The sequence below is a fragment of the Eurytemora carolleeae genome, unplaced genomic scaffold (genome assembly GCF_000591075.1).
Source record: "Eurytemora carolleeae unplaced genomic scaffold, Eaff_2.0 scaffold1754, whole genome shotgun sequence".
NCBI lineage: Eukaryota > Metazoa > Arthropoda > Copepoda > Calanoida > Temoridae > Eurytemora > Eurytemora carolleeae.
Genome location: NW_019397764.1, coordinates 1 through 51,372, shown reverse-complemented (window position 1 = coordinate 51,372; position 51,372 = coordinate 1). Strand labels below are relative to the sequence as shown.

The following is a 51,372-nucleotide window of genomic DNA, read 5'->3' as shown; positions in this document are numbered from 1 at the left end:
ATTTAATTGCTAAAATTTCAAATTCTAATATTTGTTATTACTGAAGAGCAATGGGACTAATTACCTTGAAAAACTGTTCCCCGGACTTTTGAATGTTATTCGTAGGAAAAAATATAGGTAAATAACATTTTAAAGGAACCGAGTTTTGCCACAAACTCAAAATTTCTAATCCTTATATCTTTGCAACCTGAAGATGTAGACCTTTGATATTTCATACTAGGACTATTACATCTAACAGAATGTATTATATAGTTTGAAATATTTAAGGTTTTTAAACGACATCAGATTGCAAGGCATATGGATTTAGAAAACCAGAGTTTGTAGTAAAAACTGAGTTCCTTTATTTTACAAAGTTAGGTCTGCTTGGTGTAAAACATGTGATGACATAAAACTGTGGAAGGCTTATGTGATCAAAAAGCACAAAGGTTTACTATGTAGATTTAAAATTGGGAAAACTTGAGTACAACAGTGGTATTCCTATTACAATATGTTTTATTTAACATTTGTATTCATATTACTCGATGAAAATATTTTTTGAATTGAAAATTTGAAGAATATGCCACTAAACTACAAATTAAGATGGTTTATAAATCCAAGATTTGGTTTTATATATTAAGATAAGTCGACAACTTTAAACCAGTTGTTTATCCTTTTGTTACAGCGTGACCAGAAAACTGGTGGAAAGAATGGCGTCTTCTTTCTTTTCTATTATTGCTAATGGGTTTATATTTGTTACTAATTTCTTTCTAAAAGTGTGCCTGGAATACTAAAAAAAGCAAAAAACTTAAACTTTCTGTGTTAAAAGAAAGAACAATTATCATATCATAATTTTCTGGAAACCATGCTGCGCTAATAAATATTTAATTAAACATTTTTTTAGAAGCAGGACCAAAACAGAATCGGAAGCAATAAACTATAAACGCAAAAAGCAATTAACAAGGAGAGAAAAAAGTAATCTGCGATTCCACGACGTTCGAAGTTCGAGTTTAAAGATTTAAAATATGTAAAGGGTGACACTGTAAAGACGATTTGAAACTATTTAACGATGACGATCCCGAGACTAAATTAAGTGGGATCCTGCCTTGAATGTGGTCTTCAAATTTCTTATTCAATGATTTGGCAAAGAAAGAAACAATTCGGAATCATGAATATCAGGAAACAGACTCATTCTTTGTGGGTAACCATTTATAATAAAGTGTAAATAAGAAGAATTACTTTTTTTTCGTAGAGCTTCGTCGCTGCCACACTTCTTTCCGAGGGGGCAGAATGTACAATGAAAGATCAACTGTGTGAAGTCCTTTTTAAAAATATCTTTTATAAGATCTTTCTTTATAATTTTTAGTAGTTTTAAAAATTATAAAGATTTACAACTTTTTCTATGATTGTAAATGACATTTATTTACTAATAAACCGTATTACCCATGTGTTAAAATTACTTTATGTTGCATGAAAAGGAATGAATCTAAAAGTTCTTTGTTGAAATCCATCAGTTAGAAAACTAAAAATCCGCAAATCCGAAACAAAAAATTCCGGAAATTAGAACAAGTCTGACTGCTAAAATGAGTGACTCAATTAATTGGAATAAAATTAAATCTGGAAATGTACGCACTATATGGGCAGAGATAGCTCCTACTATTAGCAAAGAACTCTTTAATAATAAAGTTGCAGTTGTGAAGAACATACATGATGCCCCTCTCTACGATTTGATGGTTTGCTTCAGAAAAGTAAGTACCTTTGTTTTTAGTTAAATTCATGTTAATCATATCTCTACAAAAGAAAACAACCAGTCCAATAAGCCTTTTCATTAACGTAGCTATACTTTGAATATTAAAATTATCTTTGGAAGCATTTTTTTGGATAATGCACTAAATCGAATAAATTTTATATTTTAAATCGTCTCCTAAAAAATTTTATCAGGATGCTCAGTTCATGAAGAAGGAATACTATCTTCTGGGACATTTCTCCGACCTTGCAAAGACGACTGGTCCTCCTCCAGGCACCAACTCCGACAACCTCCTGAAGATTTGCTCTAAGACTTTGAAAGAAACAATTCCAGAAACCTTTATACAGAGGTGGAGCAAAGGAAAGTCAACAATTAGGTAAAGAGTTTATAAAGTTTTCACTTGGATATTTAATTGTATTTAAATGAATTGCTTGTTCCTTTGATAGGACTGAATACTTTTGTATTCCTGCGCTTAAGGGTTGAACTATTTTGTTGTACATAAAATGATGAAACTGTACTCCTGTATTTTATAGTAGAACACGCACTCCTGTATTATAGGGTAGAACTGTACTCCTGTATTCTAGGGTTGAACTTTAATCCTGTATTATTGGGTAGAATTATACTCTGTATTCTAGGGTTGAACTGTACTCTGTATTCTAGAGTTGAAATGTATACTTCTGTTTTTTAGAATAGAATTGTACTCTTGTATTCTAGGGTTGAACTGTATGGGATGAGTAAGCATATAATTAACTGGGCAGTAAATAATGGAGATCTTGTTGTGGATCTAACTAATCCCTCTGCACATCTCATGAAAACCGTGTACATAATCAATGAGGTATACAGTATACTTACACTTTACAATAAAGCGTTACAAAGGAAATGAGTTTTTTCCACAAACTCTTAACTGTTTCACCCTCATAAAGACTCAGTTTCTTACTAAAAATAAAACCATGTTAAATTTTATAATTGAGTAAAGGAAGTAAGAGGTGAAGTAAAGAAATTCTATCGTCCAACCCGGCTTACCTCACCCCGAACTAACGAGAAGCATTCGGTTTCTTTTATTTGAAATCAAACGTATTTTCGTCTATAACTCAACAGTCTTTAGACTTACAGATTTGTTTGTTTTATATATGCCAACAAAAATATATTGATGATAAAATGCTATAAAATTATGTAAAAGAGGTCAAATTGTGATCGAAAGTCACAGTTTTCTGAAATATTGTCAGAACCGTTAAATCAACGTGACCTGGCCGGGTACCAAAACAGTTCTTATATTACTATTGTTTAGGTCGTCTATGTACAGAAGGTACATATGGAGGTTGAAGTGAACGGAGCGAAGATACAACATAGTGTATTTGACGCTAGGATACCAATAGCTGTGGCATACAACAAGTTTCCAGTGAATGATAAAGGTGTTCTTGGTCCAGCTATCAATAACAAGTAAAACTTTTTTCCTCTTTTGTCTTTTGTTTAACATTATTTTCATTATAACTTCAACTTTAATTCAATTGTAATAAACATTTATATTACATTTAAAGACTGCAAGTTAAAATAAACTTTAACAGAATTAAAGAAAGATTTGAAATGAATCTTTACTCTCTTCTTTGTTTTTTTTTCATCAAATTTTGTGTTTAGGGTTGATACAGATGCTGATTTCTTCTGTGTGAACGAGGAACCATTATAATATAGTTTGTTTGCGTTATTTTATGCATACACATCATGCACAATCCAGATATTTCATAATTGTTTGCAATTAATTATATGTTTATTCTAATGCATTTAAATTTTAGTCGGAACAATGATAATAAATCATTTTTCACCCTTAACTTGATGTATTTAAAATATATTTAAAAGTTTTAAAATGTATTAATTCGCATTAATGAATTGATGAACGTTATAACATTAATTCATCACATTCTTATCAAATCAAAATAAAGAACACAGAGTCTGGCTCAAAAATACTCAAGTAGTTTTTCTGTATATTGAGCTTAAACAGATTTGGACGTTGTTAATCTACATTCTATACATGTTTCTAATTCCTAGTTTCTATTTATATGCATAGCATTTTAATATTTTTTTTTCTGTTTCCATTCTGTATATAATGCAATTCAAAGTTTTAAAAATTGTAGTCATACATAAAAATATGACTATTTTCTTGCAACATCTATTATCTAATTATGTAATTCTTAACTTATTATCTTTGGTATCATCACTTCTTTGTTTCTTCGATTCGCTCAATTTATTTTCTTTTACTTTTACCTTCATTCTATTATTCTATAAGACTGGATATTTAACCACGAACCATTACATATAAGGAGTAGTACAATAGATCATCAATAAAGTCTTAACTTTTGTGGGTAACCATAAATTTAGTTGAATTAAAAGTAGTTGCTTCCGCGCAGGATATGCCATAATTCAGTAAGTAATATATACATCAATTCTTGATGAGCTCTTTCATTGTTTTTCGATAGTTTTCCTAACCCTAATTAGGTGAAAAAAAGCTCTTGGCTGTTTTGATTATTTTTTTTTATTTTTTCCAACTATTTCTTCATGATAATGATAACAAAACATTTCAATTAAATAGATTTGAGGAGAAAGTTTAGAGATCAGGGTGCGATTTTATCCTATGCCAAATAGTTTATATATACATTTGTTGCCAAATAGTTTATATATACATTTGTTAGAATAACTAGATTTGAAAATGATTTTCTGACATGTACAAAACAAATATCGAAACATATTAAAACATATTTGATTAGTTTGTAATGTCCCTAGTCCAACTTTTCAAGGCTGCTCATTAAAAAAATTGGACCTCTATCTGTAATGGTTATAGGGTGCAGGGAAGGATTTTAGAAAAGTCGGAAAAATGTTCAAACATCTATTTTTTTACTTTTGACAAATAATAACATGTGAAATATGTTATTACATCCATGTTATTATATCCATGATCCAAGAAATTTTCAAATATTAAAATTTTTAACCCTGAAGCTTAATTAGTAAAAAGTTATCAACCATTTCCGAATTTTGTTAAACACCGACCCGCCCCTAGGTATCAAAAAAATATTTTTTTTTACAAAATATGAAGTTTAAAAATTGAAGAAGTTTTAGCGTTCAAATATCAGCCATTATTAAGATATTTAGAAAAAACCACAGGGGGCTCGTGATAGAGTTAAATAATATGAGTATATTTAATTTTTAGTGGGTGGGAAAGATACGTACAGAAGCCTCCTCCCATCACACATAAGCAAAAGTTGCATGATCCGATTCCGAACCATTACAAGGATTGCCATGGTGTTAAGTGTACAGTGTTTACTCGTACCAGCCCGTCTAGTGTACCCAGTTTGTGGTTGACCCAGCGTGTTTTATGCAACAGAATTAGACGGGCGGAACTAGAGTGTTCAGTAATTGTTGAATTTAGGCTGAATATTTATAAAATAGAAAAGCAAAAGTTTGGAAAAGTTAAGTGCCTCTTATCTCATGTCTTTTCAGGAACCTTTGGTGAAGTAAAATTCTCTTAACTTCACTGTAAATAAGTTGGTAAATAATTATAAATATTTAATACAGAATCATGATCATTGATCATAGTCGAGGGCTTTATAAGACTGTATTGAAACATCTTAACTCTTAACACATTTTGTTATTCGCAACAAAAAACTTTGATTTTTGCAAATTTTTGATTAATTATTTTGTAGATTTTTTAAAGTGAGCCCAAGAGCTTTTCAAATCTATAAAAATGTTTAATACTAGGCTTTTAGGACGCTTCGCGCCCATCTTCTATTTCAACTTTTAATTGTGGCTTTATCTCTGAACATCTTCTCTTTGTACAGTATAAAACAAAAACAAAATAGTTTGCGGATTTCATAATAATTTTTTGCGCATTTTCAAAATTTTCATATAAATTTGGCTTGTCTGTCTGTTTGTCTGTCTGTTTCTTTGTATCCAATAAACGTCAAAACGGCTGAATCGATCGGGCCCAAATTTTTTGTGGGACATCACGTGACCACAGGGAAGGTTTATGAATGATCAAAATTTCAAATATTTGTCTCTATCGAAATTCGATTATCATTAAATTTTTGAAAATTTTGAAAATCCACGAAATTTTTTGTGAAAATCCGCGAATTATATTTGTTTTGTTTTACGATGTACACAAAGAGAACATGTTCACAATTAATTTAGAAGATGGGCGCGAAGCGCCCTAAAAGCCTAGAAAGAAGTGCGCGAAGCGCCTTGAATTTCTAGTTTTTCAAAAATAAAAAACTTTTAAACACAAATTTTTAAAAATTTTGATCATTCATAAACCTTCCCTGGGGTCACGTAAGGTCCCACAAAAAATGTTATTGGATACAAACAAACAAACAAACAAACAAACAGACAGACAAGCCAAATTTCTAGGCTTTCAGGGCGCTTCGCACCCATCTTCTATTTAAACTTTTAATTGTGGCTTTATCTGTGAGCATCTTCTCTTTGTACAGTATAAAACAAAAACAAAAAAAGTTTTCGGATTTCATAATATTTTCAAAATTTTACAAAAATAAAAAACTTTTAAACACAAATTTTTAAAATTTCAATAATTCATAAAGCTTCCCTGGGGTCCCTAGATGTCCCACAAAAAAATTTGGCCCGATCGGTTCAGCCGTTTTGACGTTTATTGGATACAAACAAACAAACAGACAGTCAAGCCAAATTTAAAAATAGATTAAGTATTGCAATTATGATTAAGGAAAATGCGACCGGTCTAACGTAAGAATCAGCCCAGTGCAGGCACGGTGTGAGATAATGTTCGGGCTACTGCATTTTGGAATTTTTAATAGTTTTGACACTTTCCTCACATTATTTTATTTTGTAAGCATTGGGAAACAGTTGCGGGCTTAAAATTTGTTGTTAAATAAGTTTCTAAATGTAGCAAAACTGAAAAATGTAAAAAACCATATTCAACGTATTGGTACCACTGTCACATGTAGCAGAATTCAAAAGACCAATAGTTCGAACGATAACATTCTGTGTGCATTTAAACTATTTTTTTCGCTCATTTGAATTAGGACTGGCCAAAGTTCAGTTAACGAGACGGAGGTTTTCGAAACTAACGGAAGAGTCCGTTAACAAACAGAAAAAACATAACGGATTAGCCGTTTTAGAAAAAAAACTGATGGTTAAAACGGTAACTAAAAGGCTAAAAAAGGTAAATTTCTTCATTTTCTGAAAAAAGTTGCATGATTTTTTTGAAAATTTTTACAAATTTAACGCCTTTTGATGTTTTTTAATGTAGTCTTCTCTGTTTATAAACTGTTAATTTTTTTTTCATTGTTAACGCCGTTAATACTGTTATATACTATTGAGGGCAGTGCAGTTAAAGATTTTTCTTTAAACCGTTAACGAAAATGCGCCGTTAACGCCGTTAATTTTGTAATAACGGTACCATTAACGGCTATAAAGCTTTTAACTATTGTTAACAACTTTCCATTAACGTCGTTAATAAAATTGAGATCGTTAACTATAAATGGTAATAAAAAAACGGAAAATTCCATTCACGGAACGAACGTTCTGTTCTCACCTTTAAAATTAACAGCTAACTGAAATTTTTATTTTTTAACGATTGTAACTAACCATTAACGAAAATGCTAAAAAAAGTTGGAACGTGCCCACCCCTAATTGGAACTATAAAAAAATGGATCAATTGAGCCGAAAAATATATAGTTTAAATGAGCAAACAAAATAGTTCAAATGAGCAAATAAATTGTTCATTTGAGCAAAAACATAGTTCAAATGAGCAAAACAATTGTTCAAATGAGCAAAAAATAGTTCAAATGAGGAAAAAAATTGTTCAATTGAGCAAAAAATAGTTCAAATGAGCAAAAATATAGTTTAATTGAGCCAAAAAATAGTTCATTTGAGCAAAAACATAGATCAAATGAGCCAATAAATAGTATAGATGTTTTGGATCCCTCNCATGGATATTATTGGTCATGTGGCCGCAGCGCCCAGCTCCCTAGCCTGTTTTAGTCGCAGCGCTTGCCCTCAAAGTCTATCCTAGCCACAGCGCTCGGCCCCCTATCCTGTCCTATCCGCGGCGCTCAGTCCAGAAAATGTCTTAACCTAATCTAACCCTAATTTTGTTGAAAATTGTTGAACTTGTAGGTCTGTCCTGTCTGCATTACATGTATATTATTGATCATGCAGCCGCAGTGCGCGGTCCCCTAGCCTGTCCTAGCCGCGGTGCTCGGCCCCCTAGTCTTTCCTAGCGGCAGCGCTTGGCCCAGAAATTGTCCTAACCTAACCTAATGCTGAAATAATACAAAGTAAATATTGTTTTGAAAATAGTTGAAATTTAGGCAATTGCCTAAATTTTGATATGAAATTTACGAAAATATATGTATTTTTAGGTTAGCATCAAACAATTCAACTCTAAAAAAAAAACAATTTTTTAAACAAACAAAAAAGACGTAAAAATAAGGAAAATAAAAACCTAAAACTTGGAAAAATTATAAAATATACGTATTTTAGGTTTGCCTCAAACTTTTAAACTCTAAAAAAAACAAAAACATTTTTTTCAGAAAAGAAAAACTAAAAAATACGTAAAAATACGTAAAATACCCACCTAAAATCTTATCAAAATTACTTGGTATGAAATTTACGAAAATATATGTATTTTAAGGTTTGCATCAAACCTTTAAACTTAAAAAAAAAACATTTTTCAGAAAAGAAAAACTAAAAAATGCGTAAAAATATGTAAATTTATGCAAGTTCTTTACCAAAAAGTTGATTATACTATTTTAACGTAAATAAACCTTAACCTAAAATATATGTATAGAGGCTTTAGTATTTTTAGGTTTTCGGGTTTAAAGCTGGTATGGGCTGCATGGCATTTGAAATCTATAGTTTAGGTCATTTTGAACTACTTTTTTCTCTTTTGAAACGAATGCTTCATTTGAACAGGGGCGTACGAGGGCTTTTGTTTAGGGTGGGGGGCACAATCTGCGCGAAAATTTTTTTTTTGGGTCTCCCCCCCCCCCCTTGGCAAAATTGTGCCCCCCCTTAAAAACCCCTTTTTTGAAAAAATATTGATGCTTTTTTAAAAAAAAAATTGTCCCCCCCCTCCCACCTGGACTTGTTTTGTTCACCATAAAAATACACCAAAAAGACTACATTTTTGGGTGGTATACCTTATAGAGTCTAAAAATTATTCCTTTGCTTGAAAAAGTAACTTTTTAACCCATCCCTTAACTCCATCACAGCTAATTAAATCAATAATCAAAGCATCATTAAAAATTATATTTTCACTAATAAACGAAATTACTTCTGAAATTTTTAGATAGAAGTTACTCAATCTACATATTCACCAACTCTTTTAAGCTACAATTTCCTGGGATCCCTGGGATTTGCTTGCACAAACATATCAATGATTTTTTCAGTAGAGAGCTCAGACAGCCTTATAGGGTGTAAAGCTATAAGTGCAAGATCGTTAAGTCTGCTCTCCGTCATAGTACATCTTGTGTAATCTTTTGAAGAATAAAACTTTTCTCTCCTTGTATCAACAGTGAATTTAGACAAATCCTTAGTCTTTCTCATCAGTGCCCCCTCCAGCCCCCCCCCCCCCTCGTACGCCACTGCATTTGAACTATTTTTTTGGTCATTTAAATCGTTTCATATGTCCATATGTAAAATATTTTTGGTCATATGTATTAGATGCTATATCGGTTGCACTAATGTCCGATTGAAAACGTACATCTGCACTAAAGTCAGCTGAAACCGGTTTGAATTTCTATTGAACATTAGTGCAAAAGTACACAAATCGAGCTTTACCGTGTTTAATTGGACTAAAATTTTATTTTCCCCCTAGTAATATTTTATTGTCCCACCAGGAATATTCAGTACAAATGATCATGAGTGCAATTGATCTGAAATACTATTTGTTCAAACGAACTTTTTTTCTGTAATTATTTGTGCAATTGAACATTATTGCAAATGAACATTTCAAACAAAAAATCTGTTCAATGTGAAAAATGGTGAAACTTAATAGATTTTAGTTGTATTGAACATATTTTTGTTCATTTGAACTAAAATATGTTCATTTGTACAGGCCTAATGTAAAAAATAGTGAAATTTTAGATTTTAGTTCGATTGTACATTTATTTTGTTTATTTTCACTAAACTATATGTTCATATTGACTTTAAATTATAGGTTCAATGTGAAAATGGTGAAATTTTAGATTTTAGTTCGATTGAACATTGTATTGTCCATTTGCACTGCAGATTATAATTATAACTTATATTTGCAATAATCATAATTTATGGGCAAACTGGTGAAATTAGTAATTTTAGTTTGATTGAAAATGTTTTGGTTCATTTATATATTAGCACTAAATATGTTCCTTAATGTACTAACTTCGATTTTAGCTTTAGTACTATTGAACATTTTCTGTATATATTATATTATATATATTAATTCCTCCTAATTAATTAAATGAGCCGAATTCCGCTACAATTTAAAAAATAGTTCTCCACGTCACCTGCACGTGCAGCTCAAAAAACCTAGTCCATCGCGGATTTTAGTTTGATTGAACAATTAAGTCCGAATGAACGTTAGTACGAATGTACGTTAGTCCGATCGATCATTAGTGCAATCGATATTTCACCATGTATTAGCAATTAACTATTTTGTGATGATTGTTTACACACGCATACAAACCTTTATTTTTTTATGAGATAAAAAATTTTAAACTGCATATTTAATAGTTAAAATGAGTAAATAATGTGAAATTTATTTTTAAGTTAAAAAATGTCGTCTTTTAATTAAAAGACGACATTTAAAACATAGAGCTAATTAAAAGAGCTTGGTTGGTTTGCAGAAGCTAGATATTAACCGGTTTCTGGCTAGAGGAGAGCCGAGAGGCAGGAGAGCTAAGTGCGTTGCCGCCTCTAAGCAGTTCCTCCAGTAAAATTGTTAATTCCAGTCTTTTCCACGAATACATACATCCTCCATACTTAATTATAAACTCTAACAATGTGAAATTAAACAGAGTTTATAATGATGGTGGTTTGGGACTGGAAAACTTAGTGATATGGTTGATTATTTAAGTTTTAAACTAAAATTGGTGACTCTGTTTGGAAAATGGCCGCTGTTGAGCCGGCTAGAAATCAAACACAAGATCAAAAGTTGACAAATGGATATTCAGGAGAGAAACTAGAACTTGGTAGAGATATGGGGGACTCAAACGGAACCCAATATCCGTCTCCAGATTCTAATGGGGTTTCAGGATATCCGCAAGGGGGACCAAATAACTATGGACCATACGGACATGGACCCCAAGGGTATCCGGTGAAGGGACCAGGAGGGCCCGGATATCCGGGTCCATATGGACCAGGGGGCCCGGCTACAACCCCCACCCTTAACTCCCTTCTTCAGGATAGACGGTATCCAGGGTACGAAGGGGGGTCCCCGGCAGGTGGTCCCCCTCCAAGGGGCCCAGGGCCACCAGGGGGGGCTCCTGGATATCAGAATTGGGGTTATGGACATCCAGGATATAGGGGACAGGTAAACGTCCTATTTTTTTTCTTCAAAGAAACCATGTTTATTGAATGATGAACTTTACACAAGGGCTAAATTATTTAAAAAATTAGTATTTTCCTTATACTCGGACGGACCTTAAAAAAATTTAGGTTGAAAATTTTCCAATTTTGGTTTCAATCTAGAGAGAACTGAATTTTTTAATAGAATAATAATATTTCTACAGAATATGCATATAGTAATACAAAAGTTAACAAATCATGCATTTTTTATGTCTTATGTTTTGTCTTGGACCACACAAATGAATGAAAACAATTTGATCATCGATAATTGAATTTATAACAATAACTATGCTTTACTTGCATAAATCTGTTTTATTAATAAGAAATATATTTTGATTATTCTGAAAGTTAATGCAACTTTTTCTAGTTATTTACTAACATCTTCTAACTCTATGCTCTGCTTTATCAAATATCAATTAAAAGTAAAAGACAGCGTCAAAACTTAAAGAAAGTCTTGAACAATTCTCGACGAGGGGGGGGGGGGGTATGCTTAAATATATACAAAGCTGTAATCCATTTCGTTTAAATGAACCTAGTATAGGATTAGTGATTCTAGAAATATTAGATTTACGGTGGCGTTGCACACTTCATTCCCAACCTAATTCCTTTTAGACCGACCCAGAATTCGGCTCAATGGACGTTGGAGACTTTCAGGATTCAGGGGCTATCGAGAGTGCCCCTGTTACCCCTGTCAGGGGCACAGGCAGGAAGCGAGGGCGCCCTAAGGGGTCGGGAAGGGGGCGTGCTGCAAAGGGCCCTAGTCCGAGCCCCTCACCTAATCCGGTGATTTTCGTGAAACCATTTCTTCTTTTTCAAAACTTTAAACCCAGTTTCTTAATTCTTTTCCTCTAAATAAATTTTACACGCAACATAATTGGCTGGATTATATAATTTTATTGATGATGGTTTTTTTGGGGAAAAAAAGAGAATCTTTAGGTTTAAAGTAATAAGAAGAAATGTGCGTTTTGTTTGTTTGTGTTTGTCCACTAGTTTACACCACCACATTCACGGGACAATCTTGGAGCATATATATTCCCCTCACCTAGTAATATTGCATGTTTGTTTGTTTTTGTTTGTTTATATTAATATTATTAGTATTTACTTTTTAGTTTGTACTTAACTGCACTACACCGCACTACAAATGTGTCACTAAAAGTATAATCACGGTTTTAGTTTTTCCATTTATTTCAATCGTCTCAACAAATCTTCCAAACCTGTTATTTAAACTTTTCTAATGGGTGAAATGTGTGTGTGGGGGAGGGGGGTGTCTTAAAGATTTAATGTTTTCTAAACTCCCTAGCAACTTTGTATGTAACTGAATACTTGATAGGCACGGATGACCATTAAAACAGTTTATTTTATGCACAATGTACATCCCTGTATAGTGAACATGTTCTATAATATATCCTGTATTAAAGTTGTTTCAAATAGAATTGCAGTTGTAAACTTCGGATAACAACTCTCATGTAAATATGTTGAAAACTTTTCCTGCATTCAAGCTTTCAATTTTTAGTTCACATTCAGGAAACTTATCCTTTTATCAGACTAGCGACATTTTTTCTCTAGTTTTCATGAATTCATCTCGGTAATACATTATAATTATATCATTCTTTTCTAATTGAATTTGAAACCATTGAAAGTTTATTTAAATCAAACAATCCAATTTAGGTTTCCCATGATTCATTCATCAGGATCTATCTATCTATCTAGATCTCTATCTATCTATCCTGGGGATGTAACTGCACTCTTGACCCTGAAAATACATAATACTTGTTGAATAGATAGTTTACAAATTCCTAGGCTTAAGTATTTAGATATTTATACACTAGTCTAGATACGTCCATTCAAACTATAAAATGGGGAAAATCTATAAATTTCTTTCAAGTTTGTTGTTCCAAATGTATTTCCGAATTTTTTTTTTTTAAATAAAAAATTTAGGGAAGGGTGGGGGACCTTAGGGTCGTAAAAATAATGTTTTTATTGGCATAAAAAATTTAACTTTAATGATAGCTTGCATTAACTGGGTTTAGCTGAATTTTCTTTCTAAAAATTTAATTGCAATTACAGATTAAAAGTTGGAATTTATATCAAAATAGACAGTTGCAACTCAGTTTGTGCCAAATTAATATGGCCTTTTCACACTTGCACATTTCTTGATTGTCTAAGTATTAAACTTCAAACATTTTATGAAACTTATTTTGCTACAAAATGTTAAAATTACGGATTTAATTTGAAGGAGAAAATCTCGTGGAAATCTTTAAATTTGCCCTTAAATAGGGTACAATTAAACTTCAGGCCTATGTTAGCATGGGCGAACAATTTGGAAAACTTTGTTTTTTTTCTGATCTGCTAGTTGTAAAATTGCATGATATATATGTACTATGTTTTGTATAAGTTCAGTACTCAGATGTGAACACAAGTTTTTAAAGTTTTGTTCTGTACAGTGCTGAATACATGACTTACATTGAACAATAAAATGGTAGCAACTTTGATTTGGTGACAGACTCTTGTAATGACACTCCTGTCTGCATTAAGTTTGTATTGTGCTTGTATAAATGTTTATTTATGTTTGACTAATATATATTGCATGATTACATGGAACAGATGTTCCTGAGCACATAAGCCAGGGAACACCTGTTCCTTCTCTCTCACTGGGAACTGCGTCCTGTTATTTTTGCATCAATACGATAATAATTGAAAAAGAAAGAAAAGTTTTGATCAAACTCTGAAATTCTATTTTACTCCAATCAGCTTAATAAAACTTCCTTTTTATTATCTTTTGATGTACTAAATATATGATATTTGGGGTTTTAATAATCTATTTTTATTTGTCAGGGACCACCCAGACCAGCTTATGGATATGCCGGGGGGCCCGGTCAGGGGTATCCACCTTACCGAGGGGGATACCCAGGAGAACCCCAGGGATATCCACCCCAAGATAGAGGATATCCCCCACAACAGGTATATCCAGTAGAAATATTAAACTCTTGAATAGTTTAGAGCAAATGTAGATAGTAAGCCCCCCCCACCTGTTTGGATATGTAGAAAATGTGTTTCATTAAACTCTTTCATGATATGTATAATTTAAGATTTATGAGGTTCTGAGCTAAAAGATCAAATCAACTTCAATAGAATATCCTCTTTTTTCTAATTTAAAAGAAAACTAATTCAAAAAAGGCGATTTAATTTTCTGTAATAGCCAAATTCAACCAAGCAACTTTGAAACTAAAATATTTTTTGGAGAGGGGGGGAGAGTTTTCAAGAAAATCTACACCCTTTTAGACTAGTTAGTTGCGTGTAATTAGTACCGTTTGTTTTAATCTAATTAACCAACCACATAGTGCTTGCTGATTTAACAATCTTTTGTTATTTTAATTAAACCAGGGTAACCCCCCCCCCCCTTAATTTTATAATTATAAATTGTACTTTGATTAATAAATCCTAACGTTTCTTTCAATTTTGATAAATTTTCAAATATTTAATGTTTAAATACTCTCGTTTTTGATTACTAATACCCTTGTTTAAAATAACTAATACGCTTTTATGCAATTCTGAATTGAACCAATGATGAAAAGTTTTGTTCTACTTCCAACCCAGTTTTCAATGTCAATTTGGTTCAGTTTAACGCATGGAAAAGGAGAGTCAGAAAAAGTTTTGCAAACTATTTTCCAGTTAGAAACAGCCAATTTTAAACTCTTTTCTTCTCTAAACGGATTCACGCAATTTTTCTTTTTTCTGACTCTTCTAAATTATTTAACCGCTTGTGACGTCTTGTTTGTACAGGGTGGGCAGGGGCACGGGCATCCAGGGGGGGACAATGGAGAGGGGCCCCCGCCCCCTCCAAGCAAACATGAAGGTCCCCCTGCTGCCACTTGGACACCCCCTGTTCAGCCGCGTAGAAGACAGGTAGAGTTAAATCCCCGCTTCCTCTCAATTCCATCTCTACTGAAAAAAAAATTCTCCCTCTCCTTTTTCCAATTTTTTTTCGCCTATTCCTCCTTATAACACCTTTTTTCCTTTCTCCTCCTTTCAACTCTTTTCCTGTCCCTCCTTCCAACTCTTTTCCTTTCTCCTCCTTCCAACTCTTTTCCTTTCTCCTCCATCCAACTCTTTTCCTTTCTCCTCCTTCCAACTCTTTTCCTTTCTCCTCCATCCAAGTCTTTTCCTTTCTCCTCCTTCCAACTCTTTTCCTTTCTCCTCCTTCCAACTCTTTTCCTTTCTCCTCCTTCCAACTCCTTTACTGTCTCCTCCTTCCAACTCTTTTCCTTTCTTCTCCTTCCAACTCTTTTCCTTTCTCCTCCTTCCAACTCCTTTACTGTCTCCTCCTGCCAACTTTTTTCCTTTCTACTCCTTTCAACTCTTTTCCTTTCTCCTCCTTCCAACTCTTTTCCTGTCTTATCCTTCCAACTCTTTTCCTTCTTCGTATCCTTTCTATTCTACCTTACCTCTTTTTCCCCCTACCCTCCTTTCAACTCTTCCTTCTTATCTTTCCCATTCTACCTTACCTCTTTTTCCCCCTACCCTTCTTTCAACTCTTCCTTCTTATCTTTCCTATTCTACCTTACATCTCTTTTCCTTTTTTTCTTCTCCCCTCTTTTTCTTTTTCTTCTTCCTCTTTTCTTCCTCTCCTCCTTTCTATTCTTAAATATTAGCCTCTATTCATTCTTTTTATCCTTCTCCCCATTTACTTTTTTATCCTTCCTCCTTCTTTCATCCTACTCGTCCTCCTTTCTCCTGCTCTCCCTTTTATTTCTTATCCGTCCACCTCATCTTCTCCTCTTTCTACTCTATTACTCTTCTACTTTTTACTCTTCTCATCCTTCCCCCTTCCACCTCCTCTCATCTTTGCAGCTTTTCCTCTCCTTCTCATCTTCGACCCCACCCCCTTGCTTTCTCAATATCCCCTACTCCTTTTCAATCTGCTTCCTTTTTTTCTCGTATCTTCATATTCCTATTCCACATTGCCCATAGGTTCCTCATGTAGCTTCTCCAATTTCTCCTTATAAGCTACTCTTATGTTTGTAGAATTTTTACCAATAAACCTTAAAAGCTTTCTTACTGTTTGGCTTTTACTGCTTTGCATTTGTAGATATTATATTAATTCTATTTTAACAAGTTGTTAAAAACTCAAAAACTAAATTAATGCAATAGACAAAGAGAACAGAATATGTTAGAGAGGAATTTCCTCAAAAAAAGTGTAAAACGGCCATACTACAGGTGTACTTCACATATTTGTGCTCTAATAAGTTATTATTTCGTTAAAAAACATATTACTTTACAAACGACGATTTTTACAGTTTTATGTTTAATAAAATTATTTTAAGTCACCTAAAACAAATAAACATGTTTAAGAAGTTGGAAGGGATGTCCAGGGATCATACTGTATTAGTGTGATGTACTGCGTATAATTTGTGAACCTTTTCATGAATTGTACACTTTGAACTCCCTTTCACGCTGAAAGGGACTGACAAAATGACAAAATTCATACCGAGGGATTGTTTAAATTCCACTCTAATATATTCTATTCTCTTTGGCAATTGATCAAAATCACCATTACTAAGAACTGGCAACTTTGGTAACATAGATGTAAATAGAATATTAGATATTAGTTGATCCTTGACACCAACATTTTTATTAATTGCATATTTTTAGGGACAGAATCCTGGAACAGATGGGGTGAGTTATCTTCTTCTGTAGACATTATGTTGAGAGATCAATTAATCTTCAATATGGGAGGGGGGGGGGGGGAAAGACCGGTTTAAGATGATTAACAGTTCTAACTTTATCCCAGACAGAATGCATCTAACTGATAATTCTTCGTCCATTAAGGAAATCAATGAAACCATTTCAAAACCTTTAACTTGGGAAAGTTACCTTCTTCCTTTCATTTTTTGCAAGGACTTTTTTGTTTAACTTTTTAACTCGTTCTTGGTGACTTAAAGGGAATATAAACATAATTTCAAGTGACCCTCCATGCAAAGATGGCATTGTCCGGTTCAGAACAGTACCCTTGAAAGCTTTGTTTGATCAAGTATGAATTAGATATCAATGTTTCTGTTTTTTTTGATAATATTTTTATTTCATGTGCGGGTTTTTTGCAAAAGTGACACATTTTTAATCTGATTAAGGTTTGAAGGGTACCGTTGTAAATCGGATATTGCCAAGAGCATGAAGTTTCTATTCAAATTACGCTTCAGTCCTTTAAAGTGTTTGCTTTCTCATCAAAATGAAAATTATGAATTTGATGTTTATTTGAAAACAGTAAAGCAATGAACGCACTGGTGCCTTCATGTCTAGCTCTAAAACTGAGTTTAATAATCCACCTCATAGAAATCTAATTATGTCGGACGCAAAAAATGTTCAATTCGAACAGAAAATTAATTGCCAAATTTTTAAACTAGTACCGTTTGTTTTAATCTAATTAACCAACCATGTAGTTCCCCTTGTTAATAAATAATTGACCAAATATTTCTGTGATATTTTGCAATGCAGTTTTTAACTTGGATGGAGATAAAATGCACTCGGTGCATTTAGTTTGCAGTTTTCAGCCCAACCCAACCAAACTTGTGTTAAATTAGTTGAAAATAAATCTGAGATTAAACCAACAAAGAAATTGTTTCTTTGTTGACATTTATTTTCTTTTCTTTCCTCTCCCTTAGATTAGACGGACATTTAAAGTTTAGAACTCCTTATTTTTTGCTCCCCTAGCCCCTTTTCTTCCCATTTAATGGGGAGAAATTCTGTCGTTAGATTGTACTTTTTTTTGGAATGTCGATACTTCAAAACAAGAAAAGGCTAAAAAAGCGTTATTTTAAAAGAAAAAAATATTTTTTGGATACCAATTCAATTATGACTTTTACAAATAGTAAACCTTTGTTTTTTAACAAAACTCGGATCAAAAGAAATGTTATGATCTCAAATGGATTAAAGAGAGGGGGGGGGGGTAATTTTATGGGTATACTTATATCTAAGAAGGGGGAGGGGAATTATATTTTATTTCTTCTTCTACGGAGGGAAAAGATACAGAATTTATGAGGGATTATGGGGTGGTTAGTTTAGACCAACAAGACAAACAAGCTTAAAAACTTATCATTACATTTTAAAAAACTATGCTGAGAATAAGAAGATTATTTATTTTATATTTTTAACAAATTGTTTGATGTTGAATGATAAGATTGTTAAGTTGATTATTCAGCATTAATGGTGAATTGGTAGTAAATAAATATAGTTGTATTGATGTAGAAGTCCCCAGATAATTCATTGATTACAGTCAATGCTTACACTCTAATTACTTGGGAACATGTTGCTTATAGTCTTAATATAAATTAATATATTCATTCAAGCATTCATCTATATGCTTGTTACTCATTTAAGCATTCATCTCTAGGCTTGATATTCATTCAAGCATTCATATCTGGACTTACTATTCATTCAAGCATTCATCTCTATGTTTGATATTCATTAATGCATTCATCTATATGCTTGTTAGTATTCAAGCATTCATATCTAGGCTTGATATTCATTAATGCATTCATCTATATGATTGATATTCACTCAAGCACTCTAGGCTTGTTACTCATTCAAGCATTCATTTCTAGGCTTGATATTCATTAATGCATTTATCTATATGCTTGAGATTCATTCAAGCATTCATCTCTAGGCTTCATATTCATTAATGCATTCTTCTATATGCTTGATATTCATTCAAGCACTCATCTCTATGCTTGATGTTCATTCAAGCATTCATCTCTAGGCTTGTTACTCATTCAAGCATTCATCTTTATGCTTGATATTCATTCAAGCATTTATCTTTATGCTTGATATTCATTTTCAAGCATTCATCTCTATGCTTGATAGTCATTCAAGCATTCATCTCTATGCTTGATATTCATACAAGCATTCATCTCTAGGCTTGTTACTCATTCAAGCATTCATCTCTATGCTTGATATTCATTCAAGCATTCATCTCTATACTTGATATTCATTCAAGCATTCATCTCTAGGCTTGTTACTCATTCAAGCATTCATTTCTAGGCTTGATATTCATTCAAGCATTTAACTTAAGGCTTGTTAAACTCATTCATGCATTCATCTATATTACTTTGCCCATTGAATCCGGATCCAGGAAGTCAAAATGTTGCTAAGCGCTACATTTATAAGTTAAAATAAAAAGAACTATGAAACACAGATAAGAATGCATAAAATCAATATTCAAAAATCCTCATCTTCGTCATGAATCATTCCTCTCCTCCATTTATTTACCCCAAGCTCCCTGAATTTGATGCCCAATAAATCTCACATTTTTTACCTGGAATAAAATTAAAACAGTTTTAACCGGCGAAGAAGCCGTATTGAATGTTTTTAAGGTTAAAGGGTGGATTGCATGTTTGGATGCATGGGAACAAGATAAAGGAGGAGGGGGGGGGGGGTTGCTTCCTGTAAAAATACTTTCACGGCATTTTAGTGAATTTTAACTTGGGTTCGATTAGAAACTCAAATATAATTATGAACAAAATGTGTAAATATAAAACAAAATAATGTTGATTGTTATTTGTTAGTTCGACTAAATGATTTACATTGCTGCATTTTAATTAACTTGCAGTACATCTATTTCATTTTTAATAATCAGTGCAATGCCCTTTGTTCTAAGCAGTTCTCACGAAATCTAAAAATTGCATTTTTTTCTCTCAAGGTTTAATGTTTTCTGTCAGGGGTTTGACAAGTAACTAGGCCCCGGTCTTTTAAAGATATTGCACCATTTGACGTAATAGTATTCTCAATTCTTTCCTAACTTCCNCCCAAACTTCCCCTCCCCCTTTCCCAAGCTCTGGGGGGAGGGGGGGATTCTATCCGCATACAAGGAAATTGGAAGCTTCGGCAGATTTTCCAAGTTAAAGAAACTTCAGTGCCGGCCTAGAAAAGGATTGTTAAAAGGGGATTTCAGGGACCTCGGGAGGTCTCAAGGGGGTCGTAGAGGCCCTGAAATACAGGGTCGGTCGCTGTTCTAGCTAGGGGTCCCGAGCCCTCTCCCAGTCCCTGTTCAATTCTGTATAGAGTGGCAGGCTGACAGCCCACCTCGGCCATCTTGGAAAATACAGGGCCGCCGGCTCCACACAAACTCTACAACAGAAATACAGAGTCCAGACAACTTCCAAACCTTAACACATTTTTCTCAACCATGTCTTATAAAAATAAAATTTTAAAATCATTAATTTTGAGATATTTTTGGACCCGAATCACTTTTTCGTGAAAATGAAAATTTTTAAATGATCTCCCCTTTTACATCGAGTAGATTAACGGCAGATTTACTTGGCTTGGTATAATGTCAATTTTTAACGTTTAAGACTAAGAAAGTGCATTCAAAGTATGAAAGTTTGGCCTAAAATTGAATGAAAAGTCGAACTATGTTTACGGTATAAAATTGTGTTCAGTACTTTATGAGATATCGACTGTTTTAAAGAAAATATCGAATTTTCATCGAGTAGTTTGGCCAGGTGGATTTAGTTGGACTCTGTTGTGAGTGTAGAGCTCGGTCGATACATAGACCCGCGATAATGCTCTGAACCCCGTGAATTCCTGCTCCCCCTCCCTCCCTCCCTCCTACAATATTTCAGCCCAGCCGAGCACTCAAATACTAAAACGCCAGAGAAAACGACTTTCTTGTTGGAGTTTCAGCTCTCAGTCCGGACTTGAGGGAAATAACAAAATTTAATCTCTCTCACACACACGCACACAATACTTTGACAGACACACAGTAACTTCACTACTCAGATTAGAACTATGCATTTTCTGCATTCTATACAGAAGTAAACATTATTTCATATTATTGGAGTAATTGATAGACTTAAAGGAATTCATTGGGAACGATGCGCACCTTTAAATGTACTTTTTGAACAATGGCATTTTCATGCCTGAATCCATCTTGTTACAGCCGTTACAACATTATAAAACGATACCACTAATTCTTCTTAAATAAGAATTGGATAAGACGGTCTTATCCCCCCACACTCAAAACACATCCCAAATGCCATTTAAGCCCCCCCNCTCCCCCGTCTGTAATTCATTATTATCACATTCTTTTCTATACTTCCCATGCTAATTACTTGACAGCAAAAGTAAACTAAAATTGTTGAATATTTTATTAACGTTGATAATACTACTAAATAGATGCACTGCCTGACTATGCAGTTAACATACAATACAAATATATTTATTATCTGTTTTGAAATAAATATGATACTCAACAGAAGTAAACATTAAAAGTCAAAGCGTATTTCATTAGCAAAAGTATGTAAAAATAATATTACCAACAGTACTTATCATACATTATCATAAACTTTCTAGTATTATCATAAATTTCTTACCATTTTCTTATACTTCCTAGCATTATCACACACTTACTAGCCCTATCATACAATTCCAGACATTTTCTTAAACTTCTTAGGATTATCTTACGCTTCCTAGTATTATCTTACACTTCTTAGTATTATCTTGTACTTCCTAGCATTATCGTACACTTCCTAGCATTATCACACACTTTAAAGCATTATCTTACTCTTCATAGCATTATCATTCACTTACTAGCATTATCATACACTTCTAGCATTGTCATAAACTTCCTAGCATTATTATACACTTCCTAGCATTACCTTACACTTCCTAGCATTATCATACACTTCCTAGCATTATCATACACTTCCTAACATTATCATAAACTTATTATTCTACACTTCCAAACATTATCATACACTTCCTAGCATTATCATAAACCTTCCTAGCATTATCATAAACTTCCAAGCATCATCCTACACTTCATAGGCTTATCATACAATTCCTAGTATTATCTTACATTTCCTAGCATTATCCTACACTTCCTAACATTACCTTACACTTCCAAGCATTATCCTACACTTCCTAGCATTATCATAAACTTCCTAGCAGTATCTTACTTCCTAGCATTATCCTACACTTCCTACATTTGTATATCCTTCCCAGCATTTTCTTTTTTGTGGCATTATTTTCACTTCCTAGAATATACAAATACTTCCTAGCATTAGTATAGATACTTTAAAGCATTATCATAGACTTCCTGGAATCATCATACACTTCCTGGAATTATCATACACTTCCTATCATTAATATCTTTAAAATCACGCCAATTGCCTTTGTCTATTGTCCTTAATATTTTTATATTCGTAAAATTTTATCCTATCCTCGTTCAACAAAAATTACGTTCAATCTATTTTATTTTTATTATCTTTCTATTCTTTCTTAACACAACTCTTTACATTTCACCTGGTTGTCCTTTTTGACTGTTCTTCATCATAAATATCCCCCGAACACCCCCCCTCCACCATAATTATCCCCTCCCCTCTTTGCCAAGTTACTATGTCGAATTCTTTGAATGATCTCGGATAAGTATTGTTTAACCTCTGTTATAGTATTCATACAAGGGATTTAATAGTGAATCTTTACATTTGTATTTTCCCTGGGGGAAGGGGGGGGGGGTAAGAGGGGGATCGTATCCCAACCCCTTTCCTTTTGAGTCATATATTCAATTTATTTGCTTTAAATTTCATAGCTTTTGTTGTAAAAATAAAACAAATAGATTTGAAAAATATTACTTATTTACAAACTTCTAAGGCCACTATGATTAATATATGATAGAGTATTGAAGATAAGGCTAGAGAACCGGCAATCGTGCCAGTACAACTAATTTCTTGCTCCCTTCCTCCTACCCAGACTAAATCTGTGTACCAACACGCCTTGGGTACCTGCCCGTTATTGCACTCTCCGTTAGCCCTACGGACGGAACTGTATTAAGTTATGGCCAAGTCTAGGATGTACCGTCCCGGCTCTTCGCCCAACACGCCTTCCAATGTACACAGTTTCAAAGCTTTAACACAGAATAGAACTTTAGTTTAAGTTTTAGTTAAGAAATATATAAAATATAGGATAAAACAAGCTTAACAGTGGACATATAGTGAATATATGTATCAATTGATATCCAGGTATACAAATACTTTTAACGCTTTTCAATATATCTTTCTTCAAAACAAAGATTTTGTTGGGTTTTTACAAAACCTCTTTGTGTTTCCTATACAGGCTTGGAGTCGGCAGCGACTAGAATTAAAAATGGATTCGGCAATAACTAAGAAATCGTCGGTCGTTTTTTAAAATTGAATGCCACATTTGAGGGTTTCATAAATATCTTACAATTGAACAATTATATCTTGTTAAAAATTGATGGTCATTTTTGTTTTTGTCTTGCGTCTCGATAACTGTTGAAATTACTGATCTTTAATTTTAAGGGGGGGGGGGGAACATTTAAATATATAATTCAAAAATTGATTTAGCTTACTCATGCAATAATAAATTAAAGGAAAAAACCATTCAATTAATAAATTTCAAAATTACTTGTTATGAAAACAAATATTAAAATTTGTGGAGATTTCTCTGAATTTATCTATTACCTGAATCTCCCTGATTTGTCTAAATTTCGTGAATTTGTATATGTCTGTTGTGTGAAGAGTTTATTGTTCATTGATCAGCTGTTGGAAAATTATTTGTTTCTACTCAACAAACTTTAATTGGTGTCTAGGCCACCTCCCCCCTCCCCTTCACCCACGTAAAGAGGAGGGGGGGGGGGGGGACCGGGGTTCATACAATACAGACATGGGGGGGGGGTGCAACATTGTTGAATTAGAAATATTGATTAAATGTTGGTGAAATGAAATTGAATTTTGTTTTTAAAGTTTTACATCTATATTATTTCTGTATTTCCTGATTTATCTCCATATTCTAGTGTTAGACTATAATAACATCACAACCAATAAGGCACTTCCCAAGAGAATTAAATTAAGTTTCCATTGGGGGGGTTTACTTTACAACAAGGTTGCGAAGTATTATAAACCAGATACCAGATAAAAAATATCAGACATTTTATACTAAATATTATTTTTGTGTCTAATTCAAGTCATTTTAGTTTTAATATTAGATATGGACTCATGATATTAAATATTAGACAAATGAGTCAAATACAAGACATTTTGTGTCTAATTCCAGGCATTACATTAGATTTTAAATGTTGGACACTAGACACCTATGATAAAATATTTGATACTTAATATCAGACTCTTGATACTAAATGTTAGACATTTGAGTCAAATATCAGACATCTTCTGTCTAATTCCACACATTAGATTTGAAACATTAGAGACTCGAGATGCTAAAAATCAGACACTTGATACTAAATATCAGAGACTTGAAACTAATTATCAGACACTTGAAACTAATTATCAGACACTTGATACTAATTATCAGACACTTGAAACTAATTATCAGACACTTGATACTAAATATCAGACACTTGATAGTTGATACTAAATATCAGATACTTAATACCAAATATCAGACACGTGATACTAAATAGTAAACTCTTGATACAAAAAATCAGACACTTGATAGTTGATACTAAGTATTAGACTCTTGATACTAAATATTAGACTCTTGATACTAAATATTAGACACTTGATACTAAATATCAGACACTTGATACCAGATATCAGACAATTGATACAAAATACAAGACACTTGATACCAAATATCAGACACTTGATACCAAATATCAGACACTTGATACCAAATATCAGGCACTTGATACCAGATAGCAGACACTTGATTCTAAATACCAGACACTTAATACCAAATATCATACACTTGATACCAGATATCAGACACTTGATACCAAATATCAGACACTTGATACCAAATATCAGACACTTGATACCAAATATCAGACACTTGATACCAAATATCAGACACTTAATACCAAATATCAGACACTTTATACCAAATATGAGACACTTCATACTAAATATCAAACACTTGATACAAAAATACCAGATACTAAAGACATGATACTAAAAGATAGACACTGTAGAGTGTAGATACTAGATATGCTAGATACTAAAGACTAGATAAGAGATACTAATATCAAAGTTAGCTATTTTACTCGACCAAGATTTGGCCGAACCCGGTGATTTAAATCAAAATTCAAATTTAAGTTGAGTCATTCTAAAGTTAGGGAAATTCCTCTCTCTTATCTATCTATCCATTTATCTTTATTTTTCCAGTTCTATTTATTTATCTGCAATATTTATTAACTGTGAACATGAATTTCTTATTACGCATTACGCAAATACTTTTCTTTTTGACGCTTGTAATCTGAGCCGGACTGATAATATTTCATCATTCATTACAAACAATAGAAAACGATGGCAGGTAGGGCAGAAAAAAATAAACTATTTCTAAAACGCACAGTTTATGAGTCAAATGCACTTTTTTTTTCGTTGGCTAAAATATTTTAAACAAAATTTATGCATTGAACCACACGAAAACATTTTGTTAAGAAACTGAGTGTTTGCCACAAACTCAAATTTTCTAATCATCAAATTATTGCAATATGATCAACTCTAAGATCAAAGAATCAGAGTTTGTGATTTAAACTTAGTTCCTTTCACTGTTGTAAAACAAAAAAGCAAAACTAAAACTTATTAAGAGCATTTTTGAGCTGGATCAAGTTTTGGATCCGGATCCATTGCTTTATAGGAAGGATCCAGGATCCGGATCCAAATTCAATCGAAATGGATCCTTAGGACTGATCAGAGGGATTTGCTTGATTATTTTAGTTAATTATTAACACATTGTTGCGGTGTATGGCTGTCTACTTGGATAATGGATGAGTGGAATGTGCTTGTAGATTTCTTTACCCTTTTCTGGGATTTTGTTGACACCTAACCGGTTATTTTTTATTACTTTCAGTTTCTTTCCGACTTGGGACTTGAGAGCCATTTCGGGTGATAAATGGGGTTATCAGCTGAGATGTTAATTGTTTCTAACACCTGATCCAATTCCCCGAACACAGCTGATACCAAGTTCATGCATATTGCATTTATTATTTATTAAATAATATTTATATTGTTTATTTTTAGTTAGATTAGTAGAAATCAATAATTTGATTAAGTTGGAAATTCTTAAATCAATCAATTCTTATTTTTTTAGATTAATCATTTTTTTATCAATAGTTTGATTTGAAACGTTTACTTTTAACTTCATAGAGGGGTTTACAGTCTTGACCTGTTTTATGCATTTATTGTCTTAACAAACTTCTTGATTTACTAAACTATCAATATTTAATTTAAATTCATTCATCGCAATTATGATAATAATTCAATAATGAAAATTTATGCATCGTGAAAAAATGATTAATTCGAAATTAATTGGATTAATAAAAAGGAAATCACTTCCTGGCACTAATAAAAATCAGGCGCCACATCACGTCATTAAGCGCCATATATACATTGAAGAAACGGGGGGGGGGGGGTGTAACCCATCTTTCGAAAATTGGGGCGCGGTGTATTTTCAGTAATTAGGATTCGTTTCACAATAATATTGCAGCAGTGTTGGCTGTGTGTTGAGTCAGTCGCTGGTCTAGAGGATTCTAGGAGTACCCGAGCCCCACCACGGATAACAGAGATCCTAGACTCTAACTAAAATACGAGTTATATATATATATATATATTCTTCTAGATATAAATTCTAGATATTTTCTAAGCTCAAATATATATATTTCCGGATATATATTCTAGATATTTTCTTAACTCAAATGTATATAAATATATTCATCTAGATATATATTCTAGATATTTTCTAGACACATATATAAATGTGTTTCTTGTTAATCATTATTTTGATATAACAGATTATAGATATATCGTAAACATGATTTGATATATTCTAGATACTCATGCATAGGTTTTAGAATCTTCATAAAATCTAGATATTTTGATAGATTTTAGATACTTTTTAGATTTTGATACTTGATTCTTGACACTTCAAAGATTATAGATATTTAAAAGATTCTAGATATTTCATAGATATAAGATACTTAAAACTTGACACTTCAAAGATTCTAGATATTTCATAGATTTAAGATACATAAAATATTCTAGACACTGCAAAGATTCGAGATATTTTGACAGATTCTAGATACTTCATTGATTTAAATACTTGATTCTAGATACTTCATAGATTTAAATACTTGATTCTAGATACTTCAAAGATTTTAGTTACTTGATTCTAGATACTTCAAAGATTCTGGATACCAAAAGATTCAAGATACTTTAAAGGTTCTAGATATTTCATAGATTTTAGATGCCTTTTAGATTTCTAGATACTTCAAAGATTTTAGATATTAACAGATTCTAGTTATTTAATAGAATTTAAATATTTAATAGATTCTAGATACTTCAAAGATTCTAGGTACTTTAAAGATTTTAGATACAAAAAAGCAATGCTTAGGATCCGGATCCGGATTCGTTGGATCCGCAAGATTTTGGCATCCGGATCCAAGGCAGGGATTAAATATCACCAAAAAACTGCAAAACAAAAACCTTTTTTACTCCTAAAACCCAAAGCTGAACTTTTGATAAAAGAGAGATTATAAAAATTTCCTTATTTCTGAATGGTTCATCAAGTTATAGGATAAAAATAAGCGAACAAAAAATTGAAAATTATTTTTTTGTTATCCGGATCTGCATCAAAATTAAATGGATCCTGAGTACTGCATAATAGAAATAGAATTAAGTTATTTAATAGATTCTAGATACTTCAAAGATTTTAGATACTTAATAGATTCTAGCTATTTAATAGATTCTAGTTATTCAATAGATTTTAAGATACCGCACAGAATCTAGATACTTCATAGATTCTAAATGCTTTTAATTTGATACGTTTATACAAACGTTTTTATAAATAAAATTATTACATTCTAAGTACATTCTAAAATAAATCATGTACTGATTTATAGATTTTTCATAGATTTTAAAAACGTAAATTAATTCCAAATATATTATGCATATACATATATTTTTTCTGAATAATTCGAAATCGGTATTCTTTCAGGATACTTTCATTGAATCTTGATACATCAAGCACAGTCCTTCTATTGTGAAGAATTGTACTACCATATTGATTTACGAGATTATTTTTATGCTTCTGTATTGTTCAATTTATTGATCTTTTATTTTGTTATTCGACACATTTATTTCTCAGATTTTTCCTTATTATTTCTTCTCTCAGAGGGTTAAATGTAATTGAAGAAGACCCTATACAGGAAAGGTTTTTCCTTGAGAAGCTGTATCAAATTATCTTTTTTATAATTTAATTTGATTAAAACGACAAGTTCTAAGACGAAATATATTTTAAGAAAATCAAAATAATTTTAATTTTAAGAATCAATTTCACAAAGATAATGTTTAAATATCTCAGAAACAAAAGTTCACATAAAAAAAAACTAAAAGGTTTTAGCAGTTCATAAAATTTTATCATTTCAATAAAATAGGTTCTTTTAGAACCCAAGTGTTATTTCTTGACCCATTAATTAACCACCATTATTTGGATTATTAGTGAAATGTTTTCATTTCATTATTCAAAAAAAGTGGACAAGCCTTACAAAAATAGATTTTACAATTAATTTTTAGATTCTTAAAGTTAGTTTGAGATAAAGTCTGATTTAAAAAGGATTTTAAGTATTACTTGATAATCAGTAATACCAAGCGTGGACTTTATTGCTTGAATGAAAGTTTTACCAACATATTCTCATTGCATTTGACCGATGGGGGGGGGGGGGTATCATTAACCACATAAAGTTTCTTAGATGTGCTTCAAATCTGGATAATTATAAAAGTTACAAGTTTAGATAAAATAGAAATCTTTCTTGGTGAATATTCAAAATCACAAATTTCCGTATTAATTTTATCCGTAGAACCTGATTTGAATCTTTAAGTAGAAAATATATGAAATTAAGGTCGAATTTTATCTTATCTTAGTGGTGAGCCACTTATTCAATTAGGAAAATGCGTCGGAATGCGTACAAGAATGTCATGGAATGCGTATACGACAAAAGAATAAAAGATTGAAATTCCATTTGAATTGATATTTTATCCCTCTGATAAAAAGTTAAAGTTCTCGTTAATAATAAAGTACGACAGAGAAATTCTCTAGAATTAACCCTTCTTTTACAAGGTTTGACAAAGTATACATGATTTATTGTAGGACTAACGGGCATATCTACTGTATATATGTATATGGATCTGCCCGCTATTCTAGAAGTTGTGAAATGAGGGTTTCCACAGTTCTGATTTAGTATCTGTATTCTTATAGAGCAAACTTGTACCGAGCTTGAGTTACCCCTGACAATAATGTTGAATCTACTATCTACCCTGTCTACCTATCTATACATCTATCTATCTATCTATCTGTCTATCTATCTACAAGGTCGGAAAACCCCAGATCTGAACATCAATCAAGGAAGAAGGATATCAGCAAACATTGTGACGTCATTCTTCATATTTAGAATTTCATATCAGACTCCAAGTTAAATATTAATATATGCGTAGGAACATATTGCCTTTTCAATTCTTTTTCTAGCTTTGGGATCATTGATATTAGATATATGGACATCTCTACATAATGTGGGAAGGCAGGGGGAGAGGGGAATGCACTTTTTTCATAAGTATTTTTTATTACTAATACATTATTCTTAATTTGATATTTTTGTTTCAGGATGATGGAAGATCTCCCAGCGATGACGGTCGCCCAGGCAGCGTTGAACCGGGTGTAAGGGGGGGCCCGTCCCCTCGCCCCCGCCCCTCCCCCTCCCCAACAGGGTCCTCCTCCTCCCGGTCTATGTCCCCGGCAGTTGGACAACCCCGTGATCCTCCGCCTCGACCTAGCAGCGGGAACCCCGAAGGAAACGGTCCTATGTCTGCCGCAATGGCGTCCCCCGCCCCCGGGCCGAACTATCCAGGGCAACCTAACATGGGCCCGCCCCCACATATGTATAAGGGACATCCGCCCCCACCTGGGCAGGGTGGACCACCCTATGGATATCAGGGATACGGGCCCAGGCCTGGATATGGGGGACCTCCTGGTCCCTATGGACCTGGATACCCTGGTCCACCTAGAAACAATTCACCCGGACCACCGGGTCCAGGACAGTATCCAGGATATGGTCCATACCCTGGACCCCAAGGCTGGAATGGACAAAACAATGGGGGTAAAGGCGGACCACCACCCCCGGGTCCACCAGGACCTCCCGGACCCAGACATCCAAGTATGCCTCCTCAGCCTGGTATGCGTATGGGTGGACCAGGATACATGCCAGGTCAGAAAGGACCATACCCTGGTTCTATTCCTAGTAATTACAACGGACCACAGTTCAATGGTCCCTCTATGATGCCCCCGGGTGGGGCTGGGGCCCCAGGAATGGGTCCGCCTCCCTCTTCATCCCCTGGTTACCCAGCCAGTGCTCCGCCCTCTGGCCCTGCCCCTGGTGAAGGTGAAGGGAACTCAAGTAGCCTGGTAACTACAGGACCTGATGGTCAGCCTATACATGATGATACGAGCCAGCAGTCTACACTCTCACAATCCTCAGATAATTCAGGAGGACGGCAAACTCCCAAGGGTGGATATGGACAGGTTAGTTTTACTCCCTGAACACCCTTTTTATCGTCATTTAAGTAACTGCAGATTTTAAATCACACTTTATCTTAAATTACGGCTGTTTTCTCCTTTTCTTTTGAATTTGTTATTATTGTATTTTAAACTTTAAATTTTTTTAATTAGGGTTACGGAGGTGCTCCTGGGACCCCTCATAGCGCCCCTTCCCCCGGCTCCATGGGATCCTCTCAGGACGATCCATACCAACGAGATGTTGGATCCCCAGGACATGGTTGGGGTCGAGTACCTCCTTCTCCAGTTGGAACACCTGGACCAGGACCGGTCAGTGCTTTTACAAATCTTGAGGGTTTATTTTGTTAATTCTCCCTACTTGGTCGATAATATCCACGGTTAACATTTTATTAATGAATGAAGATCTTATATGGCGGGGTTAAGAAGTATCGTGCGTATTTCTTAATTTCAGTTAAACAAGTTAATTTACTGATAATGAAAATTCAAGAATTGTTGGTTTCATATTTCTTTCAATTTATCTTTCTTTTGATTTTGTTTTTGAATGGAATGACGCCGAATGAATACTAATATCACAGCTGTTGCTTTAAAACAAATATGACGCAGACCATACATAGTAATTCTAGCCTATAGAGTTTATATTGAAATAGTTAAAATCCTGTTATGAATCACAACTGTCTGTCTATCTCCGACTTTTTAAAAAAATCTAAAATAGGGTTTAATGAAACTAGACTTTAGTTACTGTATATCCTAGGTGTATAACAGCCATGGTGTTATGAGTTCAATTCCTAGTCCGGTGTCGCAAGATACCAGTTACAGAACTAAGGTTCAAAACCTGCTTCCTTTTTTTGCATATATTATAATTTTACCCCGTTATTAGTTTTGTTGCGTTCCATCCATACATGTTGTAGAACAACTAAAATATAAAATAAGCATTGTGTTAAGAGGCCTCAAAGATTCATATAAACGTCCTGAAAAAACTTCATGAGGGAAAAGGCAAATTAGGCATATTTGGAAATTGTGTAAAAATACACAAGAAATAAATTATCTTTTTAGTTGGAGGGGGGCGGGGCAATATTTCTTAGTTTTTCCTTAGAAGAAACAATAATGAGGGGGTGATTGTCTCTAAAAATTATTTACTGCACTGAAACACAAAGCAAACAAAAATGTGCATATTTACTGACCCGAAACACAAAACAAACACAAAAGTGCCTATTTACTGCACTGAAACACAAAGCAAACAAAAAAGTGCATTATTTACTGCACTGAAACACAAAACAACCAAAAAGTGCATTATTTACTGCAATGAAACACAAAGCAAACAAAAAGTGCATTATCTACTGCACTGAAACAAAAAGCAAACATAAAGTAAACATAAAGTGTATTATTTACTGGAAGTAGTAACACAAAAACAATCAAAAAGTACATTATTTACTCCACGTAGAAACACAAAAACAACCAAAAAGTGCACTATTTACTGCATTTAGAAACACAAAACGAACAAATTGATAACGTATTGATTAGAGAAATCTCATCTTCTCTGCCTTTTTCGCGTTTTTTTAGGAACGGATTTTAATTGAGGCCTCAATCAACGCTTGTATTTATAGATCTAACATTTATGGATTTTTTACTAGTTTTTCTTGAGTTCTGCTAACCACGTATTGTGACTTTATCTCTAGTCAAAGAATTTTGTTTCCGAGTTTTGTCAGTATTTAGGATTCGCNATAAAAGGGATATAAACTATATTTTTCACTTGCTATGTTTTTGTTTTTAGATTGCATGTCTTTTAAGTTTATTTTTAATACATATTTGATAAATATATTTTGCGGCATTGTAGGTCTTATTTAGAAGAGCAAATCCTGATTTAGAAGTTGTTTTAATAAGAATATTTTTTAATATTTCTATCATTCGAAAAAGTCATAATTTAATGCTTTTTCTTTTTCGCAATTTTAGTATATCTCAATTTACACATCATTTTTAACTGCCAAAATTTTCATTTTTTAAAGTTAATTGGGGCTTTTTATCTTATGATTTTTAAGTGCATGCCTAATCGTTCACTGTTTTTTTAGGTTTGAATTAATTTGATATTTTTAAATTCTTGGTTTTATCTTTAAAATGTTTTTAAAAATTGAAATTTGGAACCGGTTGTTAGAGAGAGAACCCCTCCCCCCGCAATAATGAATGAAATTGAACTATGATAAAAAAAGAAATATGATATAGGCGAATGGAAATTCGACAATTGATGTAATTAAAAAAACTCTACAAAAACCGGTTTCAAAGAAATTATAAAGTAGTTTCAAAGAAACCCATTAATTGATGAATGCCATAAACTATTCACCACAATACCCTAATATACTACATCTGAGATGTTTTCATGAAAAATACCATGGGATGTAGGGATTAAATGGTTATTATTATTTCCAATTGTTTTATCTGTCAATGAGGGATCACTAAACTGTTGTGAGCATTCTCTTTAAATTGTTAAAATTCACCAATGTCGTTCATGTAGTAATGTGTATTGTTGTTGTTCAGCAAGCTAAAGTTGAGAACCTCCAACGCCTCTACGAGATAGATGATCACCCTGAACGCCGAGCCTGGCTTGACAAACTTCTCAGCTTTATGGAGGATAGAGGAACTCCTATTACACAGTGTCCAACAATATCTAAGAACCCCTTGGACCTCTACAGACTATACATTTACACCAAGGATAAAGGTGGATTCCTAGAGGTTTGTATTCATTCATTAAACCAGGGTGTCCAGTGTACACTGTACAAATGTTAGTGATGTCAACGGTAGCTCTTAAAGTAAGATTTTATGCTGTAATGAACTCGTCTCAAGCTCTAATCTTCTAATCCCTATTTCAGCCTTATGACGTAAACCTTATTTTAAACGTTGACTAAATTAATAAAGGCCTCAAAATGATAATTTTTGGCTTATGTCTTCTCGGGAATTAAAATGCTGAATCTATATGTAAATTGGTTCTAGTTTAGTATATTTACAGAGGGATGGCATTGTGGAAGTAGAAGTAGAACGTCCCTAGAAATCTGATTTAATTTGATAAAATTTGATTTAATTTTGTTCGATTTGATTTAACAACAAAGAATGTAAGGTTGTAAAGAGGCAAGAAATCGGCATATTTCGCGTTAAAACGTAATCGTACGCATTTCTTTAATTTACAGAATATTTCTTAATTTTCATTGTGCAAATGTTTGTTTACATAATAACATCCGTACTTACGAAACATTAAATAAATTAATATATCATCGATGACATCATTAATAAGTACAAAGTGTGCTTGGCTTGTAATGGTTGCGTCAAGGTTTGTAGAAATGTACTGCTGTTGTGATACGTAAACATTAAAGAACAAAACATATGTACTGTTGTACTTGTATCGCACAAATAGGACTTTAGTTATGTTAAAAACGGGGGTAATGTAGTAGGTTTAAAGTGGAAACTGAAAAGAAACGAAATAATGTTTATTTTCAGCAAATTTTATTTTGATCTTGAAAAAAAAAACATTTTTTACGGAAATTTTTACGACATCTCTTGATGTGCCTTATATGATATTAATTTAAAATAAATATAGTTTTTATCTCGGGTTACACAACTTTCCTCGGTGCTGAGATTATTTGCAGAAATAGAAATTTTGCTGAGTAAAATATAGTTTATTGTTACTCTGTAATCCAGACTGCAAATTTTAGACAAATATTTCAACGTTTAAAAACTTAGTTCAAAGAATCCAACGTTGGTCAATCACTAAAAAAGTTCACGTAATAACACGAGATTGTTGACCAATGGTTGTCAGCTATCGTTTAGATTTCGAATTTCAGTATCAATTTTTGGCAAAAACGTCAATATATAAGATTGGACATTTCTTGAATTTCAAGTGCAATGTCGGGCACTTCAGATAAGATCATGAGTTAATACCAAGCGCTGGTAATCGGCGTGAGTAACTATGAGTATGAATATTCATATACACCTGGGCAACGCTGGGTACTCCAGAAATAGAGTGAAATGTTTGTTTTTGTTCAGTGTACGAATAAGAAGGCCTGGAAGGAAATAGCTGCCCAGCTTGGAATAGGACCCAGTAGTAGCGGGGCCTACACCCTCAAGAAGCACTACGGGAAGAACTTGCTCCCCTTCGAGTGCCACTATGAGCGGGGAGGTATTGACCCCGGCCCTATACTTGCCCAGGTGGAAGCACAGAGTAAAAAGAAGGGAAAAGGTGCCCAGCCGGTCAGACCTCCTTCACCAGGATCTCAGGTCAGTACAGGGCTAGCACAACCCCCACCCCCACCCCCTCGAGTTGTGGGGTCAAGGGTGGTTAAAAATAAAAATTAACGTTAATTTAGTTTTAGCGGTGTATATTTTTCTGAAGAATACTAGATTGACACGATTTTTCCTCTGGTTGAAAACGGTCAATTTCTTTAATCTTTGATAACTTAAATTAAAGATTGTTATTCTTTTATTTTCATAGCACATAATACATCCTCTTTATATATATAATAAAACAACACAATCGTATATATATATGTTGCGTATAGCCGGCCAAACGGCTGGACTGATTGGGCTGAATTTTTTTTGTGGACACTCATAGGTGGTCAGGGGGGTGAAATTATTTTCACGGGCAACGCCGGGCCCTTCAGCTAGTATTTCTCAAAACTAAAAACCTGTTTCAAATTCTGACTTCATAAACTCTTGGATTGGAGTGCTATAGTTCAACGTTGCCAAAAGGATTTGATTTGAGTTGAGTTGAGTTGAGTTGAGTTGAGTTGATTTGATTTGATTTGATTTGATTTGATTTGATTTGATTTGATTTGATTTGATTTGATTTGATTTGATTTGATTTGATTTGTGCTACATAGTTCAAAACGATATAAATCATATATATAACGATAAAAAAAAAATATTTTTAGGACTCACATGATTCGTTGAGTGGAAGCCAGGATGGATATGGTGGATATCCTCCAGGATATAATAATTATCCGCCAGGAGACCATAGGCAACAAGGTGGGTCTAAACTTTCATTTTTATCATTGGAGGGGGGGGGGGCATATCCCCCCTCGTGCAAAAGGGTTGGGGTATAGAAGATATTTGGGCGAAAATGTTTTTTTTCTATTCTAAGATTTACTATAAAGCAATATAAAAATTGATCAATCATTTCTTGATCAAAAATCAAAATGAATTAAAACTTTCTGCTTAAGTATGCAGCTGTAATATTTCTGGGTGAAATTCTGAATATTATATAAACAGTAAACACGACAAAAAGCTCAGTTCTTTTAGAAAGAAATTTATGAAATTTCCAATTAATAATAACAGCAATATCTGTGGAAGGAAAATATATATATTTGATCTATAACCCAAAGAAAAACTACAAATAAAAAATATCATTGTCCAAATAGAAAATCAAGGATTTCCTCTTTTTCGCTCAGGCATTACATTGTGCATTTTTCATTTTTCAAAATTCTGGTATAACACTTTAATAGACACAGTAGTAGATGTAAAGGTGGGAACATGATCTAGTTTTTATTTAAATTTATATTCGTGCAGAAGTAATAATTTAAGTTAGTCTACATTTAATCCCATGTTAAACAAAATATAGATAATAATTATAACATTTAAATCTTAAATTTCAGTGAAAGTACAGCTGACTTATCCTCGATTAGAACCCCCCCCCCCCCCCCCCAAAAAAAATGTTTTGTTTTTTATTTACTTAATTGAAATATGGTAAAGATTGACTCTTAAATATATTCCTACGAAGGATAAAGGATAAGTAATTAGAAATAGGAATACACAAATATAAGAGTTATATTGTAAAGGTCAATACGACAACTACACCAACCAGTATTATCCGCAACAGCAACAACAGGAACTTGCACAACAAGAACAGGAAAATGTTGTATTAGTCAGGAAACAGGAGTCAGAAGGGAAACAGGAGTCGGAAGAGAAACAGGAAAGCACTGGACAACTTCCAGAGGAAACGAAGAATAAACATAACCTAGAGGAAAGCGGCATGAAAAAGAAAGCAATGGTGGAGCAAGAAAAGGGGGGAAAGGATGAGGGAGAGGGGAAGCGGAAAGAGAAAGATAGTGGAAAGTACACCAAAGCCTCTGAACAGTACAATGTGTACAACGATTACTACAAGTACAATGATTACTACAAGTACAATGATTACTACAAGTACAATGAGTATTACAAGTACTATGATGGGTACAATCGAGGTTACCGAGTACACTATCCACCAAAGTTTAAAGGTTATTAATTACATGGTGTAAAAATGTTGTATTGTGTAAGAAGAAGATCCAGAAAATGAAGTTTCAGTCGAAATTCTAACAAATGTGTAAAATTATGTATGTGTATCGTGTGCATGCTTTTTATTACATTAAAATAGCGTATTATGACGGATAAAGGTTTTATTTTTAAACAATGAGGTTAATAATAAAACCAAGAAAAGTAAGTATTAAAATCTTAACACATATCCGTCCTAATCCGTTACAAAAATATACTATTTAACATACTGGCTAGATAAAATATGGCATTATATCTAAATATATTTATGAACCCATCTTGAGGGGGAGTGGGTGAGATTTGTTGATATTCTTCTGCTAGATAACGTGACATAAATGCTTAAAGCACTGTAAAATCTTACCGTTAGACGTAGTTTAAAGGAAATTTTCTCGGTGCTTGTGTTATTTTAAAAGTTACACTCGTCAGTGACTTCTGTTGTCTTTTGTTGTAATATGTTAATTTATATATTTTGATCATTTTGTCTTGGTTTTAATTCTTGTTAATTCTAGGTTCCTATCCTCCCACAAGTGGTGGATACCCCCCTCCTCCACGTTCAGCGCCTGGTCCTGACGGATTCGGTCCTCAGGGGTACAATTATCCTGGTCAAGGGCCCCCCAGGTGGGGTCCAGGGCAGTATGAAGGATCAGGGCCCCCGCCTAGCTGGGGCGGAGGATATCCGCCTCGTCCTGGATATCCGCCATCCACACCCCCCACCTCAAGCTCAGGGGGTCCAACACCTCCCCCCTCCTCGCAACCGTTTGATTACCAGGTTAGTTTTCCTCACATTGCTTCTGACTTTTATCCTTCGTCCTTTGCATTAATAAACCTGAAAAGTCTCAAACTGGATTTTCTAGATTTCTGAAATTCTAAGAAGATAAAAGAATTTCAGAAATCTATTTTTTATTAACACTGAATTTCTGAAATATTTGGGACTCTCCAGGATGTGTTTCCGCTTGTTTTTATTTTTGTTCTTTTATTACCAGAAGCCAGGAGGCGGCCCAGGGAACGGTGTAGTAGGAGGAGGAGCAGGAGGCCCAGGAGGAGGATCTCCTTCTCCTGGTCCACCTCCTGGTCCTCCTGGGGCCTTACCTCCAGGTCCTCGTATGATGATGAGGCCCCCGCAACCCCAGGTCATTATCTTAAAACCGCCATTTACAGTTTAAATTAAACATCTTGATCATTTTTTACCTTTTTAAAGAGACTTCGGGCGTATTTTCAAGTCGATATAAGATGAAGTTTGTCCTATTTACTACGATACCCGAGTAACAATGAGTTTGATATCTTCGTTTTCCTTCATCTTTAAAAGTTAAAAATTGATACATCATTAATTGTCTTTACAACCGCAAGTCACTTTTACAGAGAAACCACAAAATAATTTTTAGCTAGAAAATTAAGAATATTCAACCTTGTCACTTGAAATTACGCCTAGAATTTTTATTAAATTAATAAACACTGCATCCTTTCATTTCAATTTTTCGACAAAAGTTTTCAAGCAAGACACGGGATATGCCCCTTTAACGTTTAGTTAAGCTTTGTCGAAAGATGAAATCCAACATTTTGAAAAAAATTCAGCTTTCTAATTTTGTCCATATTTAATTGTTTTGTCATCAATTTATTCAAATCTTTATAAAGACGATTTGCGGGTTATGTATTTTCATTAAAATAATTGTTTGTTGAATAAGAAAAAACATTTTAAATAATATTAGTAATGATATATTTTGCCCGGTACAATCTTCAGTTTTTTGTCAAATCTGCCAACTATTAAATGCCTTTAGTAGAAAATATTTAACCCTGGAAAATTGTTTTTTAAAAACTTTATATGGATTTGAAAACTGCACTAACACACTAACATTCGGTCCATTTTAATACAAGGGACTGTTCCCACAAATGGTCTTATATGTGTTGTATTTAGTATTTTGTTTAGTTTTGCTTAGTTTTAAACTTTTTAGGGTCCGTCTCACCCTGTGATACTGAGGGCTAACTCCCCAGCCACTCCAGGCACTATACAGGATACCCTTCCCCCCGCCCTACCTGTTCAGAGGATTCCTAACCCTCATGTACGTTTTTATGGAATAAGTATAGTTGTACAATTTACATGTCTTTGTTTCTTCGTTGGGGCTTTACTGTATTATTTTATGTTATAATATTCTTCCACATAGTTTACATAAAAATTCATATGTATTATTTTTCACAACCTTCTCTTTTTGCTAATATTTTTGATGATTTCAAACCCTTATGTAAGCTTTTGTTTTAAATTATTTTAGTTGTAACTTGACTTTTCCTCCACAAGGGGAGTTTTTTTATTTAAGGACAATTATTGCACCTTTTTTATTCTCAGTTATAAATTGCATTTTATTTTTCTTCCCTTCTGTACAGTCTTCCACATGTCAGTCTTTTGAGTGATATTAAATAACATAAATAAAATAATGATTAAATTAATATTTTTAAATCAACGTGCATGACGACGATTATAAAGTAGTTTCAAAGANAAATAGTTCAGGAATAAAATAAATACACGGCAAAAATGAAGAGTACAAACGATTAGTTAAATATTAAAAACAGACATAAGAAATATAATTCTAGAAAAGATTTAAAAGAGGAATAAATTAATAATAATAAAAAAATGTATTAGAATGAGGATAAAGAATAAATAATTAAGGACATAAAAAGAATTAGTATTTTTTATCAAGCTCAAAATTTCGATAAGAATATTTACTCCTTAATAAATTCTAGAAAAAAAGGTAGGTGAAAAATGATCCATTAAGTACTGGATATCATTTGTTAATTAGTTCTTATTTGTCTTAAAAACTAAAAAGCTTGTTATTGTAGTTTGTACATTCTGAAAATTATATCTAATTGATAACTTGTAAATATTATATTTCTCGTATTTTCTGCATTTATTTGATTTTCTAACTGTTGAATGTTTTAGGGTTTCGCACCTAATATAAGCCAGGCGGGAGGTATGCCACCTCCAGGAGGACCCGGATACCCCCCTAAACCTGGAGGACCCCCAGTAACTGGAGCCCCACCTACTCCCGGGGGGGCACCACCCAACAGAGCACCCTACCCATCTCAATATCCTCCCCACAGACCTATGTATCCAGGTATTTATATATTCTATTGTTATGAAAGGTTCTGTAGACGTGTTATTAAGTGACCCATTTATAAAGTAGGATAACCGATTCACATCCATAACCTTTATCGAGTAAGAGTCGATTTTATCTAGCTTGAAAAATGTTGTATACTTGCAACTTTTTTTCTTTTTCTCTGTTTCTTAAATCCACAAGTCACTTTGAAATAAAAATCACAATTTTCAGTTGGCAAAATAGGATTTCTCATTTATCCATGATTAGACACAGGTTTGAGGACTACTGCTGTGAATCAGATATTCCACCGAATAAATGAAGGGTATCACTTGAAACTTGAACTTATCAACTTGTAGTGAGTCAAAAAGCGGTGGACATTTTTGTAGACTTAAAACTTAAACCAATATGGTTGGTATCTGTTAGTGTATTTTTATTTAACAGTGGTTTAATTATTATAAAAGAGTGGTTTAGCGAAAGATTCCTAAAACTGTTTATATAGCCTCTATCCTCTCAAAAATAACAGAAGCAACATAATTTTAATACGAACTCAACCTCTAATGGTTATCACTCAAAAACACAAAATTAAGTTTTTTGTCCTGCTTTATGTATGTACTGATTATGTACACTGTACACAGTAAAAGGTTCATCGCACACTGTACAAGTTCACAATACACGGTACATATACTGTACAACTGCAGTGCTAAGGATCCGGACCCGTTGGATCCGCAACATTTCGGGCCTCCTGGATCCGGATCCGCAAAAATATGCGGATCCACGGATCCGGATCCAAGGGGGAAAATATCAACAAAAACTGAGAGAAAAAAAAAACAAATTTACTCTCAAACCACAAATCTGAACTAATGAAAAAGAGAGAATATAAAAATTTCCTGATTTCTGTGAATGGTTCAAGTTTTAGCATAAAAATAAGCGAAAAAAAATAAGACAAAATTTAAAAATTCTGCTTTTTTTAAAAATTCAGTAAATATGGAAATAACCTGGATCCGGATTGGGATCTATGTTTTTCCAGTGCGGATCCAGATTCGGCATCCGCATCAAAACTGAATGGATCCTAAGCACTGTGTACAAGGTTCACTGTACACTGTACACTGTACAGCTAGATTTGGTAAACATTGTTTATATTTTAAGAGCGAACAGGGGTGGATAGTTCACAACCAGGCAAGTTTAGTCCCTGGTTTCATTTTATTGCTATTTTTTAGTTATTTTTAGCTTTCACATAAAGATTTTTAGTTTCTCATTTCTGACAATTTGATCACTTGTTTGAGGTCAAGTTTTGATAAAATATTCGATTATTTGATCAGAACTCTTAATATGATTGATAATTTGATTTTATGATCATTTTTGATTGTACTTCCTGATCGCATTCGAAAGCTTGATTGAAATCCCTTTTTTGCTTCTTATTGCTTCATTAGGTTCTAAATAGAGATAATTCAATACCACCCTAATAAAAACCTCTTTCTACATCTCAAAAGAAAGGCATTTCTGATTTTTTAAAATACTCATTGTATTTAAATTGGTAAAACAGAATTTCTGTTTAATGTTATTGAATGTACTCAATTTTTTTATTGTGTACTGTGAGAAAGCTGCACAAAATTATTATCAGTTATCTAAGGAATTTTATTCCGCCCGGGTTTTTGTTAAAGATTGCACAAATTTTATTTTCAAGTCTCAGCTTTTGCAGAAATATCTCTCTCTAGAGAAACTTAGTCGCTAAAGTGTAAATTTTTAGTTTTACTTGATATATTATCTATAATGCACATTGCACATGAATCCCCCTGAGATACCCAATTAATTTCCCCCCCATCCACCCCTATCCGGATCCACCTCAAATGCATANCCGTTCTACCCATAACAATGCTTACTATGTTTAAAAAGATGGAAACTTGGGTTAGCTAAATCAGTCTCTGAAATGCATAATTCGTATCCTTTCCAAACAATTTTCTGAAATAGTTTCTTATCGCCAATAATTTAGAGACTTAAACCGTGAGGCCTTCGGCCAAAAAGAGTCCTAAACCTGACTTACCAATAAGAGTCCTAAACCTGACTTCGACCAATGAGAGTCCTAAATCGACTTAGACCATTAAGAGTCCTAAACCTGACTTTGACCAATAAAAGTCCTAAACCTGACATTGACCAATAAGAGTCCTAAACCAGACTTCTACTAATAAGAGTACTAACCCTGACTTTGACCAATAAGAGTCCTAAACCTGACTTTGACCAATAAGAGTCCTAAACCTGACTGACCAATAAGAGTCCTAAACCTGACTTCTACTAATAAGAGTCCTACACCTGACTTTGACCAATAAGAGTCCTAAACCTGACTTTGATCAATAAGAGTCCTAAACATGACTTTGACCTATAAGAGTCCTAAACCTGACTTTGACCAATAAGAGTCCGAACACGTGAAGACTTCGACCATTGAAAGTTCTAACCCTTTAAAACATCGAACAATCTTCTCATCTCAAAACTAAGTTTCCATTTTTAATCTAACTTTAACAAATACCCCACTCCTGATTTACCTCTTGAACGTAGCTAGGACAAACTCTGCATGTATTAAAATTAAATTTGAGCTAGTTAGATTTAAATAAATTGATGACAAAAGTTCTTAGAGTGGACTTAGGCAATTGATTAAGAATTTTTCTAATAAAGAAGAAGGCAATAAATTTCTCTGCTCGGTTTGAAATTTATTGCCTTAATGTTTGCTTAAAATTGTCATTTTCTGCGAAATTGAAAATCCTTTGAATAGTTTGGTAACATATTTTTGAAAAGATATTTTTTATTTTATTTTCATTATCTAATATTTAGGACCACCGGCCTGGCCCAACAGATACCCTCCTGGCCCAGGGTCCAGCTATCCACCATCCTCAGGACCAAGACCAGGGGCACCTCCGGCCCCATGGCCAGATCAAAGGGGTCCTTACGGTCCACAGTATGGAGGACCTGGGGGTCCCTGGCCTCCACGGTCCTCCTCGTCTTCAAGACCTGGACCCGGACCGGGGCCTGGACCTGGACCAGGGTATAGACAGGAAATGCGGGGACCGCAACCCTCAATGTCGAGATCGGTAAATATCATTAAATATAGAGTATTTTCCAACAAAAAATATAAATACAGTTTTCACTGGTCAACATATGTATCAATAAAAAATCGCTCACTAAAGTGTTGTTATAATACAGAGGCTAACAATACAGTCAATACAGTATCGGGTACTGAAATTCTATGTAATAAGGAGTATATATCTAGGGGTGTTCATTTTTAGGGTCACTTTTGGTGCAGAGATGCAAGGTCGCCAGAAAGTTGCAAAATTTTGCAAAATTTTAAAAATAGTTTTTAAAAAATTCTTGAAATTTTTTTTCAGGGTGCGCCAATTGATAAAAATTTCACCTTTTTTCGTTTTTTTTCACAAAACTTGTAATATGCCCATCCCTAATTTGGTTATCAACATGCATATCAGTTATTATGGAGATAAACAAGTCTAGAATACACACACACAAAATTAAAACCCTATCTTGACTGGAAAGGTGTGCGCCAAATGGCTTCTTGAGCTACGCAAAAACAAAAATAATCAATCAATATTTTTCAACATTTTTGGTGCAAGTACTTCTAACCAAGGTAGGATGTTAAATTTTTTTGTATGATCAAATTAGACCATTTCAGATAATATATCTGGACAGTATCACTTCAACTTGTCCCCCCTCTTTTTAGTAAAAATGGAAGAATTAAATCATAAAAACTCCTCATATACAGTACATTTGTACTTGGTTTAATGCAGTAAAGTAGGCAGATACTATTACTAGAATATATAATATTCAGTACATTTGTACTTGGTTTAATGCAGTATAGTAGGCAGATACTATTATTAGAATATATACAGTATAGTTGTACTTGGTTTAATGCAGTATAATAGGCAGATACTATTCCTAGAATATATACAATATAGTTGTACTTGGTTTAATGCAGTATAGTAGGCAGATACTATTATTAGAATATATACAGTNTTCTTATTCTTATTCTTATTCTTATTCTTATTCTTATTCTTATTCTTATTCTTATTCTTATTCTTATTCTTATTCTTATTCTTATTCTTATTCTTATTCTTATTCTTATTCTTATTCTTATTCTTATTCTTATTCTTATTCTTATTCTTATTCTTATTCTTATTCTTATTCTTATTCTTATTCTTATTCTTATTCTTATTCTTATTCTTATTCTTATTCTTATTCTTATTCTTATTCTTATTCTTATTCTTATTCTTATTCTTATTCTTATTCTTATTCTTATTCTTATTCTTATTCTTATTCTTATTCTTATTCTTATTCTTATTCTTATTCTTATTCTTATTCTTATTCTTATTCTTATTCTTATTCTTATTCTTATTCTTATTCTTATTCTTATTCTTATTCTTATTCTTATTCTTATTCTTATTCTTATTCTTATTCTTATTCTTATTCTTATTCTTATTCTTATTCTTATTCTTATTCTTATTCTTATTCTTATTCTTATTCTTATTCTTATTCTTATTCTTATTCTTATTCTTATTCTTATTCTTATTCTTATTCTTATTCTTATTCTTATTCTTATTCTTATTCTTATTCTTATTCTTATTCTTATTCTTATTCTTATTCTTATTCTTATTCTTATTCTTATTCTTATTCTTATTCTTATTCTTATTCTTATTCTTATTCTTATTCTTATTCTTATTCTTATTCTTATTCTTATTCTTATTCTTATTCTTATTCTTATTCTTATTCTTATTCTTATTCTTATTCTTATTCTTATTCTTATTCTTATTCTTATTCTTATTCTTATTCTTATTCTTATTCTTATTCTTATTCTTATTCTTATTCTTATTCTTATTCTTATTCTTATTCTTATTCTTATTCTTATTCTTATTCTTATTCTTATTCTTATTCTTATTCTTATTCTTATTCTTATTCATAAATTCTTATTCTTATTCTCATTCTCATTCTCATTCTCATTCTCATTTTTATTCTTATAATCAGGTTGGTGATGGCCCTAAGATCTGGTTTGCTCCAAGAGTCTAGTTGGGCTCTTGATACCCTCAATATACTTCTCTACGATGACAACAGTGTCACGTACTTTGGCCTCGGGAACATGCCTGGACTCCTAGAGGCTCTCATCGAGCACTGGAGGGCCTCCCTCATAGCCATGTTCGAGCTCACCAAGGATCTCGAGATTAGCAACGAGCGCAGTGAGACAAATCGGAAGAGAAAGCGCGAGAAGATCGAGAAATCCTATAAAGGGGTCAAATGGTAAGTTTGAGGCCAGAGTTACATAAAAAAGTTAAACCACTTTCTTCAATTTTAACCTACACACTAGAGAAGTGGTTGAATTACGTATGCGTAGTTCAACTACCTCTCACTATTCATTAAATTTAGTCTCGGGTGTATTATCATTTATCACGAGTTAAATACATTGTTAATTGCTGAAACACTCATGTAGAATCACAGACTTTAATCAAACTGTCACTTGATAGCTAATTAAGAACCCCGCTTTGATACCGTCTTTCTGTAATCCTTAATTGTTTTAAGATTAATTCTAAGTGAGAAATCATATAAACTTTTGTTTGCACTTGCAGGATGTTATTATTTTTAGTGAACATTTTTTGTGTGGCAGAATTGTAATTATCAAAACTATACTCGGAGTATTGAGATTTCCCAAATATGGTCTTCCAAAAAAACTAAATTAAGATGACACCACTTTTTGTTCAGCTGAGATCTTAAATATATTTTTTTACAAAAGAAATTACATTTGAATTTATTTTGTTAGGATTTTTAAGGGGAGGGGGCCCGAGATACAAATAATTCAAATTATAAAAGATAAAAGACCAAATTTAACTGAAGATTCTGCTGTAGGTATGAAGCCCCTGTTCGTGTTGAAGATGATGAAACCTACCTGGGTTCTGTAGACTCTGATCTACTACGTAGAGGAGATAAGGTTCGAGTTCTCCACCATCAACCCAAGGATTTCACACAGGAGGCCAGATTCTCGGAGAAGGACTTTCAGGTAAATTATTAATTTTGACGCTCTTGAAAGATTTTTTAATTTTAAGAATATGTGTTAATATTTTTCTAGTTTATGATGAGTCTCTGTTTCACTCTTCTCCTTCTCAAATATCATTTATTTCTAATCTCGATTTGTTAAATTTTGAAGAAAAAGATTTAGCCTATGTTAACCCTTGAATTTCTTTAAAAAATTCAGCCAATTCGGTCCAGCCGTTTAGCCAGCTATAGCTTTATTTTAACAATTTTAAAATAATAATATAGTTAATTTTGATAGTTGATTAATTGTTGTTATTTGATAATATTAAGTGAAAAACAGGAATAAAATTTTAATAATTCGCCGAAAGACGAATTAACATAAGAAGATATTAAGAATTAAATCAAATTTGTTGTTAAAAGCTTTTTAGAAGTAGGTTTCGTGATTATCATTTTATGATTTATTTAAATTTTGCATTCTTATTAATTATTTAATTCTGATATAGTGTACTGTTCAAAACATAAATCAATTTAATTCTGATGTTCTTGATTAGGATCAGAAGTGGTTAAAACTGGATTTTTAATTGTTGTTTTATTTCAGTTTGAAGAGAAGGATGACACTCTATTTATAAACGAAGATGAGAGAGATTGGGATCCAGAGGTTCTAGGATTCAGCTCCGCCCCTGACCTCTGGGCGGACGGCGGTGGCGATACTACCGATCATATTATTCCCGCCAACGCGCTATGGGCGGACATCCGCCTCCCATTTGTGCGCATTCTCAAGGACGGTAAAGACAAGATCTCCATGAGCCTCGCCAAGAAAGAGACAGAGGTTGTGAAGAACAGTGAAATCTCTCCCGGAAAGAAACACGGGAAGCGAGTGAGAGAAGAATGGAAAGTGAGTTCTAAATCTGAAGAGAAACCAGCCTGTAATAGTAATAGTAGTAATTGTAACACAAACACTAGCCAACCTTCAGATTCAAGGTGTTCTAGTAATAGTAGTAGTAGTAGTAGCAGTTCAAATACAAGGAGAGAAGGGGACGAAGGAAAGGAGGAGGTCAAAAAGGGAGAAAATGATCCCGTGGTTAAAAGTGAACAAAGTGAAGAAAGCGCTGTGAAAACTGAGAATGTGGAACCCGAGACCGTAGAGGATGTTCTTGAAGCATTGAAGCGACGAACCGGTATCCAGGTTCGGGACGAGGCCGAGGTTCGGAGAAGATGGGATAACAAGATCCTCGAGGAGGAGAACTATCAACCCGACCAGGCCTCACTCAACCTCGTCTCAGATGCCGAGGACACCCTGGGCCGCCGAGCAATCTGTGTTTCAACCATATTCCGCAACCTGAGCTTTGTCCCTGGAAACGAGAGTCTGCTGGGTAGTTGCCCAGGGTTCCTCGCTATCTGCGGTAAATTAATCTTACACGCACACTGGCATCCGCCCCGTAGCAGTAAACAAAGGAACTACGACAAGGGAGAGGAGGAGGATTACGCAGACTCCTGCACTAGTCTTATGGAACAGAAGGATTGGTGGTGGGAGCATTTACAGGTAAATTCATTTTCAAAAATAACTATTTTCCTCTTTTAACTTTGCCCCCACAGAGCAATAATATTGACATTGAAATCAACTATTTTTTTGAGTTTTTCCTCGAAATCGACGAACATAATATTTTAATATTTTCCTTCATCTACAATTTTCCAAGAAAGAAATGAATATTTCTTCTGAAACATTATTTTTAATAGAGTAAGATTAAGTTTGGCGTCATACTGATTCTCTGTTGTACGCAGCTTATTCTCAGATTTTATTCATATTTTACTAAATTCTTACAATAAATTAAATATTTATATGAATACAAATAGATATTTGTTAACCTCAGATTTCCTTAATTTGATTCTGATTTGATTTTGATATGTAAAATTCAACGTAAAATTATCTAAGGTGATACGAGAGAACGTGATGGTATCTCTGTCAAACATAGCCGGACACATGGACCTCTCCCCCCTCCCTGAGAGTATAGTTCTCCCCCTGCTCTCCGGTCTGTTGGAGTGGTCGGTATCTCCTGCAGCCGTTGCTCAGGATACATTTAGTACAGTTGGACAGCATAGCAATATATCTCCTCAACGTCTAGCCATTGAAACTCTTTGCAAACTTTGCATTACGGTAAGCAACTGTTTTCTTGTGTACAAATTTAAGCCCTTTCTTTAAGGAAGTAATCAAGTTTTTTTCTGCAGCAAACATTTTTTTCCCATACCCTAAATTTTCAGCCATATTTTTGCAAATCAGTTTGCAAGAAAAAAATATTTAGATGTTAATTTCTATTTTTCCACATTTTTCTTTTTCTGAAGACTTGCTTGACGTTTTAAATTCTAGGATAAGTTTAAGGGAGAGGGGGAGGGGAGGGGCAGGAATGTACTTCGCGTCAAAACTGCGTAACAATACGACAAGTTAATCCCTTGTTGATAAAATATTTCATTCTTGTAATTCGGAATCTGTTGAAATTTGAGAACCAATTCTTCAATGCATTTACACACAGATTTATTAACTCTAAATGCAGATTCCTAGGGTGAGGGGGGGGAGGTGAACACGTTTACTTTTTGTTTGTATTGTATTTATCTAAACCCTTGTTAATTTCAGGAAGCAAACGTTGATCTGCTGTTGAGCACCCCTCCCTACTCTAGGCTGGAACAGCTCTGTAGTTTTCTATCCAAGAAGCTTTATCGCTCTGAGGATCAGATAATGCGGGAGTTTGCGATCAATCTTCTTTTCTACTTTTCCGGAGCAGACAGCGGAGTATCAAGAACCATAGCGCTCCAGGATACAACAGTATCCTTGCTCATAGGGTTCATTGAGCAGGCGGAGAACAATGCTATGGTGGTCGCACAACAACACGGAGTTAATGCACTCCGGGACAATCCTGACAGCATGGGAACTAGTCTTGACATGCTTAGACGCGCGGCAAACACGCTCAACAATCTTTCCAAGCACAGGGAGAACCGTGCGCTCTTCCTTAAGCACGAGCAGCGCTTGTTAAATCTTGTGATGTCTCAGATTTTAGACCAGGGTGTTGCTGGTATAGTGAGCCAGGTTATATTTCAGATAAGTCGAGACGAGGATTAATGTTACATTCGTTTATTTATTCTTACGAAGAGTGATAGTAGGCGGAGAAGGACATGCGCCGTCTAGGCATCTGCCTTTATTCCGAGTTACAACATGGCAGTTGTATCCCTCGCTTGCAACTGTCCTAACTGACAGAAAAGAGGAAAATCGCATTTTAGCATATACATACATTTTACACCAAGTGAATTTTAATTTAATTAAAACCAGTCTGAAAGGTCCAAACCTGTGGTTTGACGATGAATTCTATGTATAGGGTTGAACTGTAGGATCTGTTATTTACGTGTTGGTTTCTGGTTATCCTAGTCTATGTAATATTGTGAAGACAACGTGAGTTAACTGTAAAACCAGCTGCTATACAGACCGTAATCAATAAATGTAAATATTCTCGGAGTTCATCTTGTTTTATTGGCATAGAGAGAGCTGAGCTGAAAACAGAATTCAAACTCATTTTCCTTTCATCAGTTTAGATTTAAGATAATGAACGGTAGTGGGGGGTAACATAGTACTGTACAACAGAAAATTGGGTTTAGAACCAAAATTAACTTCCAATGGGTTAATCTCTAGCGGAGAAATCACACATCTGTTTAAAATTTGCAAGATAGTTAAAACAATAAGATAGAATTTTAGCATCGTCAACCAAAAGAGATATTGTTTTGATGTTCATGTCGCATCCTCTCGCCGGGCATGCCCTTTCAGTGATCCTTGACTTTTTCCAATTTTGAAAATTTAGAGATCTTGTATGTCCATTTTAAAAATATATAAAAGGACCCCCCCCCCCATGCAAAGATGACAATGCCCAATTTACCAAGGTACCCTGAAAAGCTTCGTCTGATCAAGGATGAATTAGATTTGCCAGTATTTGATTATTTATTTTCTCTGTAAAAGTGACGCATTTCTTGCTTAAAAGGAACAATGGAGAAATTCACACAAGTAAATATTTTTCGACAATTTTGATTAAGATTTCAAGGGTACTGTTGTAAATTGACCAATGGTTTCTTTGCATGGAATGTCATTTAAAATTACGCTTTAAGTATTTGCTTATCCGGCGCGTTTATTGACCTTTCGAAATGCTTTTTTCACCCAACAACAAAAAGGTTTTAAGTATCCAAAGGAACCTATTTTAATGACGCGACCTAGATCGAAAATTATGATTTTTAAATCTTGGGGTCAAGCATTAATCTTAAACTTATAAGTGCCCACATTGGATATCGAGATAGTTCAGAAACTGCATGTTTGTATGTTATTACGAATTAAATTTTGTCTTCCTTTAAACTTTCCGTTGAGATCACCCCAATAAAGACTGGATTTCAACTAATAAAGTGATAACCAGAAAACTCTCAAATAGAAAGACGACTTTTAGAAGTAAGTTGAAAGTTTAAAAAGTCCAATGAGGATGGATAAGACATAGGAACTCTGCAGAGTAAACAGTCTCATTTCACTAAATTAGTAATTTAAAAAGTGCCGAGTAAAACTATTTGCTTTGTAACAACATCAAATACATTATAGCGATAATTTCTTTTTCCAATTCCACTGTTTTTTTTGTTAACACTGCAATTCAGATTAACATGACTATTAAATCATATATACTCAATAAATATAGTTTATATAATTATACTTTATTGGGTAGGATTAGGAAGCAAAGGACGTTTTCTTCCTTTTGGTTGCAACATTTTTGTGAAAAATCTTGTCATTTTTTGTCCTGTAAAATTTCAGATTTAAACATACGAAAAATTTGGTTTTTCCTATTAATGGCAATTCTTGACATTTTTAGTAATGATTCATATGGACAGTCAAATGAAAATTCATGCAGTAATTGTTTTCCTGTTAACTTTAATAAAAATAAATGTTTGAGGTTAAAATGTCAAAAGTTTTATAATGTTTAGAAGTTCAAACCTATCTACGCCATTTTTGAAAACTTGAAAAGGCTGTTTTTTTTTATTTTTACCGATATGGTTGAAATGGTCAATATTTTCTCAAGGTCGAAAAACGTTAACGTCCAATTTTTAAAAAATACCCCCTGTGCTGTTCAGGTTGGGGGGGGGGGG

At 33.5% G+C, this 51,372-nt stretch overlaps 2 protein-coding genes across 2 annotated transcripts; both read left to right on the top strand.

The window, feature by feature from the left end:
• The first annotated feature begins 1,500 nt into the window (after positions 1-1,500).
• On the top strand, positions 1,501-3,585 carry LOC111715831 (uncharacterized). The gene is made up of 5 exons (XM_023491214.1): positions 1,501-1,724; positions 1,918-2,099; positions 2,438-2,558; positions 3,012-3,163; positions 3,359-3,585. Exons 1-5 carry the CDS (start codon positions 1,560-1,562, stop codon positions 3,405-3,407), a joined length of 669 nt encoding a protein of 222 aa, XP_023346982.1. The 5' UTR covers positions 1,501-1,559; the 3' UTR covers positions 3,408-3,585.
• Positions 3,586-10,601: 7,016 nt separating this feature from the next.
• On the top strand, positions 10,602-49,717 carry LOC111715830 (trithorax group protein osa). Its single transcript, XM_023491213.1, has 21 exons — positions 10,602-11,255; positions 11,903-12,073; positions 14,126-14,251; positions 15,074-15,196; positions 16,943-16,966; positions 29,918-30,832; positions 30,980-31,135; positions 31,578-31,649; positions 33,356-33,550; positions 34,856-35,086; positions 35,740-35,833; positions 37,621-37,880; positions 38,095-38,241; positions 39,061-39,168; positions 40,041-40,215; positions 43,021-43,468; positions 45,211-45,486; positions 46,090-46,240; positions 46,814-47,758; positions 48,149-48,370; positions 48,845-49,717. Exons 1-21 carry the CDS (start codon positions 10,833-10,835, stop codon positions 49,325-49,327), a joined length of 5,745 nt encoding a protein of 1,914 aa, XP_023346981.1. The 5' UTR covers positions 10,602-10,832; the 3' UTR covers positions 49,328-49,717.
• The last annotated feature ends 1,655 nt before the right edge of the window (positions 49,718-51,372 follow it).

What these genes read in the sequence shown, in the direction of transcription:
- LOC111715831 (XM_023491214.1), top strand. Translation starts at nt 1,560, where the DNA reads ATGAGTGACTCAATTAATTGGAATAAAATTAAATCTGGAAATGTACGC. An exon ending in TGATGGTTTGCTTCAGAAAA is followed by an intron (nt 1,725 to 1,917) that starts GTAAGTACCTTT and finishes AAATTTTATCAG; the next exon opens with GATGCTCAGTTCATGAAGAA. An exon ending in GGTCCAGCTATCAATAACAA is followed by an intron (nt 3,164 to 3,358) that starts GTAAAACTTTTT and finishes TTTTGTGTTTAG; the next exon opens with GGTTGATACAGATGCTGATT.
- LOC111715830 (XM_023491213.1), top strand. Translation starts at nt 10,833, where the DNA reads ATGGCCGCTGTTGAGCCGGCTAGAAATCAAACACAAGATCAAAAGTTG. An exon ending in ATCCAGGATATAGGGGACAG is followed by an intron (nt 11,256 to 11,902) that starts GTAAACGTCCTA and finishes AATTCCTTTTAG; the next exon opens with ACCGACCCAGAATTCGGCTC. An exon ending in AGAGGATTCCTAACCCTCAT is followed by an intron (nt 39,169 to 40,040) that starts GTACGTTTTTAT and finishes TGAATGTTTTAG; the next exon opens with GGTTTCGCACCTAATATAAG.